The sequence below is a fragment of the Thamnophis sirtalis genome, unplaced genomic scaffold, assembly GCF_051295495.1.
Source record: "Thamnophis sirtalis isolate CommonGarterSnake01/CBP01778 unplaced genomic scaffold, rThaSir2_p1.2 scaffold_1, whole genome shotgun sequence".
NCBI classification, from domain to species: Eukaryota; Metazoa; Chordata; class Lepidosauria; order Squamata; family Natricidae; genus Thamnophis; species Thamnophis sirtalis.
The window spans coordinates 127091649-127162852 of NW_028261381.1; the positions used below are offsets into that span (position 1 = coordinate 127091649).

The 71204-nt window shown below is 42.5% G+C and overlaps 3 protein-coding genes across 5 annotated transcripts in view; 1 reads left to right on the forward strand and 2 right to left on the reverse strand.

The window, feature by feature from the left end:
• The first annotated feature begins 1071 nt into the window (after positions 1 to 1071).
• Positions 1072 to 29022, forward strand: DLST (dihydrolipoamide S-succinyltransferase). Its single transcript, XM_087724277.1, has 15 exons — positions 1072 to 1223; positions 5269 to 5302; positions 8191 to 8239; positions 9139 to 9194; positions 9847 to 9921; positions 10229 to 10284; positions 11475 to 11586; positions 16770 to 16934; positions 17147 to 17232; positions 18177 to 18274; positions 21277 to 21407; positions 23452 to 23525; positions 25488 to 25571; positions 26864 to 27031; positions 27810 to 29022. Exons 1-15 carry the CDS (start codon positions 1149 to 1151, stop codon positions 27942 to 27944), a joined length of 1398 nt encoding a protein of 465 aa, XP_087580403.1. The 5' UTR covers positions 1072 to 1148; the 3' UTR covers positions 27945 to 29022.
• A 785-nt stretch (positions 29023 to 29807) lies between these two features.
• On the reverse strand, positions 29808 to 52405 carry RPS6KL1 (ribosomal protein S6 kinase like 1). Of its 2 annotated transcripts, none has more exons than XM_087724288.1 (11): positions 52271 to 52405; positions 50210 to 50517; positions 49326 to 49450; positions 46004 to 46096; positions 44937 to 44984; positions 41870 to 42002; positions 40567 to 41463; positions 39888 to 39977; positions 39307 to 39389; positions 30887 to 30982; positions 29808 to 30784 (listed from the first exon to the last, which is right to left on the reverse strand). In XM_087724288.1, exons 2-11 carry the CDS (start codon positions 50442 to 50444, stop codon positions 30671 to 30673), a joined length of 1914 nt encoding a protein of 637 aa, XP_087580414.1. In that variant the 5' UTR covers positions 50445 to 50517; positions 52271 to 52405; the 3' UTR covers positions 29808 to 30670. The 2 variants fall into 2 exon arrangements, with proteins under 2 accessions (XP_087580414.1, XP_087580423.1); XM_087724297.1 differs by lacking the exon at positions 52271 to 52405 and adding an exon at positions 51860 to 52202.
• Positions 52406 to 58845: 6440 nt separating this feature from the next.
• Positions 58846 to 71204, reverse strand: part of PGF (placental growth factor) — a 13718-nt gene continuing 1359 nt past the window's right edge. The window contains exons 2-7 of one of the 2 annotated variants that reach the window (XM_087724310.1): positions 67596 to 67638; positions 65574 to 65770; positions 63987 to 64063; positions 61689 to 61718; positions 61531 to 61598; positions 58846 to 60115 (exon numbers count right to left, since the gene is read on the reverse strand). In XM_087724310.1, coding sequence (XP_087580436.1) covers positions 61538 to 61598; positions 61689 to 61718; positions 63987 to 64063; positions 65574 to 65770; positions 67596 to 67638 — 408 coding nt within the window. In that variant the 3' untranslated portion in view covers positions 58846 to 60115; positions 61531 to 61537. The remainder of the gene's footprint in view (positions 60116 to 61530; positions 61599 to 61688; positions 61719 to 63986; positions 64064 to 65573; positions 65771 to 67595; positions 67639 to 71204) is intronic. The other variant, XM_087724317.1, reaches the window with a different exon arrangement.

Below are 71204 nucleotides of genomic sequence, written 5' to 3' on the forward strand. Positions count from 1 at the left end.
TTCTCCGTTGGTGATCATGATGCTCAGTGGGAGAGGGGAAATGGCAACCAGAATATAGAATAACAGAGTTGGAAGGGACCTTGGAGATCTTCTAGTCCAACCCCCTGCCTAGGCAGGAAAGCCTACACTACTTCAGACAAATGGTTATTCAATCTCTTCTTAAAGACTTCCAGTGTTGGAGCATTCACAACTTCTGGAGGCCAGCTGTTCCACTGATTAATTGTTCTAACTGTCAGGAAATTTCTCCTCAGTTCTGAGTTGCTTCTCTCCTTGATTAGTTTCCACCCATTGCTTCTTGTCGTATCTTCAGGTGCTTTGGAGAATAGTTTGACTCCCTCTTCTTTGTGGTAGCCCCTGAGATATCGAAACGCTGCTATCATGTCTCCCCTAGTCCTTCTTTTCATTAAACTAGTTCCTGCAATCGTTCTTCATGTTTTAGCCTCCAGTCCCCTAATCATCTTTGTTGCTCTTCTCTGCACTCTTATATATATGATATAGTTAATTTCAAAATATATTTTTATTATTTTGTGGGGGCTGCATTACTGTTTAATGCTTCATGCAGCCCACAGGTTTGATATATCTGAATCGAAATGCTAATGACAGCCCTTCTCATCAGCCTCAGCGCTCGGACGCGACAGCTCTGCTGCTGGAGGTTTGCGTGGTAAAACCACAGCACCCATCTCATCATATTCCCTCCCCATAGACGCCTAGGTATATCCCCCCTTCACAAGATGTGAGGTTGTTCCTTTTCGGTTATCGTCCGTGTAAGAAGCGGCTTGTTTCCAGACGTCATCCGGTTTTAAAGCAGAGGCTTCCTTCGTTGCTTCTCGCAGGCGACTTTCCCACCCCTTTCAGAGAATTAAAAATAAACGACTTTTCATACAGAAGTTACACGCCGCTCAAGGACCAGCTCCGCACATAAAACGCTTCGATCTCCAACTCCTCGCCCCTTTTCTCTTAGCTAGCCCTAAGGACGATTCAACCTATCCGCGCTTCCTCGTTTGCACCGATTGGTACGTCCCGTTCAATTCGCCCCCCCCCACTGCTGGCCTACTGTTGGTCGGTCCCAACTCGCATCCGGCCTCCGCCGGGGCCTGGTTCCGGCGCGCGCCCTGGAATTCATCCTTTTGCCGTTGTTGGCCGCCGCGATGCTGTTAGTTTCTCTAGTTCGGGCTCGTTGCTTCACCCGGGTGTTCGGCCGTTCGCTCTGCGCTGTTCAGCAGGTAGCTCGCGGGCAAGAACGGAAGGCTGGCAGGAGGTCACTCCGCTACGGAGCCATGGGCTGAGATGGGTTGGGGGGGGGAGCCGGCTCCAAGGGCACTGGGGAGGGGGCATTCGGGGGGGCAGCGGAGACGGAGACCTCCGCAGCCTTTATTACACCCCGCCCTTTTTTTTAGCTGGCGCTTGGTTATAATAAGTGCGAGGAACCAGCAGCTTGTTTTCTAAGGTGCCTCTCAGAAGGTCCACGCCCAGCTGGTAGCAAGGACACAGCGTCATCCCAGTTTGAGGCAAACCACGTTGAAGGGGCGAAGTCCTGTTCGGAAAGGGGTGAAGTGGAGGGGTTGGAAATCTTGGGGCTTCGCAAGAGCGAGGCTTGCAAGGAAACTTGCCCGGCGCGAAGGTGGCTCTGAAGGTTGAATGAAATACGGTGAGGTTCCTCTTGGCCCACCCAGAACGTGCAAAAGAAACGGGGGTTTCAAATAAAGAAATTATAGTCACTTGACCCCCAGTCGCCCTTGTACCACGGATCTCTGCAGTGAAGCCTTAGTTGGCGAACGTATCCAAAAACACCTTCCTCCTCCTATTTCCTTCCACACAACAACCTTGTGAGGTGGACTGAATTGGGTTGTGTGTGTGAGAGAGAGAAAGACAGACACTAGCCCAAAGTCACCCAGCGGTCTGCCTTTCATCCCTTTTTTAACCTAATCTCCCTATTTAAAGCAAATTTAAATATTTTCAAATATGCATAATGAGGTTCTTTTTAATGTGGGTTGCCGATATTGCGCTCCTGCACATTATTATGCTGTGGCAGCAAGTTTGTACTGTGTACATACTCTGTACTCTTTGAGGGAGATGGGAGATTTAGAAATAGGAAATATAAGTAAATAAATGTAAAAAAGATGCCTTTCAGATATATTTCCAAATGGATTCAAAAAGCTCTGTAAGGCTGACACACTGCCCTTTAGCACCATCCCTGTAAAGTGCAATTGTTGTCTGGTCTCCAGTATGTTTTCTTCATTCTTGTACAACAGTGTATTTTGAAAAGTGCTAAGAAAAACATTTATTGGAATGTAGACTGTTTCTTAACCAGAAACTTGGTATATTTTTGTATAGCACCATTCAGCCCCATATTGAGAGATAATATAAAGCCTTTTCTTAATATCATTACAATATGTGATAGCAATGATGATTAAATTATAGCAGACACTCTAAGTCACTATTATACATGAAAAATGATTTGTGTGTCCAGAATGACCTAAAAGGTAGTTTTAAAAAGTAAATGGGAGTACTTGGACCACAGGTAAGTGAGGATTGGTCCAAATTGGTTATGTTCTCCCAGGCTTTGTGGCAGAATGGAAAGGGAGCCTATTAGATAACTTTCTTTTTTATTATATGCTGTTTAGGGGGGCATTTATGATTAATTTTTACAATTTTTTCTTAGTTGTACACTTTCCAGAGACATTGGCAATTGGGCAGCCTATGTATTGAATAAATACCGTATTTTTCAGACTATAAGATGCACCAGAGTATAGGACACACCAAGATTTTGAAGAGGTAATTTTTTTAAAAAAAAGTTTTTGCCGTCCCCGGCTCCCAGGAGTACTTTGTAGCTCTCCCAAACCCTTTGCACATCCATTTTTGCGAAAAACGGGATGCGCAGGATGAGGTTTCAAGAGGCCAAAAATGCTATATTCAGTGTATAAGACACACCCAGATTTTCACCCTCTTTTTTGGGGAGGAAAGGTGTGTCTTATACTCCGAAAAATACGGTATATGATTAGATAATTTATATATATATATATATATATATATATATATATATATATATATATATATATATATATATATATATATATATATATATATATATATAATATACCATATTTAAAAAGGAAGGCATCTACAAGGCTAAATGTAATGTTCTAGCGCAGGTGTGTCAAACTCGATTTCCTTGAGGGCCGCCTCGGGGTGCCGGGTTGGGCATGGCCAGGGTGGACGTGGCCAGCTTGACATCACTCATGTTGGGGGTGCCTGTGGCGGCCCAAGCGCTCTGCCAGCAGAAACGGGCTCCCAAGCTCCATTTTCACTGGCAGAAGGTTGCAGGAAGCTGTGACAGCTGAAAACGGAGCACAGGAGCATTGCAGGCCAGTCCTTCTATATTCCCGAGGCAGCCGTGTGGGCCAGATCTAATCACCCTGTAAGCTGATCTGGCCCCTGATCCTTGAGTTTGACACCTCTGTCCTAGAGGGAAAACTAAGGCATGAACAATTATGAATTATTATTACGAAATGAAAAACAGACAGAACACATTCAAATTGTGGACTTGAATATTAAGTAAAATGAGAAACAAATATTTTGGCATCAGTTAATGAAGGAAATCATTGGATGCAGTGATAAAATATGCATAATTCCTCCAAAACAGCTTTGTGCATTATTTATCTTTTTTGAAATTTGACTAGTGAGTTGGCTGTAGCATCATTGAGTTCTACAACTAGAAGAAAAAATGGAAAGTACAGAATATGGTAGATTAGAATGCGACTATAATATATTGAGATCTTAAATGGATGTTGTGGTTGTCATCTACATTTAGGATGATATACCACCTATCATCTTGCACAAAGTCTGTGTAGCCACTAAACATATCTTGATGGCACATAATCCATGGATTTGTTTTTTCAAACTTCATGAATGTGTGGAGTCCATAAGTGAGGAAGACATGGTATGATAAAATGGCTTAGCAGACAGGGGGAATGTTGTGGATATACTCTGTCTATTTCAGCAAAGCTTTTGACAATGTTCATATGACATTCTCATCAATAAGCTCTTGAAGGATAGTTTGCATAGCACTACAGTAAGGATAGTTATGAATGGCTGACCCCACTCATAAAAGTCAGCACTAATGATTCTGTGCTGAGTTGAAAAATGAATGGATTCTGTATAGATTTTCCTAGGGGCAGTATCATCCCATTTTTAATGAATCAGCTGGATAACAGTTTTGATAAGTGGATGACACAAAAAAGGGGATCTGGCCAACACTCAGGAAGATAGAACAAAATTGCCAAATAATCTGGTTGGGTTAGAAGGAACAGTGTCCTCCTAGTAAGAGAAATACAGGGTATTATATTTAGGGAGAAAATATATAGAGGAGATGTACAAGATGAAGACTCTGCTGGGACAGAGAGTCTTCCCGCAGCCAGCCCACAACCATAGAGAGTAGTCCCAGAGCGGGTGCTGCTGGAAGACTTGGCAGCGGATCTCTAGAGTTTGGAAGCCAGTTATGCTTGGAGCACGGTGGTGGTAGCGGCAGTGTGGCGGCACCCTAGCCTTGCAGGGAGAGCTGGGCCAGGGCATGGTGAGGCTGGGAGGTACATGAGCTGGGGGCAGAACAGGCGCTCGCGCAGCCTCTCTTTCCAGCTGGGCAGAGTGCCACGCGGCTTAGCGCCTTTGGGATATTACTGGGTCGGTGAGTAGCTCTCTGCCCGGCTGGAAAGGGGGTTGCTGGGTGGCTGCTCAAGAGCGTGGTCACTTCATGGCGGCTTTGTTGCACTGCTGTGACAGTGCAATACAGCCGTTTGCCCCTCAGGCTGTGCCCAGCTCTTCGGGCGCCCGCTCACAAGAGAGCAGCCACCCGGCAACCCCAAACCAATTCCCCCCCCCCCCCCGATAAGAAGGCCCAAGCAACATTTCGGGGGTCAAAAGAAAATAAGACCCTGTCTTATTTTGGGGAAAACACGGTAGTATCTTATCTGCCATGATAAGCCATAAATTGTTTTGACCATGGTTTGTTGACTAACAACAGGAGTGACACAGAACTAAGTCATAAATTGTAGTTTGCAAATTGCAATGGCCGGTTCACAAAATATTTTAAATTATAGATAAAAAGATAGGTTTTCTTTTGCATGTTGTATGAACTAGGTCAATATTGCAGTTATTCATTCTATATTGCATGGAATAAATCTAAACTGAATTCTGTGATATTTGGAGCATGTCAAATTATTCCTAACTTCTCTTTGCATTGGTGATTTGTATTATTTTTTTCTTTGGCAGGGAAACTGTCCACAGGCAAAGCGTTGGCTCTCTGGTGAGTTTTATGTAGGTTTGGGCATTTCATAAAGTTTTTTCATAACAAGAAAAATATCATCAGCACTTGGCTAGAGAATACAATAAGAAATAAAATCTGTTTTAATAAGCTGGCTATTAAATGATTAAAAATAATATGGAAAAATTCCTCATGTGTTGGTAGAGAGGCCATTATGTAAAATAATATATATTATGTGAATATATATATATGGTTATGGTTGCGTTTATTTATAGGCCGCCCTTTTCCCTGAGGGGACTCAGGGCGGCTAACAACTTATGGGAGGGGAAGACATACAATAACATAAAAATACAATATATAACTAAGATCAAACAACATTCATTCAATATTCGGGCGGGGGCAAACTATGGTCTTTACCCCCAGGCCTGGCGGGATAGCCAGATCTTGAGGGCTGTGCGGAAGGTCTGAAGGGTGGTGAGGGTACGAATCTCCATGGGGAGATCGTTCCAGAGGGTCGGAGCTGCTACAGAAAAGGCTCTCCTCCGCGTAGTTGCCAGCCGACACTGGCTGGCAGATGGCACTCGGAGGAGGCCTAATCTGTGGGATCTTATGGGTCGAGAGGAGGTAATTGGCAGAAGGCGGTCTCCCAAGTACGCAGATCCACTACCATGAAGGGCTTTATAGGTAGTAAGAAGCACCTTGAAGTGCACACGGAGGCCAACAGGTAGCCAGTGCAGCTCGCGGAGGATAGGTGTTATGTGGGCGAACCGAGGTGCACCCACGATCACTCGCGCGGCCGCATTCTGGACTAGCTGAAGCCGCCGAATGCTCTTCAAGGGCAGCCCCATGTAGAGCACATTGCAGTATTCCAGCCTAGAGGTCACGAGGGCGCGAGTGACTGTTGTGAGAGCCTCCCGATTCAGGTAGGGTCGCAACTGGCGCACCAGGCGAACCTGGGCAAATGCCCCCCTGGTCACAGCCGACAGGTGGTGATCAAAAGTCAGCTGTGGATCCAGGAGGACTCCCAAGTTGCGAACCCTGTCTGAGGGGTGTAAATTTTGACCCCCCAGCCTGATCGTTGGAACACTAGCCAAATTTTTGGGAGGGAAACACAACAGCCACTCGGTCTTTTCTGGGTTGAGTACAAGCTTGTTAGCCCGCATCCAGTCCCTAACGGCTTCAAGACCCCGGTTCATCACGTCCACCGCTTCATTGAGTTGGCACGGGGCGGACAGATACAGCTGCGTATCGTCCGCGTATTGGTGGTATCTTATCCCGTGCCTCCGAATGATCTCGCCCAGCGGTTTCATGTAGATGTTAAATAGTACGGGGGACAGGACCGACCCCTGCGGCACCCCATATGATAGGGGCCTCGTGGTCGATCTCTGACCCCCGACCAACACCGACTGCGACCTGTCCGAGAGGTAGGAGGAGAACCACCGTAAAACGGTGCCTCCCACCCCCACCTCCCGCAGTCGTCGCAGAAGGATACCATGGTCGATGGTATCGAAAGCCGCTGAGAGGTCGAGGAGAACCAAGATGGAGGCATAGCCTCCATCCCTGGCTCTCCAGAGATCATCGGTCAATGCGACCAAAGCGGTTTCTGTGCTGTAACCAGGTCTGAAGCCGGACTGGAAGGGGTCCAGGTAATCGGCTTCCTCCAAGGACCGCTGGAGCTGGTAGGCCACCACCTTCTCAACAACCTTCCCAATGAAGGGGAGGTTGGAGACTGGACGATATATATATGAAGAGGAAAACAGCTGTCATGTATTTCTGACTCATTTGGTTAAGATTGTGTTCAAGATGCTCCATCTTTTTAAGCATTTTTTTCCAATCATATGTATTAATCACATTTACTCTATTTAATTTTTAATAAAGTCAAATCAAGTTTAGTATTTATCTTTATTCTACTCACAATTTTTGGAAAGCTTTGTTAAATCCTGCAAAATGTGGGGTAATAAATTTTGGCATAAATTGCTGTGTGTAAGTATTCATAGGTTCACTACTACTTGAGCAACAAATTAGTTTGAATCAGTGTTTGGTTTGTAGATATGTTATTTTCCAGATGATTTAATCATAACCAATATCTTCCAAATTACATTTCCAATATATGTTTTTCTGGACCACTTTGTTATAAATAGTTATTTTTGGAGGAGAGAAAACTCATTATGTCCAGTAGTAGCAAAATCTTTTTTGGGCACAAGAATTTAGTGAATTTACATTGATAGAAACCACTAAGGACAAGAGTCCATTTTATCAGAGACATGATATGGTATCCTGGAATAGATAGATGATGGATGGATGGATGGATGGATGGATGGATGGATGGATGGATGGATAGATAGATAGATAGATAGATAGATAGATAGATAGATAGATAGATAGATAGATAAAATTGCGTGGATTGGTTGAATGAATCATTGTTTGCTTGAGAGATTATATACAGTATGTTAGTAGTGAAGTACAAACACTGATGATACTAATAGTGATCATTTACAAGCCAATTGTTAAATAGCAAAATTATTGCATTAATGAGATGACCCATGTAGTGTGATTGATTTTTTAAAAAGCCTGGAAACATCACACTGCCTTTAAAGCTACCTGTATACCAGATAATCAAGACTATTAATTGAATAGAGTGATTCTATAGCATTTGTTTATTTTCATTACATAGTCTGGGTAGCATCAGCATATTATTTATTTCTTAATAGACATTAACTTTATCTATCTCTTTGGTCAACTTTATAATATGGGGCTGGATTTATAAAGATACATTAATTGTTCAATATGAACTGCTATAGTTTTTTCCTAGTGACAATCAACTCCTTTCTGACTTTTATGCCATTTAAGTCTCCTTGTCTTTTCTATACCTGACTGTACTAAGTGACTTGATAACCTGATACTTAGCTAAAGTGCTTTTTGCTTTACAGGCATTTCTCGATGCCAGGCTCTGGTGCATGCCAACAGCAGGAAGCATTTGTAAGTATCTAACTTATGAAGCAAGTGAATTGGCACAACCTGATTGCTACTGAACCAATTAATTAGATTATACTTGGAGAGAGGCTTTGGTATACTTTGGTTGAAAATACCTTACGCCAGAGCAAATCAAACATTGAACTAAGAATAAGAATTGTAAAGCTATTTGCGTATTTGAATTAGGTTATTATCTATATAGTCTATGTTTTACAATTTATTTGAGTAGTTCACATAGTATAACACGATAAGCTAGAATATTGAGTCCCTATCTACCTTCCTGTTTCCAAATCTTAAAAAAAAAATACTTTTGAGATTTCTGAATGTGGAATTCTACATTCAGTCTGCAATCTAAATACAGAATCCCTAAATGCTATTATTTATGGTCTAATGTGTAATCTGATAAATCATAGCATACCTGCATTTCATCTGCCCATTTGGGAAAAGGCTGGATCTCTGGAGTTACAGTGAGCAGCTCCATCTTGCCAGGATTTGATTTCATACTGTTTTCCCTCATCCAGCCAATTATCAAATGTGAGCTGATATTCAAGGGAGCCACATCATTATTGGAAAATGCTGTAGAGAAAAAGATTTGGATGTCATTGATATGTTGATAGAATCCAGTTTCAGCTACAGTGATTAAGGCTTCCTATGACCTTATGCTAAACAGTTCATATATATGTATGTGTGTTTGTGTGCACTTGCATACATGTGTACACAGACGCAGAGATGAATTTAATCACAAGCTATCCCTTCCTGAAATGCTTTAGGATCTATGCCTCCAGGTATATGAATCAGTGAGCAAGTTAAACATGTTGGTGAGGCTACTGATTGACAGTCATGCCAAAACAGCAGATACAAATCTGTACTACTTATACACTGATATTGCTTTTCTTTCTCTGCAGGCTAAATGGTTCTCGTATCTTCACTATCCGTTATTTCAGAACTTCAAAAGTATGCAGTAAGTAATCCAGATGCCTGCAGGCAGTGAGTGGAACATTTGATCTACATGCCAATTTTCTTCCTACTAAAATCATGTGACCTTGTTCCCTAATTTAGTTTACATCTTTCCTAATCTTAAGTAAGGCTTAATGTATTTTTTATGCCACAGTTGGCGTACTTGGACTTTGGCATAATAATGCATCATTTCTGCAATTTTCTTCTTCAAGCAATATTTTTAATGAAATCATGAATGTTATCCAGAACAATATAGGATTACTGACCTGAGAAATGTATGGTTTGTCCTTTTAGTATTTTGTTATTCAGTTTGAATAAATGATGACTAATTTTATTGGCTGGCCAACCAATTGCAGTTTTATGGGAGAGAAAAAATAATTATCCAAAAACAAATGGATTGAACTGAGGCCTCAAACAGAATATGGTAGCTTCCCTGTAGATATGAAAAACTTAATGCCTAGTAATAGCCATGCTGGTTGTAGAATGCTAGGAAGTGGTGGTCTACACATCTAATAAGAACTGATAATATGGAATTATTTAAATTACGATACTCTTTCCCTTTATGTTTAGCATTTTCTCTAAATTGTATTTATCCATTGCTCCCAAGGGCTGAAATGCCAACATGTGAAGCATTTTATTACATGTATCTTTCACAGGGGAGGAAGTTGTCACAGTGAACACACCAGCATTTGCAGAATCTGTCACAGAGGGAGATGTCAGGTGGGAGAAAGGTAAGAGGATCTTTTTTCTCTTTAGTCTCTCTCATCTTCTCCTCATCCCATGATAAGTTTGTCATAGCCTGTTAGGAAAATATGTTAAACATTCAAGTAATAAAAAATGTTCTGAATACTCTTATTATGTAGGTGAAGATTGCTCAGACCTGTTATTTGTTACAGTTCAGTTGCTTACAAAATGAAACATGCCTTCTTAGCCCATGTTGATGTTTTAAGTCTAGCTTAAGGAGTTGTTTATAAAAATTAGGGAAGGAAATGCCACAACACAACTCCTTGTTTAAGTCCTGTTCTCTTCATTTTTTAGCTGTTGGGGATACTGTAAGAGAAGATGAAGTGGTATGTGAGATTGAAACTGACAAGGTAATTTTTTTAAATTTAGTAATCAAATTTATATAGCAACCATTTCACTAAAAGGAACTCTAAATATTTTGTCATCTTATTCATGATAATGATTATCACCAAAGACAAAGTGAACATTGTTGCCCAGAGAAGAAATGTTTTGAATTTATGAAATCTACCCACCTTATCAGAGTCGTGTGAACACCTAACTGCAGATCTGTACTATTTACTCAGATTAATTGATTAAATTTTTATGCCAGCTGACTCCAGCTGTTTCTAGAGAGCTCATGGCAATGAGAATAACAGAAAAATAACAGAATGCAAAGAATTAACAGAAATAAGTAGAAATGTAGCTACAAAATAATTACAAGATGGCAAACCAGTCAACAAAGAGTATGACATACAGAAGAATCTCATCCACCCTTTCCCAAGTCCTGAGTAGATAGCCAGTTTTTCAAGTCTTGCAAAACATCATCAAGATGGGAGAAATGTGTCTCTCAAGGGAGAAACCTCATTTCAGATAGATGGCACTGCTACAGAGAAGTCATGTTTTCTGAGTCCCTATTTAATTCAGGACCCATAGGGTGCACCCTTTTTGTCAAATCATACTAGACAAGCAGAAACAGGTGGTCCTTCAAATAACAGGAGCTTTTGTTGTGTAGGGCTTTTGGGTAGAAAGCAGCATCAGATGCGTCATGCTTTCCGTACTGTCCTTTCCATCAAAGAATTAAAAACACCATAGTATATATAGCTCTTCTCCCATTTTTAAAAGTTAGAGTTGAACCAAGATTTGTTTAATGGACTCTGCTGTTCTAGTTTAGTGCTTTATCCATTGGAGCATTACAATGTTGTAAAATAGTCCTTCCACACACTTTTATTTTTCAAGCTTTCTTTATTTCAACAATTAACTTTTTTTGAGTATCTGGTGTATTGGTGCTGCTATTTCTAAACAACTAGAATTCAAATCATTTTGTTGATAAATTGCAAATCACTTTTATTAGTACTTCATGAACTATTAGTATTTTGATCAGACTGTGATGTTTGAATGTTTATTTTCATTATTTTTATATTCTGAGTAGATAGCCAGTTTTTCAAGTCTTGCAAAACATTATCAAGTATATGAATGTAGCATTCATCTCTCTTCAAGATCAGACCTTTTTGTTTGTTTATCTTCCTCTTACGTTCAATTGCTATTTATTTTTTCTATATAGACATCTGTGCAGGTTCCAGCTCCAGCAGCTGGTGTAATTGAAGCTCTTCTTATCCCGGATGGAGGGAAAGTAGAAGGAGGAACACCTTTATTTAAACTCAGGAAAACTGGAGGTAAATTTGGATCATATGATCAAAAATTGTTTACCTGGGTGATTTAGGCTAGTTACTATTCATCTTACATCATTATGCAATTGCAGTATACATTAAAATATATACATGAAATTCTAATTGGATTAAGTCACATAAATTAGGTTATTTTTTATCATTCTGGCATCAATTTTTCATATTAATGCATTGTAAATGGCAAATGTAGGGAATTGATTGCAAAGTTTCTTCAAAGGGCTAAAATGGGGTAAAACTTGGGAATGCTCAACGCAGAGGCAAGGGAACTTTTTCCCCCTAAAGAAAACTGCCATAGACAAGAAGTCTTGAGTTTCAGGTGAAAGGCTTATATTGGTGAATCTGATCTTAAGTACTTTCTGAAATGACCAAAAATGAAGGTTGCATGTTCTCTGCCATAAACTGAACGTGGAAATAAAGCAAAGAAAAAGGACATAAAATTATTACTATCTTACTTGCATTGATGAACAATTTGGAACATAGTCTGTAGGCACAGATCTAATTATGGGCTTTGTTATGTCTAGAGTATATACTCAGTACAGTAAGCAACCTAATAAAATTGCTATTTAAAATAGATAGATTTATAGATTTATTTATTTATAGGCCGCCCTTTTCCCTGAGGGGACTCAGGGCGGCTTACAATCAAAAAAGGAAGGGGAGTGTAGGACAATACCAAAAAGAAATGTGCACAAAGTAAATTAGACAATAAAACTCAACATTCACTCAGCATTCGGGAGGGGCGAAAATAAGATTATCCCCAGGCCTGACGGGCTAGCCAGTTCTTGAGGGCTGTGCGGAAGGCCTGGACGGTGGTGAGGGTACGAATCTCCACAGGGAGATTGTTCCATAGTGTCGGAGCCGCAACAGAGAAGGCTCTCCTCCGAGTAGTCGCCAGTCGGCACTGACTGGCAGATGGAATACGGAGGAGGCCAACTCTATGCGATCTGATGGGACGCAGGGAGGTAATTGGCAGAAGGCGGTCTCTCAAATAGCCAGATCCACTACCATGGAGCGCTTTATAGGTGGTGAGTAGGACCTTGAAGTGCACCCGGAGATCAACAGGTAGCCAGTGCAGCTCACGGAGGATCGGTGTTATGTGGGCGAACCGTGGTGCGCCCACGATCACTCGCGCGGCCGCATTCTGGACTAGCTGAAGTCTTCGGATGCTCTTCAAGGGCAGCCCCATGTAGAGCACATTACAGTATTCCAGCCTAGAGATCACAAGGGCTCGAGTGACTGTTGTGAGGGCCTCCCGATTCAGGTAGGGCCGCAACTGGCGCACCAGGCGAACCTGGGCAAATGCCCCCCTGGTCACAGCTGAGAGATGGTGGTCAAAAGTTAGCTGTGAATCCAGGAGGACTCCCAAGTTGCGGGCCCTTTCTGAGGGGTATAAATTTTGTCCCCCCAGCCTGAGCGATGGTATGTTGGTCAAATTTTTGGGAGGGAAACACAACAGCCACTCGGTCTTGTCTGGGTTGAGTATCAGCTTGTTTGCTCTCATCCAGTCTTTAACGGCTTCCAGTCCCCGGTTCATCACGTCCACCGCTTCATTGAGTTGGCACGGGGCGGACAGATACAACTGTGTATCATCTGCATATTGGTGGTATTTTATCCCGTGCCTTCGGATGATCTCGCCCAGCGGTTTCATGTAAATGTTAAATAGTAGGGAGGATAGGACCGACCCCTGCGGCACCCCATAGGTTAGGGGCCTCAGGGACGATCTCTGCCCCCCCCACTAACACCGACTGCGACCTGTCCGAGAGATAGGAGGAGAACCACTGCAAGACAGTGCCGCCCACCCCTATCTCCCGCAGTCGTCGCAGAAGGATACCATGGTCGATGGTATCGAAAGCCGCTGAGAGGTCCAGGAGAACTAGGATGGAAGCATGGCCTCCATCCCTAGCTCTCCAGAGATCATCAGTCAATGCGACCAAAGCGGTTTCTGTGCTGTAACCGGGTCTGAAGCCAGACTGGAAGGGGTCAAGATAGTTAGCTTTCTCCAAGGTACGCTGAAGCTGGAGAGCCACCACCTTCTCAACAACCTTCCCTACAAAGGGGAGGTTGGAGACTGGACGATAGTTATTAAGAACAGCTGGATCCAGAGACGGCTTCTTCAGGAGGGGTCTTACCACCGCTGTCTTGAGCGCGGTGGGAAAGTACCCCTCCCGAAGAGAAGCGGTAACAACCGCCTGGATCCAGCCTCGTGTCACCTCACTGCTGTTGGCAACCAGCCAGGAGGGACACGGGTCCAGTATGCAGGTGGAGGCACTCACAGCTCGCATAGCCTTGTCCACATCCCCAGAGGCAACTTCCTGAAACTCAACCCAGAGATGGTTTGCCAAGTTTTCTCCTTGTGTCTCGGCTGGATCTACTGGGGTGGAGTCCAGGTCCGCTCGAAACCGGGCAACTTTGTCCGCCAAGAACTGGACATACTCCTCAGCCTTACCCTGTAAGGAGTCCCCCGTCTCCCTCCTATTTAGGAGGGAGCGGGTTATCCTAAACAGGGCGGCTGGGCGGGACTCGGCGGACGCTACCAAGGAGGCAATGTATGTTCTTTTTGTTGTTCTTAAGGTCCGAATATACTCCTTGGTGCATGCTGTTAAAAGTGCCCGTTCGACTCGGACCTATCGGACCTCCACGAGTGCTCTAGGCGTCTCCTCCGGCGGTTTACCTCCCGGAGCTCCTCAGTGAACGAAGGAGGCCTCCGGGGGCCGCTGACCCGGAGGGGCCGTAGCGGCGCAATCCGGTCTAGAGACTCCGAAGCTGCCAAGTGCCAGGCAGCGACGAGGGTCTCCGCCGAACTGTGGGCGAGGGTATCAGGAATAACCCCAAGCTCCGTCTGGAACCTAACAGGATCCATCAGTCGCATGGGGCAGAACCAGCTGGTCGGTTCCTCCTCCCTACGGTGGGGGTTTGGCCTCCGGAAGTCTAGCCTCAGTAGGTAATGGTCTGACCACGACAGGGGTATGATCTCATTACCCCTCAGACCAAGATCGTAACTCCACTGCTCCGAGAGGAATACGAGGTCAAGCGTGTGACCCGCTGAGTGAGTTGGGCCTTGAATTACTTGAGTCAAGCCCATGGCTGTCATGGAAGCCATGAACTCCTGCGCTCCATCAGAGTGTTCACCGAGCGAAGGCAAGTTAAAGTCCCCCAGAACTATAAGTCTAGGGAACTCAACCGCTAGCTCGGCTACTGACTCGAGGAGCGAGGGGAGGGCTGCTGCAACGTAGTTGGGAGGCAGGTACGTAAGCAGCAAACCCACTTGACCCTTGAGGTCCAGCTTCACTAGCAGGGACTCACACCCGACAAGCTCCGGAGCAGGGATCCTACGAGGTACTAAAGACTACAATAGCCACACCGCCACCCCTTCCCTGGGCTCTCGGCTGGTGTAGCACCTGAAATCCGGCTGGGCACATCTCAACGAGGGGGACTCCTCCCTCAGGGCCCAGCCATGTTTCAGTAATACATGCCAGGTCTGCGCCCTCATCAGTTATCAAGTCCCGGATGAGGGGGGCCTTATGAACAACAGACCTGGCATTTAGCGACAGCAGCCTGAGACCAGGGTCCTGAGCACCCGCGCCATCTGACCTTGGAGTGGGACTCCTAGGGCCGGAAGGAGGGATCTCTGTGATATAGCGAGCCCTCCTTCCCCGGTAATGGCCTGCCCTAAAGTCCCCGCCGTATCTGCCTCTCCCTGTTATGACCGCAATGCCCCGACCCTCTCCCGTGGAAGTAGTTCCCCCGCCCACCCCGGTGACCCCCGCGTGCCCCGCCAGGTCCTCCGAATCAGTCATACCCAAACTCTCACACAGACAGTCCTCACTAAAAAGTTAAAACACAAATACAGCAATATTAATAGTAAAAAGTGAGTTCATTCATACCATCCCATGCAATCCCATGCACTCAACATACCTATTCAAAATAAAATTAGAAAGGTTGCGCAGGTTCGCAAAGTCCGTACTAGATGGTATACAGAGGGGGAGGATAACGTTTCCCCTCTCTAGTAAAGCTGAAAAAAAGTCCCAAATGTCTAAGAAAGTAATGTGAAACCGGGAGTCCTCCTACGCCCAGATGTTTGGAGGCCCAGCTGGAAAAGGGCCAAATGGCCAATGGGGGAGATAAACTGAGGCTCCCCACTGTCGATAACAGGCAGTAGAAAAAACTCTTCAAGTCCACCAAGGGAGAAATCCACCCAAACAGGGTTCTGAAGAAGATGATGATAAAGTTAATACAAGGGCTGAGTTGCAGAGAGGGGAGGAGGGAGGGAGGAGGGCGTCTGGAAGGGCTATGGGGGCACCTGAATTCAGGATGAAAAAGTCTAACAGCCATCTTAGTCTCGCAGATGAGCATTAAGTTTAAGCCTTCCAACTCTGACTTAAGTGATGTTATAGTGCTTAATGCTTAGTAAATGATGGTAAAGTGCTTGTTAACGTGCCAATAAAGCCAGCATCTTCCTCTCTGTGCTCTCAATGTTCCCCCCTCAGCCCTTCAGCAAAGCAGTCTCTCAGTGAGGCAACCCCTCCTCAGTCAGCTCAGGAACTCCAGGTGCCTTCCGTATTTTTCAAACCTGGTTAATCTGCAAGTCGCCTGTATTGCCTCCGTGGGGGGGGGGGGAGTCCATTCGCAGTCTCTGTGGAGGGGAAGAGAGGGGGGAGCCATTCGTATGCTTCTTCCCCAACCGTTCGTATGCTTCTTCCCCAGCACCTCCCCGGGCTCAGAACGAAGCACAAAAAGCGCAGCAGTTCTTTTGGTTGCAAGCTGCCTGTATTGTCTCCGTGCCTCCGTGGGGGGAGAGCCGATCGTAATCTCTCTTTGGATCTCTTTCTTCATTCTGGCATATAATTGATGCTAGAGACATGGCCTCAGATGGTAATTCCATGGATCAAGATTTGGGTCCTGCAGGAATAGATGATTTTAGGGCTTTAGAGTTCTGAAAACTACTGTATTTAATAGAAATAGATCTGTCACACATTTTGCTACTTAAGCATACATCTTCTGCATTGCTGTACCATGTCAATAGTTTATGTGTGCCATTAATGGAAAGATAGAGCACCTTCTAAGTTTATTGATGTGGATTCTGGCCCAAGTCCTTTTTTGCTAGAACCATTTGCTTGGGAAAAATACGCTTCTATTATCCATATATGTAATACTTTTTCATTTTTTTTACAAAGCTGCACCTGCCAAAGCCAAGCCAGAAACAGCCCCTACAGCAGAGCCTGTGGCCCCTGCAGCAGCACCACCTGCAGCTCCTGTAACACCTCCCTCTGCAGCACCAATTCCCACTACAATGCCTCCAGTGCCCCCAGTGTCAGCCCTCCCTGTTGATGCTAAACCAGGTGAGATCACAATATTCTTGTTCTTGCTTTCCCATCTATATAACAAAGGGTCCTCAGAACTTAAAATTGTGAAATGATACATAGTTAGAGGCATTATCCCCAAACTGAGCCTTTCATTTACATTCAGAGCATTGGTGTCAACTCATTTTAGTCAAGGACATGATCCCTGCTTGCTTAATCCCCTGACATTTGATTTTTCCATTGTCTTGCAGTGTCTGCAATAAAGCCAACTGCCGTGCCAACAGCTTCTCCTGCTGTGGAACCTGGGACTGGCAAAGGTGCCAGATTGGAACAAAGGGTACTTCTGATGGGATATGATATGAATATTCATGTCTGTAAGGAATTGAAATATGATAACTTTGAGGCAGAACAGAAAATATTTTCATAAGAGCCTCATGAAAGGCTGCAACAAAGTAACACTAAAGAGTTAAGGGCAATGGCTGAACCTAATAAAGTTCTTCATTCATGAATGTTCTTACTCAGTGGTCTCTCAAACATGTGGTCAGTACAGGTAATTGTTGTTTTACAACAGGCCACTTATGACTGAACTCCCAAAAACTACTTTTGACCTGGTTTTGAATGTTGTGATGTCTGGGGGAGCAGCTATGTGGCCGCATTTTGGGCACTTGGCAACTGGTCCACATATACAGTTGTTTGCAGCTTCCTCCTCCCTCCCCATCATGTGAATGCAATTTATTAAGTTTTTTTCTGGAAATTGGTGTTTACTTCCAATGACTGTGGCATATGCTTTATGATCACAATGTTCACTTAATGGACTACCTCAAAAAAGGACATGTGCTGACCCGCTTCATCCTGATTTACGACCATAATTGCCAGACTCAATAAGTCATAAGTTGCGATTACCTGTAGCGGAAATAACAAACCACTTTAGCAAGTGCCACTTCTGTGAATGTTTGAAATTTAGCTTCTTAAAATCTATCCCGCTAACTTTCTTGAGGTTCCACAGTTAAACTCCCTATGTCGTACAACTTCTTTTGATAGTAATTGGACTTCTGATGCCTTGTGATATCATTTGTTGTTGTTTGTGTGTGTGTGAGAGAGAGAGCTCTAGGTAATTATTTTAGGCTAAAAATGAGTTAAATTTTGGATTCACTGCACAAAGATAACCCATTAAGTGTAGATAAATTATTCTGATGTGTTCATCAGGAAAAGAGAGAAAAAAGGGTGTGCTTTTAATTTGTTCATGTTCTTCACTATTTTATGATTTATTTCTGTCTTCAGGTAAAGATGAACAGAATGCGTCAACGTATTGCTCAGCGCCTGAAAGAGGCTCAGAATACATGTGCCATGCTGACCACTTTTAATGAAATTGACATGAGGTAGGGCAGTTACCCTTCAGCATAAGAATGCCTGTATTGTGACTTCAGTGTTTGAGATTCTTTAATCTGATTCACCCTGTATTTGGGTGCTTTTTAAAAAAAAACCTGTATTAATGTTACAAGCTGATTATTTTGGCTAGTTTTGGGAAAAAGTGTTACTACATGATGATAGAAACTACATGGAACCTGTTGTTAAATACACATCTCTTGTTGACAAAAATATCTACTCCTGTTATTTTTTCTGTTAAAAAATTAGAGTTCTTGTACTGATAATAGCTTTATACCAGATTTTTGGTAGCTGTCTCAATTGAGAGTGTTTTTCTTCCAAGCAGGAACCCAAGCAAAACAACATTCTTTTTTGCAGGCTTTATTAAAATGGAATTATCCAAGAATTCCAATAAAAGAATTATTTTCTGTTTGGAACCAGAATATCTATTTGAACATTAGGATAGAGATTTTCTAAGTTTTTCAATGGCAGCTTTATGGTAGAGCAGGAGAGAAGGCAGGTTTCTTCTCTTGGTAGGAGTCTGCAGCTGTGAATAATGTAGACAATCTTTCCTTGAGTTCTTACCATTCTTGTACATTGTCTTCTCATCTCTAGTTAGTTAACTAGAGTTAACTGTTGTTGAGCTGAGATGCTTATAGGAAGAATTCAATTAGTTTAGCGGTTCTGGAGCACTCATTGAAGTTTAATGTCAGTATTTGAGGTGGGGGAGCCACCAGTGTTCAAGGCGAGTGCTTGGATGGCCTGAGCACTAATGGATTTGAGGAGGGGGAAGCTTATGTTTCAGTGCATTAGGGAAATGATGCCCAAATCAAATTGCCCCATGAAATCTTATCCTCCTCCTTAAAGCAAAACATGTAAATATTTTGTGCTTAGAATATTAAGGTTGGCAAAATAGTCATGATTGGAAAGGAAGCAATGCAGCTTATCTCATATTAGAGACTAATGGAAGTGTCACTTTACTCTAGCCTTGTGCTCTTGTTGCAATCAGTAATATGTTTTGCATTGATTACCGACTGGCGGTATGCCATAGAGATGACTTGCAAGGATTGAGACTGAGGCCTTTTGCTTCCCCACTCAGGGTCAGTGTCTGCCGTGAAGCCTGCTCTTGATGGCTTCCTCTTTTCAGCCACCACTTCATACCTACAGATCTTGTATCTTGGGAGGCAGTAATGTCTTTGAACAGTAACCCTAGCTCTAAATGAGATTTAGCGAAGAAAAAACAAACAGACTAAACCCAGAGGGACATTTCTGTTTGCTAAAAACTGCCTCTCTAAAGCCATATTGTCTAGGAGATTGATGATGAAGGTTGAAACTTCAATATCTATCTAGAATTATATGACACAATTATTCAGTTTAATTTGTGTGACTGGCTTCTTTTCCAGTAAGTGAACAAAGGAAATTGCTGTTTTCTGTTCTAATTAAAGATATTTTCAAAATGCCATTATATTGCAGACTTTGAAAGGCCATATTCCCATACTCAGGTAGTTTGCTTTAAGTCTGGCCAAAGAAATAGGCATGCTATTTCTCTTTTTTTTAGATCCTTTTTAAAAAATAAAAATATGAATTTGTCTATAGCAAACAGACCAAGCTTTCATAAAAATATAAAATTCTTTATTTTATTCTAATATATCTTATACTGAAGTTTCTGGGAAATTACTGGAAATCCATCTTTCCAGGAGAGTTTTAACTTGGTATTGGCTTGTATCTTCAGTCTTGGACATTCCCTTACCTCTTGCTTGCTACCAAAGAAACTTTACTGAAAAAGACAATCAAATCTTGTTTATATGAACATAATTCATTATATCTCATCATCCCTTTATATCTTTGCAAACTCACCTTGTTACCACCCTGACCCAAAAGCACTTCCTGTGCTGCTATCTTTTGTTTTTAAAACTTGTAACCTCTCTTTTGAGGATTTCTTCAATCACAACTTTTTCAATCTTCCCTTTCCTCTAGGCCCATTCCCTTTTTTATATACATATTTTGTGATTTATGATCCTAAATTGAATAACCATGAGAAATTTAGAGAGCTCTTTCCTTGTGTGGGAACAGATTCTGACTGATGTTTATGTATGGATTGTAGTAAGTTATTATTGTTGAAAGAATCAGTATGAAATAGGGTGAAATATAAACATTTCTGAATATATTATATTAAGAAATAAAATAAAACATTAAACTGTAAATATTTAACATTATCAATAATTTTCAATCTTTTCTAAGTAACTTATTAGCTGCATCCTTATTTTGGTAACCAACATCAGATATTTGGTTATTGCAAAACAGCAAAAACTTATCATGATTGGTATTATTTTTAATAAAGGAAGTAGGATATCTTGGGAAACCTCCATATTAAAATTTAAAACCAGGAGAATATTTTCCACTGAATCCATTACATTATTGCAAGAACTAAATCTTTATTCAGTATGAATACCTCAACAGATGTGATTCCAGGACATTTAATCAAGCCTTAGTAAAAATGATCCAATATTTACTGTGGTTAAGATTATTAAATAAAAACCCATTTGAGTTATTTCTGATGCTAATGTTTTTGTAACAAATTTTTACTTATTACTTCCTCAACAGTGATTTATTTATTAAAGCAGATTACATTGATTTGTTGTTTATTATCTTTAAAAAGTCCTTTAATTATGATCATTCTTGAAAAGAAAGCTGAATTATTGTGTCCTTGGACATTAACATTAGTCTTGATATGTTGGTAGCAGTTTTAAGAATACAGAAGCTATTAAAAATCCTGGTATCCATTAAAGCATTTTTTTAAAATTTTGAAAATATGCCATTCTATCTGAGTTTTGGATATGCATTGTTGATAATAGTGTCACTTCTTGTGTGAGGCTTTTGTATTTGCATTAAAAAAAAATACACGGCATGTTTGAGATGCAAATCAATACATAAGTAAATGCCAGGTGAAATGTACTGCAAATTTGAAAATCTTTTGTAAAACTTGTGGTAAATATTCTTATGATGATATTTGCAGTAACATCCAGGAGATGAGAGCCCGACACAGGGACAGCTTCCTGAAGAAGCACAATATGAAATTAGGTTTTATGTCTGCCTTTGTGAAAGCTGCAGCCTTTGCTTTGCAAGAGCAGCCTGTTGTGAATGCAGGTAAGAAGCCGGAGCTTATATTTCTGAGTAGAAGACAGAGCAAGTATACAGTATGTGTAGCTGGGATTAGCCCTTTTTGTAATTAAATCTTTTTCCGCTAAGAAGGTCTACTATGTTACTGATTGTGTCACCTGGATTTGTTAGGTAAAAATTCCTGTGCTGAAACAAATGTTTTCTCAGCAAAAGAGTAATCAAAGTGGGGTTGAAAAAGACCCTCTGATTTTCATCTGGGGACATTTTGTCAATAATAATGAAGATGGTTTTATTAGGAAATGATTGTTTCCTGAGGCTGCCAGTGTATCCTCTGAGAGGATACTCTCCCACTTTGAGAAAATCCTAACTTACTTTTGTACTATGATGTGCAGAATCTTATTTTTTCACCATGATTTGTGGAAGCATATTTTTTTCACCATGATTTGCAGCAATCCTAAATTGCCTTGCCTCTATTTTCCTTTTCTGTAAGGCTTTACCCCTTGGGTTCTAATCTGAAAGTTCAACTTTGGAAAAAAGGCAGGAATTTCTCCCACTTGTAATATAGAATGCGGAAATAATGAATCAGTGAGACTTCCTTTTGCAGCCCTTTTTCAATACCTGGAATGGGAGACTACTGAGGGCCCCAACAAAAGGGCAAGATGTATGATAATAAGCATGCATTTTTAAATTTTCTTCTGCTCTTTCTTCCAATCTCCAAACTGCTGCACAAGTGAAAAGAAACTCTACTTGTCTTCTAAGCTCTCTAGCAAGTACCGAAGGCTTAGAAGAGGGACAGAGGTTTGTCTCACTTGGCTGATGATTTGAATAAGGTAAGAAATAATGGATGCCAACAGGCTCCACCCTGCTATTCCTTACTTTATTCAAACATTGTTTAAATAAGACAAAATTTTATGCTCTATCTTATCAGAGAGCTTGGAAAAAATGTGAAGCAGTTTGAAAGAATGAAGCAGCAGGGTACATTTCAACTACAATCTATTATTCAGATTGAAATAAAATTCTTTTTACCTGTTGCCTCAAATTCCTTTTTTGAGGCTTGGGATAGCTACTGTTCCCAAATTAATGACTGGTAAAAATGAACTGAGAGAAGCTCAACACATTGCGACTACATGGACTCACCCTTGTAGATGGTTTTGGTAACCACAGAATAGTTTAACCTGCCTTTTCCAGGATATGTTTTCAACTTCCCAGTCCAGTTTCAACTTATCTACTACACTTCTAGGGTTTCTTGGTGGAGCTTTATTCTGAACTTTGGTGTGTGTGCGTGTGCGCGCACACACAAAAGATCTGCAACAGTAGGGATACTAGTATGTCCACAGTGCTATCTATTAGGCTGCTTGTTTTTTAAAAAATATTTTGAAAACAACACAGAAAGATGATCTGTAGCACAATCTTTACAAAATGCCACAGAGTGCAGCCCATAAATACATGCATACATACTGCTGTTAAAAAAAGACAAAAGTAGTCCTGAATGATAGAGATCATCTTAGAGTCATCTAAGATCATCTTAGAAATGCATTGAGATATAGTTTTATATTTATATTAAAATTATTAAAATCAGTAGCTTACTAGTTATAGTACAGCTATTGCGGAAAATATTGCATGAACCAATAAGCCACACTCCAAAAGTAACTATATTTAAGATCACTATAACATAGTATAAAAATTCCAATTGTATTCATTGACCTCAAAAGATTATTTAGCATACACAGACAAGTTTGCATTAGGGAATATTGCAAAAACATATTGTAGAAAGTATATACAGTCTGTTAAGAAAAATATACCCAGAAATACGTAACACATTTTTCCAAGTCTTTGATAAGCAATGCAGAATTGGGATGAGGTGAAATTCAGCTGAAAAAAATTAAAAACTGAGTGAAATTAAAATTTACAGATGTCTTTCAAGTATTTCAAGTAAACTGAAAGAACTAATTTGCAGCAAATAGGAAGATACTGGATAGGCCTTGATTCTGATCATTATGTAGTTCTTCTAAGTCGAGACTTCATTGTTGGTGTTGCTCTTTGTAACACCTATTTTCCGTTTTCAATTTAGTGATTGATGATACAACCAAAGAAATGGTATACAGAGAATATGTGGATATCAGTGTTGCAGTGGCAACTCCTAGGGTAGGTATTATGGAGACAATTTTCACCTGGCCAGTTGATTGCTCAAATTTATGAAAAAGGGATTGCAGGGGATAGAAATAAACCAAGGCTGCCTGTATGAAATGGAAGCTGAACCTATTGACGTTGTCTTACTCTGCAGTGACAGATGAAGGAGGGTAACTCCTGTCCAAAAACCACATACAGGTAATCCCCAAGTTATGATAGCCCCTCCCCCAAGTACTTACAACTCAGTTTCTAATGTTCCAGCATCATGACACTTATGAACGAGAGCAGAGGCACTGCAACATTCACCCTGTTTATTCCTCCCCTTGGCACTCCACAGCTATTGGGCCTGTGGAGACTAACTTACCTTGCAACGATCTAGCAAGCAGTTGGTTCCTTTGCCTGCTTTGGTGCATTTGCAGAAAACAGAGGCCAGAAGTAGTGTGAGATCACGAAAGATCAGTAGCGCGAAATGTCACGCTATTGATCTCATACTACAGTACTTTAGGCCTATGTTATCTACAAACCGAGGCCTGCACAAGATCCTCTGCAAAAAGTTTTGCAGAGGGAAGGCCTCTTCACTTGCAAAGCCTTTTGTCCCATGGAGAACAGAGGCCTAAAGTACTGTAGTGTGAGATCAGTAGCACAAGATCTTGCACTACAGTAGCGTAGGCCTCTGTTCTCTGTGAATCGAGGCATGTGCCACATCCAGCTGAAGAGTGCTTGCAAGCCAATGAGGGTTTGGAGCAGCAAAATCACCTTGCTTCAAGCCTCCAATTGTCTTTCAAATGCTTTTCGTGCCATTCCAGTCTCAGTGTGAAGAGTGCTTGCAAGCTGATGGGAGGTTTGAAGCAAGGCGATTTTGCTGCCCCAAAATCTCGTCAACTTGCAAATGCTTTTTGCACAGAGACTGCAAGTAGGCAAAGAAACCGTGGCAGAGAGGCTGGAGAGGAGACAGATCTTCAAAAGGTAAGTAAAGGAAGATGGGTGGGGGGAGCAATTGTAGAGACCCCAGGGGAGGGATCATGAGGTATCTCAGTGGGTTGGGGGAGGCCTTGGGCAGACTGAAGCAGGTGACCTGTTCCATTGCTAGGCCCCCATGGCCTTCCTCACCCAGATAGACCTCATGTGCACTTAATGACCTGTGCATTCGATTAGCAAATGCATGGGCGAAAGGAGGGAATGAGCACGGTCAAATTACATGATTCATTCCTATGAATCCTCAGGTTATGAATGTTCCATTACATTTGTAACTTGAGGACTACCTGTAGTAGTTTTTGGATAAAACTCCATAGTGGTAGAAACTATTTCTACTTAATATTAAATGTAATGCTAGGTAGCGGAATACAAGTTCATGTCTCCTGCATTTGTTTCCTATTTTTCTTTTGAAGCAAATAAGTTGAGTCCACTTTGATTTTTTTGCTTCTGAAGGTGAACCAGGAGCTCTGAAGGCTTGTCTTTTTGAAGTCCCACAGTCCTAGTGCTCCTAAATCCCTGAGCATCTAAATCCCCTTTTTACACAGTGTGGGTCTATGTACAAAAGTTAACCAGAATTTTTATTCCTTATAGTTTTGCATTCTGTTTGACTATGCCCCACTTAGCTCCTTCTCTCTTGCTTAACGAGCCTCAATATTCAGTTTGCATTTCACAGTAAATCCCCAAGACAGTTGTTCAAATCCATGACTCACTTGTTGTTGGAAGCAGTATAGCAGTATGTACCAGCATGTTGCTCATTAATGGTATAAGCTAGTTCTGCCTTGCCTTTACAAATAAATGTAGCCATGGTCTAACATGACAAATATTCAGTGTTAAATTCAAAACATTAAACATACTGCATCCTACTGAGAAAATGAATGAGCACTTAATAGTTTGAGATCATTTTTAGAAAAGCTGTTTGAATTGCTGCTCCTTAGCTTTTTCTATATTTCTTGGAAGTGATATTAATATTGTTGGTTATTTGGTGGTTTTTATTTCCCATAGGGTCTAGTGGTTCCTGTCATCAGAAATGTAGAAACGATGAATTTTGCTGACATTGAGCGTGCAATCAATGAGCTGGGAGAGAAGGTAAATCACTCTGAAGGGATCTTCAGAAGAGACAGAATCCTCATGTTTTAGAAATAAAAAATAGAATGTAGCTTTCAGAAATTGAAAGTAACAGAATCAAAATTCACATTCAGCACATTGAGAACAAGCCAAACGATATCTGGGTATTCTCCACCTTCACTAACTTTAACAGTTTAACATGAGACATCCCTCCATTGTTAATTGATCCAGTAAGTATCTGGGTAGTTCAGCATTTTGTTTGTTGGTTTGTTTTGAAGACTAGCCAGAAAGATGCCTCCAGAAAGTCTGCAAGTGTAGAGAATAACTTTTTTTCTCTTCCTATCCAGCATAAAACTGATTATAATATAATAAGTTTTATACTGGGTAGGAAGAGAAAAAAAATTATCTCCCACCTTTATTAATTTTTATAAACAATTCAAGGTATCTAATACTCTTCCTTCCTCCTATTTTCACCATAACAACAACCCTATGAAATGAATTGAGCTGAGGGAGAGCAACTGGCCAAAGATGATTCAGCTGGGTTTCATAGTTAAAGCTGGAGTAAAAGTCCTGGTTTTCTGGTTTCTAGCCTGTTGCCAAACTGATCCTTCCAGACTATTCTAAAATTATACCCATCTCAGGAACAGAGAAATATTTTTTCCAAATAGTAGAACCATATGTCAGTATTGTGGCAGAACAGGTTAATCCTTATCATTCTTAATATTGTGTGTTTATGCTCTGTACTAGGAAAAATCATTTCCTGTGAATCAGCCTTCTGCTCAGGGCAGGATCCACTGATAGCATCTCTTTAACATGATAATCAAGCATTGATAACTTGGTGAAAGAAAACTGCTTTCATGCGGCACCTCATTCCCTTGGCTGACAGTTTATACAGTTAGGAAGTTCTTCTTGAGATCTAGTTCTAGCCCACTGGATCTGGCCATGAAACTAAAGACTGCTAAATTTCCTCTCAATCATTTCATCTATGTGCTGAATGTCCTCTGATCTTTTAACTATTCCTCATATAGCTTAGCTTGCAGACCCTTTCCTAGGGGTCTTCTGAACTTTTGGTTATTGTTTCTGAATACATTGTTTTCACAATTCTCTACCTCTGAACTTTGAAGGGACTGCTATATTTTACTAGTGATTGAGGCGGGACAGTTACACATTGTCTTTGCTCTGATAAGGGCTGATATTTGAAATGCCCATGTCTGTTCTGTTGAGAGCTGACACCCAGACACTTACTCTTTTATGATTTGCTTTTTAATATTCCAGCATAACCCATTTGTGGTCATTTTTTAATCTCATTTCAGGCTCGCAAGAATGAGCTTGCCATTGAGGATATGGATGGTGGTACATTCACCATCAGCAACGGTGGAGTATTTGGATCTCTTTTTGGAACACCCATCATCAACCCGCCTCAGTCTGCCATCTTGGGCATGCATGGCATCTTTGACAGGCCTGTTGCTATTGGAGGCAAGGTACGATCCTGAAAGTTTAAGAGATCTCTTAACATTAGCCTAGTCACTGAAAACCACTTTTCCATGATCAGCTCTTATGCAGCTTTTTTTTTAAGCAGCAGAGAAGATTTTTAAATGGCCATCCAAATGAACATCAAGCTCATCAATGCTGCTCATGGAAAAGCATATCCTATTTGGTTATATTAATGTTGATAAGATTCTTTAGTTGAGAGGAAGGGAAAAATTGGTTAGCTTTAATCAAATAGTATAAAAGACATTGTAACTGTAAACCTTGACTTTTGTGACATTGTAGAAAACAAAACCATGTTCAGAGAATTCTTTTGGGCTATAAGTGATTTTAAAAGGATTTGGGTCTACTAAAAGCTCAAATTCTTTGCCAAGAAGTTAGAGATACATTTATTCAGTTTATATAGCCCTCTACTTACCAGGCAATTCTGGTAAAGATTAAGAACCTGGGATTATTTACTAAGGGTTAAAAACAAAAAGCAAAGGAAGAATGATAAAGTAATGTGGGGGAGGGGGGCAAGAGACAAGATTCATCTAATTACAAAGAATTAACAGTTACAAAGACCGGATTCTTCTCCCAAGCACGGTGTGTGCCTGGTGCAGAAGAATCAGGTCTTTGAGGCTTTTTAAAGGGCTAAGCTTTTGGGAAGGGGGCTGATTCATAGGGCACTTGAGGTTCTTGGGTAGCATAGAGAAAGTACAGTAAGTGAAACACGTTGAGGCACAGACTAAGATGATGTTCAATTTAACAGTGAGACTTCTCTTAATTTAGGTTGAGGTGCGACCAATGATGTTTGTGGCGCTGACTTATGATCACCGGTTGATTGATGGGAGGGAGGCAGTGACTTTCCTGCGCAAGATCAAGGCTGTGGTAGAAGATCCTCGAGTTCTGCTGCTTGACCTATAAAGGGTCACAGCACGTCCTATCTCACCCCATCCAGTAGACCAAGGATACAGCACCAGCAGATAAAACAGAGGACATTGAGGAATCAGCAGGGCTTCATTCCAGTCTTTTCTTCCCTAGTTGCAAGGGGTGTTTTAAAAGGAAATTTAAGAGAGACGCTCTCTTCTGAAGAGTTCACTTTATTCCCAGAATAAATCAAAGGCTATCCTGGTCTATTCATGTATAACGTTTCCATCCTGCCCACCTCGTCCAATCCAATTAGGTTTAACTTTGCCTCTTTCCTGAGGTTATTGCAGGAGGAGAAACTACTTGCTTCTTAGCTAGAGTTTCCTTCCTAGTCTGATCTTGCACGAAAATTTCAGCTTTTAATTCATTCTCTGGGGCAAGATGCCAGAAAAGAGATAAATTGCTGCTGGGTCTCTATTATGACATATATTTTGCAAAGTTAACAGGAGAGACAAGTTGTCTACCAGGATTCTTTATGCAGTGCCTGACCTTACCACCTCCATAATAAAAAGTTATTTATTGTACCCCCTCCTACCCAATTTTTATGGGGTTTTTTGGCTTTTACAGGCACTTCTGATATTAAGACTGTAACCCAACAACCTACTTTATAGCCTTTATTGGCATCAGGCAATTTATGGATGACTGTCAAGAGTTTTTCTCTGCCCCAGGTTTTTAAGAACAGGAGGATCATAGTATAACTCAGATTGGGAAAAGATGAATAAGGCAGAATTGGTGTCCCTTCTTACAATTGGGACCAGCTCAAACTGGGTAATCTCCACAACTGTCCTAAATTCCATCCAATTCTCCTTGACTGACTTCTTCAGCTATTTGTCTACAGTGGTTTGGCCTGATTGTGTGGTATTGTGAGTTGGGACTCAATTGTCTCTGGCATATATCCTGGCATAAGACTGCTGGTTCATGGGGACATATCCTTAGTACAATAGTGTGCACATGTATTGTTGAGTAAGAGGGTTGCTAGTGCCTGCAGGGTTCAATACTCTTGCCCACTGCACAGAACTTGTAACTAAAATATTTAACAACAGATTTTAAAACAAAATAAAACAAAGAAATTATGCATGAGTGTCGTTTCTGATTTTCACTTTGCTGATTAGAAAAGTCTTTCCAGCCTTTCATAGAAGGAAAATTCAATGTTCCACAGGCAGCTCTTGAGAATTGTTGCTGCACTTGGCTCTAAAGTCGAACCAGATGAGCCAATTAAAGGAGAAATCTTGAGCTGCTGAAATTTCACAAAAGTAAAATAACTGAATACAGTTGTGTTGACTTATTGGGCTTGAGACTTGGCTTTTCCCCAGGGAATTTAAATATGGCTTAATTAGTGTGTTCTGTTTTAACATGAACAAGTAAACTGTAATGTGCTTGACTTATGTGTGCTAACCCTCAGCTACTGGTCCAACAAATGCCTATTGGTCTTATTTAGAGATTCATATTAAAGAACTCAATATGTGCGTGAAGAAAAATGTCATTAGAAAAATAATGTGCCACACTCTCTAGTCTAGGCACAATTTAGCATGTGCTGTACTCTAAATTATTTTAGTATTAAGTGAATCAATCATATTGCAAGTATTTTCTAAGATTAACCAGAACCTCTTTCTGTTTTCTGTTTGAGGGAGGAGATTTTTCCCTTGATTCAAATCTTGTCCATTCAGCATTCAGCATTTGTGTATGCTCTGTAACATGTCCGGTCAGCATGACCACTTTCATGCATGTGCCAAAGCTGGCCATTCCTTGGACAAAGAGTCCTGCTGGAACTGTAGTATCAGTGTGGCTTTTCTGGTTTCGGCCCAACCTAGGCCTTGCTTGAAAACCTTATTTGTGGCAGGTGGCAACATTTCTAAAAATTCACATAAGTCCTTGTGCTCCAGTTGTTTTATTGATGTTACAATAGTCAGAGACAAGACATTGGATAATCCACAGAAGTCCAAAGAAGAGTCTTTTCCTCAATTCCTTGCTAGGTAAAAGGTTGTGTCAGATCTACAAATAAGTCATGTTTTTTTTGAAGGGGAAATACAAGCACATAAAACTTACTGAAAATGTCCCCCTTGTGGTACATTTACAAAAATGCACCACTAACCTGCAAAAGTTGTAACACCAAATAAAAAATGGGGTGGAAAAATATGAACATTTTATAGGGCAAATCTATGCACGAAAAAATTAGATAACCCTCGGAAAGTTGAACTAAACACGAGATACAGAAATGATAAAATACAACATAAGGTTATCTCCTCATATTTGGTTTGGGGAAAAAATCTATCAAGTAGGATAAAACAAGGAGATCCCTACTTATACTATTGTGAAGTACATCAGATTTGGTCTTTGAAGTGCCAGAACTTACTTCAAGGGTAGGATGCTTGACTTCAATTTCTATTTGGGTTACATTGGACATCTTTAGGGCTCCAAATTGGTCATCACTGCCTTATAGGAAACTTGAGGTGCCTAGGATTTTTATGAAGCTGCTGTGGCACACAATTAGGAAGAAGAAAAAGAACAGAAGTGTCCTTTTGACTTCTTTTGAGCATGCAGATCCCGGCCCAATTCTGTGGATTCTTCCCTAGGCGACAGCAGTGCTGGTGTCTCAGATTCATTCATCTTGTAGGAACAAGTGCTTTTCAATGGATGTGGATCATTTGGAGCACAATTCGACAAACTACTCAATTTGGTGTTCCATCAAGCATACTTCTTCCACCATCCCTTGCATTTAGAACTTAGTTTGCAACCATCTTATTCCATTGAATCGAATTGAAAAAAATGTGTGACTTAATCTTGCTCGCACCATTTGCACCAGAGCCCAAACGTTGCTTCGGATCATACTGCAGCAGCTAAAAAAAATAAAATTGTAATTCAGAATTGCACTACATGCAAAACATTTATTTCTTGCTACTCTTGCACTTCCCATGCTTGAATAGCAACCTCAACCTCACCTCTGAGAGTAGTGATGAAGCAGACTGGCTGAGCTTTTCTGGAAGATAGATCTGGGTGTATGGATGAATCCCTGAGGGATGATTCAGCGATAAAGTCTGAAAAAGAAGTGGGGCTATTTAGAAATTATTAGCTGCTTTGCTTATAAGACAATATATTTACTATAGCACTCACTAAAGGTGACAATGTATTAACAAAATTAACAACTACCAGTAAGAAGATCTCAAGTGCAGACACTTGGTACACTTATAGTACTTGTGCAGCTAAATCATGATTAACATGAGTTTAAATAATGCAACATTCTGTTTACTGCAAATCATTTGACATTTAATGCAAACAAAAATTCAGTTTATGCAAGGTTAGTGCATGTGCTGTCCAGAGTCACTTTACAGACGAGATGAGCGGCATAAAAAATTAATAAATAAAAATAAAAATGAGCAGGTGAGAGTATGAGATTAGCACTAATCTAGCAGAGTTTTAGACACTGCTACAGTACTTCAGTCTGTGCTTGTTTATTTTCATGTATTCACGTAGTATATGTGATGTTGCCTGTTATTTTTGTGATTTGTTTTCATCGTTCTCCCGCAGCACACAGAGAACAACTATTCAGGTAAGTCCAACGGTCTTTCTAAGAAATGCTTCTCCTGCTCAAAACAATGACTGATGGTATCAAGAGCTGCTGAAAGGACAAGCAGGGTCAGGAGGGAGCTTTACCTGTCCCAGTCTACCAGAGATCATCCATGGGCAAGATCAATGTACCGTATTTTCACCCATATAACCCGCCCACGCAAATAACCCGCCCACGCGAATAACCCGCAGGTTTTCAGGATCGTGTAAAATATTTTCCGTATACCCCGCCCACGCATATAACCCGCGACGAGTACGGGAGAAGGAAACAGCTGAGATGGGGGGGGGGGGGGGGAAGAAACGGCAGGAAGGGAAGGGGAGGAGGCGGGGGCGCGGCTGTGGCTCCGTTTTCACACACACACACACCCCTCCCTTCTTCTGCTTTGCTCTGTGAAAGGGCTTCACTGCCGAAGCATTTTGGTTTAAAAAAAAAACACAGCTGAGATCGGGGGGGGGGGCGCGCTAAAGAAACGGAGGAGGAAGCCTGCTCACGCGGGGGGGGGGGAGTTGGAGGAACGCAGAAGGGAAACAGCTGAGATCGGTGGGGGCTAAAGAAACGGAGGAGGAAGCCTGCTTTTCTCCCTTTTCCTGCTTGGGTTTCGGGACGCCTTCGTGAAAACCCCACCCCTGGCTCTGGGCGAAGCGACCAGGAAGAAGCAGGAGGTGGGAGGAAGCCCGGATTCTGCAGCCCCTCGCCTTCTCTGGGCTTGGAAGTCCGGCAGGAAGGGAAGGGGAGCAGGCGGCGGTGCGGCTTCTTCTTCTGCTTTGCTCTGTGAAAGGGCTTCACTGCCGAAGCATTTTGGTTTAAAAAAAAAACACAGCTGAGATGGGGGGGGCGCGCTAAAGAAACGGAGGAGGAAGCCTGCTCACGCGGGGGGGGGAGTTGGAGGAACGCAGAAGGGAAACAGCTGAGATCGGTGGGGGCTAAAGAAACGGAGGAGGAAGCCTGCTTTTCTCCCTTTTCCTGCTTGGGTTTCGGGACGCCTTCGTGAAAACCTTCCCGATTCCCCCATCTCCTCGCCCGTAGAACTGAAACGAGAGCTGCCCAAATATCTCCCGGCCCTTCAGGGCTGCCGTAGCGTGGAAGAATATACCGCACTCCTTCACTTCAGAGCGGGGCTAGGAGAGCTTTTCCTCCCACGGAATTCAATAAAATAAAATAAGGTAGATGGAAGGGAGGGAGGAAGGGTCCCTCCCTCTTACTTTCTGCCCATTGAGATGAACCAGAGTCCTTCTCCCCGTAAAATCCCCCATTTCTCCCACGATCCTTGCAGGCAAAGCGTTGAATTCCCTGGCAAAGAACAAATGGCAGGAAGGGAGAATCCGGCTCCTTTATCGTAGGGAGAAGAAAAACCAACCAACCCCCCAACTTCTCCCTTCGTTTTCATTCCTTGCCCTTTCCAATTGTCAAGCTTTTTGCCTCATTCTTCCTACTTCCCACGGAGAAGTAGGAAGAATGACTTGACTTCCACAGGACTTCTTCTCGTTCAAACACACACAAACACACAAGCACGCGCGCACACACACACACAAAACACAGAGGCGGGGACGCGGGTCGAGTGCCTCAAGATATCCCCACCTAGCAGCCTTTTCAGGGGAGGGAGTGGGGGGGATCGGGACTTCTACGTATCTCTAATTAGGCTGGTTTTGAAGACCTATTCAGCCCGTCTGAAAGGCTCTGAAGATAACCGGGGTAGGCTTTTAAGGCACCTCCACCCTCTTCAACTCCTCCCCCCTCCCTCATACACACATAAAGTGTCCCGCTTTGCCTTCCTTCCCCCCCCCCCCAAACGTGTCTGCTGCTTCAGCTTCACATGCCTCAACTCTGTTCCAGCTGCATAATTTTGGTTTAGGACCCAGGGCTTTTTCTTCTTCTTCTTCTTTTTTTTAAGGAGAGGTGATATGTGTGTGTGTGTGTGTCTCCTTTATCGTAGGAAACGTTTCTGAGGTTTATGGAGCTTAAAGGTTCAAGTGCTTTTTGCCTCATTCTTCCTACTTCCCACGGAGAAGTAAAACTCCTTAACCGGGGTAGGCTTTTAAGGCACCTCCACCCTCTTCAACTCCTCCCCCCCTCCCTCATACACACATAAAGTGTCCCGCTTTGCCTTCCTTCCCACCCCCCGCCCCCAAACGTGTCTGCTGCTTCAGCTTCACATGCCTCAACTCTGTTCCAGCTGCATAATTTTGGTTTAGGACCCAGGGCTTTTTCTTCTTCTTCTTCTTTTTTTTTTTAAGGAGAGGTGATATGTGTGTGTGTGTGTGTCTCCTTTATCGTAGGAAACGAAAAACGTTTCCTACGATAAAGGAGACACACACACACACACATATCACCTCTCCTTAAAAAAAAAAAGAAGAAGCAGCCCTGGGTCCTAAACCAAAATTATGCAGCTGGAACAGAGTTGAGGCATGTGAAGCTGAAGCAGCAGACACGTTTGGGGGGGGGGGAGAAGGAAGGCAAAGCGGGACACTTTATGTGTGTATGAGGGAGGGGGGGAGGAGTTGAAGAGGGTGGAGGTGCCTTAAAAGCCTACCCCGGTTATCTTCAGAGCCTTTCAGACGGGCTGAATAGGTCTTCAAAGCCAGCCTAATTAGAGATACGTAGAAGTCCCGATCCCCCCACTCCCTCCCCTGAAAAGGCTGCTAGGTGGGGATATCTTGAGGCACTCGACCCGCGTCCCCGCCTCTGTGTTTTGTGTGTGTGTGTGCGCGCGTGCTTGTGTGTTTGTGTGTGTTTGAACGAGAAGAAGTCCTGTGGAAGTCAAGTCATTCTTCCTACTTCTCCGTGGGAAGTAGGAAGAATGAGGCAAAAAGCTTGACAATTGGAAAGGGCAAGGAATGAAAACGAAGCCGCTGGCTGCCTGAAGCCGAAGAGCCTTTGCGAAGGGGAGGCTTCTTCTTCAGACGCTGAGAGAGCATCTACCGTTCCTCACGGGAGGCACCGCCGTATCTGAGAGGCTCTTCGCCAGAAGGGAGCAAAAAAATAACAACGGATTTCTCCCTCTCGTGAAGGGGGGAGGAATCTGGTGCTTTCTCCGCTCGGCGACTAAGAGCCTCTCGCCTGCCAGAAGGGAGCAAAAAAATAACAAAGGAGCAGAGAAAGCACCAGATTCCTCCCCCCTTCACGAGAGGGAGAAATCCGTTGTTATTTTTTTGCTCCCTTCTGGCAGGCGAGAGAGCATCTACCGTTCCTCACGGGAGGCACCGCCGTATCTGAGAGGCTCTTCGCCAGAAGGGAGCAAAAAAATAACAACGGATTTCTCCCTCTCGTGAAGGGGGGAGGAATCTGGTGCTTTCTCCGCTCGGCGACTAAGAGCCTCTCGCCTGCCAGAAGGGAGCAAAAAAATAACAAAGGAGCAGAGAAAGCACCAGATTCCTCCCCCCTTCACGAGAGGGAGAAATCCGTTGTTATTTTTTTGCTCCCTTCTGGCAGGCGAGAGAGCATCTACCGTTCCTCACGGGAGGCACCGCCGTATCTGAGAGGCTCTTCGCCAGAAGGGAGCAAAAAAATAACAACGGATTTCTCCCTCTCGTGAAGCCGCTGGCTGCCTGAAGCCGAAGAGCCTTTGCGAAGGGGAGGCTTCTTCTTCAGACACTACTGCTACCCTCGCCGGGGTCGTTCGCCTCGCTCAGCTTTCGAACTGCACGGATTTCTGGGGTTGGCGGATGACGACGAAATAAACCGGCAAAAAAAAGGGGGGGCACCGGCTGGTCTTATCTAACCGAGAAGCCAAGCCAGCCCAAGCGGCGCACCTGCTTATTTAGTATTATTATTTGGGTGGGGGGGGCAAAAGGCGACTTGCGGTGGCGAGGGAGGCGCACCGGGGTACGAAAGGAAGACGCCACCAAGCCGCTTCTCCCGGACGAGGCTGGGGAGACTGAAAGGTGGCAGCGGGGAGACGGAGGGGGGCAGGAAGAAGAAGGAAACTCCCGCATCCTTTCCCAGCTTCGCAGAACGGCGAGAAACTGCCCTGCTTTGCCCCCCCCAAAAGGAGATTCCCTGGTTGCGTGGCGTTTGTGGCAGCCGAGAGCGCGGAGGACGCCGCTCCTCCTGCCGCACGTGTCGTGTGTGTGTGTGTGTGTGTGTCGTCTCCCAGATAAAATGCACCACTTGGGTTGGCCCTGTTAACTGGAGAGAGAAAGGGACGATGTTTTTTTTTTGTAAACCAAAATGCTTCAGCAGTGAAGCCCTTTCACAGAGCAAAGCAGAAGAAGGGAGGTGTGTGTGTGTGTGAAAATGGAGCCACGGCCGCGCCGCCGCCTGCTCCCCTTCCCTTCCTGCCAGACTTCCAAGCCCAGAGAAGGCGAGGGGCTGCAGAATCCGGGCTTCCTCCCACCTCCTGCTTCTTCCTGGTCGCTTCGCCCATAGCCAGGGGTGGGGTTTTCACGAAGGCGTCCCGAAACCCAAGCAGGAAAAGGGAGAAAAGGAGCCCGAGCCGGAAAGCACCAGATCCTCCCCCCTTCACGAGAGGGAGAAAATATCCGTTTCTCGCTTCTTTTTTCGCTCCCTCCCTCCCTCCCTTCCGTGCCTGCCACAGTTGTTCGCAAGTTCACGCATCGTTTTAATGTCGGCGGAAGGCTGTCCCAAGAGAGGACGAGCTGTGGCTTAGGTGAAACGGTTAAACTTCTGGTACCTCTACGCGAGCCCATCTCCTGCCCGGAGTTTGTTCACGCTTCCCTTCTCTTTATAGGAAGAGTACGGTACATTGAAGGGAGGGAAGGAAGGAAGGACGCGGGAGAATCGGGATCGTTTGTAGGTGAAGCGTCGGATGCGGCTTTAACGAGGCGGGGGTCCCTTTTGCTCCGAGCGTTCCCCTCCGAGGAAGGGAAGGGGAGGCGGCAAAATAAATAAAGGCAAAACATGCCCTCAATTTACAGCAAGCCCGTGCAGCCCAGCAGCTTTAAGTTTGCCCACAAAGGATTCTTTTTATGTTTCAAAAACATTTTAACCTTTCTCTCCTCTCCCACACGACGACTAAGAGCCTCTCAGATACGGTGGGGCTCGAAGTGCCTCCCGTGAGGAACGGTAGACGCTCTCTCCTCCCCAGCCCCCCAGCTGCACACTTTCCCAGAGTCCCGGGCCCTTGAGGGCGGGGGTGGGGTGAACCAAAGAGGAAAAAGTGTGGGGGGGTTGAGGAAGCACCGGGGGCTCCGAGGGCGGAAAAAGGGGTTTCCCCGGAGCTTTCAACGGCCTTTAGAGAACTAACCTCGCCAGCCAGTACGGTAGGTCGTTTGGAGCTCTCAAGGCCGCCTCACACGGCCACTGCTTGCCCTTTTTCTGTCAGCGTCTCACACCCCCCCCCCCCAAAAGGAGATTCCCTCGTTGCGTGGCGTCTCCCAGATAAAATGCACCACTTGGGTTGGCCCTGTTAACTGGAGAGAGAAAGGGACGGTGTTTTTTTTTTAAAACCAAAATGCTTCGGCAGTGAAGCCCTTTCACAGAGCAAAGCAGAAGAAGGGAGGGGTGTGTGTGTGTGTGTGAAAACGGAGCCACAGCCGCGCCGCCGCCTCCTCCCCTTCCCTTCCTGCTTCCAAGCCCAGAGAAGGCGAGGGGCTGCAGAATCTGGGCTTCCTCTCACCTCCTGCTTCTTCCTGGTCACTTCGCCCATAGCCAGGGGTGGGGTTTTCACGAAGGCGTCCCGAAACCCAAGCAGGAAAAGGGAGAAAAGGAGCCCGAGCCGCCGAGCCAGCCCACTGCCGCGAGGAAAGTGGTGGTCCCAAGCTCTCCCTTTACCGGTAGTTAATCTGTGTAAAATATTTTGCGTATACCCCGCCCACTTTTATACCCCGCAGGGGGGCGCTGTGCATGTAAAAAACGCATATAACCCGCGGGTTATATGGGTGAAAATACGGTAAACTTTGTGCTAAACCCAAGTGAGAAACCTGATTGAAACAAGTCAATATAATCCACTATTTCTTCCAAGGCTGGTGCTGCTGCAGTCCAGCTACTTTCTCCACTATGTTCCCTCTAAAGAAGTGATTGACAGTTCAGCACATCTGGCTCAATTGATGGCTTCTTGAGGAGGGGATGTACCATTGCTTCTTCAGAGAGTGCAGTAGTACCTCTCAAGGACACATTCAGTAATACCCCAACCCAGCTCTCTGTCACCTTCCTGAAGGCTTTCACCAACCAGGAAGGGCAAGAGTTCAGAGTGCAAGTGGCTAAGTTGAGGTTGTAAATAACCCTGTCCTTCACAGGGTCAAACTCATCCCAGTGTTTTGCTATAGAAAGCCTCAACTATCTCTGGCCTGCCCAGCTAACATAAATCTGAGTAAATCAGTGTGCTTTTATCTTCAGATACCTAGAGAATTCATCGCAGCTCACAGCTTGTTTCTATCCCTACCCAGTAGGGGCGCAAACAATTTAAAGTGGGCTACTGGGCAGCAATCTGCAGACACAGTAACAAAGGAGAAATATCAACCTTTTACTGCTCTTATTGCCCTAGGGTAGACCCAAATGTTGGCTCTCATTCATGTTATGTCAGAACCACCACTCACAGTACACCGATGGTACTCTAGCTAACTCTTGGTCTGCTTAATTCCCTGGAGAGGCTTGAAAAGCCGTTGCCTCCACCCTGACCCCTCCTTGCCAGAGTTAGAAGTTTGGAGTGGCATGCAGGTTCAAGTCTGCCTAAGGCCATTATTTCTACTGTAGCGCAACAAATCGCTAAAGCCTCAATGGAACAACCCGCCATCAGCTGGGAAAATTCCCCAAGTGCCATCTGAAAACTTGATACCTCAAGAGGGCCAATTGAATGGGATCATCCTATATACAAAGGCTTGTGGCACCAAACAGACAGCTTCACCGCAATCTGCCATCCAACCGTGATGGGACAGCTTTCAATGTCCCGGAGCTTAGATTGCATTTCAACTGCCCCAAGATAAAAACCAGATGTAACGAGTGACCTCAGTATGTCCTAGACCCATGATGGCGAACCTATGGCACGCGTACCACAGGTGGCACACATAGCCATTTGTTAGGGCACGCAAAGCGTTGCCCTGTCAGCTCCAGCACGCGCATGCACGCGCTGGCCAGCTGATTTCGGCCTTCTTTTGAGGCCGTTTTTCAACCTCAAAGGAAGCCTCCGGAGCACAAAAAACTGGCCCTCCAGGCAAACTGGAAGTTCGGGAATGGACGAGCCTACCCTGAAGGCTCCAGAGGGCAAAAACCGGCCCTATGAACCAACCAGAAGTCACCATTCTCGAACTTCCAGGTTCCCCGTAGGTTCGTTTTTCGCCCTCCGGAGGCTTCAGGGAAGCTCCTGAAGCCTCCGGAGGGCCTCTGGAGGGGGCTGTTCTCGCCTTCCCCCAGCTCCTAGAAGCCTCTGGAGTCTGGGGAGAGTGAAAAAACCATGCCAAAAGCGGGGGGCGCACACAGGCATGCGTGTGGGGGGAAGGTTGTGCGCATAGCATGTGTGTGGCACACCCGCGTACGACCCCCCTGCGCTCCCCCTGCTTTTTGCACAGGAGCCAACAAAGGTTAGCCATCACTGCCCTAGGCACTGAATGACCGTGGTTAAGATCATGGACCATCGTCACCATGAACGCCTGAGCCACTTATGACCCATCTTCCAGGGAAGGCAAGTTGAAATCCTCTAGAACAGTCATTTTCAGGAACTCCACCACCAATGCAGCAATGTGCTCCAGCATATCAGGCAGGGAGGGAGAACAGTCCAATAAAAGGCTCCCCACCTTGACCTAGAGCTCCTGTTGATGCTACATTCTAGCTAGTGCGATTGGTAGCCATTTTTCTGGGATCTTAATATATAATTAGATTCAATGTCTCCAGGCTACTTACCACTCCATTCAATAATTCATAAAGCAGCGCTCCAAAACTCCACCAATCACAGGCTTCTGTCAGTTCAGAAATTCCACCCACTTCTGCAAAAACAACCAAGCACATGAACTTAAACTGAAACCTTGAGACGTAAAAAAAACAAAAACCCCAACATTGACAAAACATTTAAATATTTTTGAAACAGTCCTATAATAGGCTAAATATTTTTGGAGCAGCCTTATAAATAAACTTCTAAATATTTTTGGAGCAGTTCTATAAAGCCAGGGACTCCAACTCCTGGTCCGTGAATCAGCACCAGGCCGCGGCATGCCAGAAGCCGAGCTGTGTAAACAAGTGAAGCTCCGTCCGCGGGATGCAGGCAGCACACAAAACTATGCCCCCACCCCCACCCCACAGAAAACCTCTCTCCATGGAACCCATCCCTGGTGCCCAAAAGGTTTGGGGGGGGGGTGCTGCTGCTATAAAGCAGTCCACATACATTGTTGTTAATTCCCTCCCCGCCTTCTCCCTCCCGTGTAACAACTTTGTATAGGAGCCTTCCCAGATATCAAAGGGAGGGTTAAAACAGTTCTTAGCCATACCTGGGGCACAATACAAATCATCTACCGCTTGACTGCTGCACTGCGGCTCAACCTCACTCCACTGGCCAAAAAACGTGAGACGGAGGTGACCTATGAAGAATGTCAACCACAAAAGTTAGCACTGCAAAGCCAAGCAAACACTTTTTCCATTTCTTAAATTGAATGACTCAATTTATCCTAGGTGTACATCTGAAGCCCCCATTTTAATATACAATAATGCATGCAGTTCATCATTGTTTCTCTTTATGTCAGAGGAAAAAAGACAAAGATGAGCCAAATGACTCTAAATAGTCACATATCACTGCCCCAGTGGTGGGTTCTGGAACCCGTCGCAACCGGTATGCTGCGATGGGGCCAGATGTCCACCTTGGGCACGCGTGCTGTGCACACGTGCGCATGCCACCACGCACACGTCACCGCCCTGCGATGCCCCAGCTTCTCGGCGAGGTCGCACAGGCGCCGTATGCTGTTCGTGAGTGTGCAATTGGCCCGTTTCCTTCAAAAAGAGGTAAGGAACGTGGGCAGGCGGGCCCACTGAAACACCTTTCTAGTACGGTGGCCACTGCTCCCAGCTGCCACCGGTATGCCCGTACTGGGCTGCACCACTCGGAACCCATCACTGCACTGCCCCACACGATGGACTAAAGTTTCTTTCAGTACTGTCTTAAGAAAAACATACCAGTTTCATCTAAAAGCAAATTTCGTGGGTTGAGATCCTGGCACAAGATTCCCTGTTGGTGGAGACCTTCCAGAGCTAAAATCAATTCAGCTGCCCAAACTTGGATCTGCTCCTCATTTATGACCCAACTGACAGGGGTATGGCTTTGGGCAACTGGTTCCACTGAAGATCCATGCCATCCTATTGTTGATTGGGTTTTGAAATGTTTATGATCAAGAATTGGTGCCCTCTGCATAAAAGGGTCTTCTTCTCTTGCTTCTATCTTCTCTCTGTGGTCCTCTTCAAGAGTTCCAGGATACAACTGGTTTTGCCACGGCGTTTCTCCCTTTGATTTGTTGTATCCTCTTGTTCCCTCTGGGGCAGTATAGCTAAACCTTTCACCTGTTTGTATCTTTGGTTCTGGCTGAGGAATCTCTTTCCCAGATACATTCCCAATGCCATCAATGGTCATAAATGAATCACAGGATCTGAAAGTCTGTCTCTGACTGGGTGGCTGACTATGTTCTTGAGGTACTGTTTTGCTTGTAGGTTCTGTAGCACCAGGAAAGGGGTGGGTTGTGCTTAGATTCTCCCTCCATGGTCCACCTGCCTTTTCAATATGCCACCTGTGGTCACTTGAGGTTCTAGAAGAAAGAGGGCTGGATGAATGTTTCATAGACATCAAGCAGTCCATTTTTTTCAACAGGGGACAATTTACAGGTACAGGAATTGGGCCGTTATTGTTTTCAGGATAGATCTTGCAGCTCTGCTGAGAGTCAGAACCAGTTTCATGAAGGTTTTCTATGTGCTTCTCTTCCCTGATATACCCAAAATCCAAAGTGAGCTTTGGACTCAGCGAGGGAGAACGGACAGAGGCAGAACCATGATGGGAGCCAAGATATGACCAGAGGTTTCCTCCTGTAAAAAGGGAGAAAAGTACCAGCTAGTAATAGTTGGAAACACTGCAAACCCAGATCTCTATTAGCTTCGTCTATTATTCCTGCCAATACCAGCCACTATTATTAATCAGAATTCAGAAGGCTCACGAGTTATCTTCCTATATGTGGGCTGCAACCTTGCTTTCTGCTATCGGCAGAGTGACAATGGGACCTGGTCTCTCCATATTCAATTTCTTATATTTATTATAGGAGGAGAAACATTAATTTATGGTAGCAAAAAAACTCAAGGAGCCTGACAGCACTTTTTAGTAATCAGAAAAGATGATATGACATATTTCTCACACGTTAATTACCCAACAGTTTTAGAAAAGAGAGATCTGGGAGATGGAATCAAGAATGCAACATATCTAGCAATAAATACTCACCTTTCACATGTTCCAAGTGGAGGAAGATGGAATCCTTACTTACAGAATAGCGCAGCAATTCTGTCATAAACGGGATTCCATGTGGGATGATAGTCTGTCTTTCCCGGGTCTCCACATAGGATTTGGGAATACTCTGATAAAAAGAAAATAGTATCAGAAAAAATAAGCTAAGGATCTTCTTGGGCCAGAAGTTTACCAGTGGGATTAAAAGTCCATCCTTGTTCTGACTATTCCTTCTTCAAAAAGCATAGATGAAAGTTGACCTTTAAAGGCACCATTCCACATGGACTACACCATTGTTTCTCAACCTTGGCTACTTGAAGATGTCTGGACTTCAACTCCCAGAATTCGCTGGCTGGGGAATTCTGGGAGTTGACATCCAGACATCTTCAAGTGGCCAAGGTTGAGAAACACTGGACTACAGAATTCCTTCATAATTTTTCTAATATATTATCTCTTTTTAAAAAATAATTTTCATTAAAAGAAGATTTTACAAATATTTTTAAAACTTCAAAAACATAAAAGAAATAAAAAAAGAAAGTATAGAAGGATAAAAGAGAAAATAAAAGATAAGACAGATAACCTTGATAGTCATTTTTTACTGTGAGCATGCTGGCACACATTAAAAAAGAAATTCTGTTGCCCACTCTCACACATGCATACACACACCGCACACATATATACATGCTACACACACACCCACACACCCACACACAAAATTAATCCATGTCCATTTTGAATATGTAGCAGAAAAAGCAAACAGGTCACAAGGTTGATACTGTATGGAACAAAATTGTGATTGAATTTGGATGTGCTGCTTCAGATGCCGTGAATCCTCCTCCCAGAAGGTAACAAGGAAAACTGGTCATGGAGAGGATGTGTAGCATCCTTGACAATCCGCCAGACTCTGCTCAAGCAGCGCTTTTATATGCCATGTCCTGGATAGACGGTGCTGGGAAGCTGAGCTTCCCTTTCCGGTGTGCGTATGCATGCCAGTCACCTGGTCTTCTGGTTTCTGGCACACATGAAGACCAGCTGGCTGGTGTGCATGCAGCACTGGAAACAGGAAGCTCAGTTTCCTGGTGCGCACATCCATGCCAGGGAGCTGCTCTTCCGGTTTCCATGCATGCCAGGGAGCTGTTCTTCCCGCGTGCAAGAAGACCAGCTGTGCATGTCAGAACCTGGAAGAGCAATGGGCGATGGCTGGTGTGCCCAGAGAGATGGCTTTGTGGGCCACTTCTGGCACGCGTCTTCCATCCTTCCGAGGTGGGTAAAATGAGGACCCAGATTGTTGGGGGCAATATGCTGACTCTCTGTAAACGAGAGAGGCCTGAAAGGCCTATGAAGCGGTATATAAGTCTACTGCTATTGGTGAGCGACCAAACTAACCTACTCATTAGCTGCACACCCAGAAACTTGATGGTGCTAACTACCTCCACAGTTGAATCATTAATATACAGAGGCATATGGCTGTATGAAAGAGATGAAAGATCACAAAGAAAGGAAAAGAAAAAGGAAGATACAGATAGTCCTCATCTTAACTATTTGTTTACCGTTCGAAGTTACAAGGGCATTGAACAAAATTATGACTTATGACCATTACAGCATCCCCAGAGTCAAAATTCAGGCATTTGGCAATTGGCATGTATTAACAACGGCTTCATGTCTCATGATCATTGCATGCAATTTTCTCAGCCTGCTTTCAACAAAGTTAATGGGAAAAACTGGGTTTCCTTAACGATCACATGATTTACTTAACAACTGCAGTGGTTTGCTTAAAAACCATATCAAAAAAGATTGTAAAATCAGGTCCGACCCACTTAACAATCACTTTGCTTAGCAAAAAAAAACCTCTGATCCCAATTATGGTTGTAAATAGAGGACTACCTATATCTAAAAAAGTGACTTCTAATCTTTGCAGCAATTACAAACAATTACCATCTTCACTTGCCCATATTACAAATCATGGACCTTTCTTCTCATAAACAAACCTTTTTATCTAGTCTATCATATCAATCAACATGTAAATAAGATGCAAATGTATACTTACATACATGCATTCCCTCTTCCATATTCTCACAAGGATGAATCTAGCCAGTGGTGGGATTCAATTTTTTTTACTACCAGTTCTGTGGGCGTGGCTTGGTGGGCATGGCAGGGAAAGAATACTGTAAAATCCCCATTCCCTCCTGATCAACTGGGACTCGGGAGGCAGAGAATAGATAGGGGTGGGGCCAGCCAGAGGTGGTATGTATTAGTTCTCTGAAATACTCAAAATTTCCACTACCGGTTCTCCAGAACTGGTCAGAACCTGCTGAATACCACCTCTGAATCTAGCACTTGGAGGAATTTGGCTTATTCTAGAGGAAGTGCTCTTCACAGTTCCTGTTTCCCTCTTGAAAGCTACCCTAGAGATCTAAAAGAACTCTCAGGACAATATCAGAAGAACAGAAAGTCATAAAGGGGGGTGGGAGGGAGAAGAAAAACAGGAAATGTCCCTTCCTGCCACTTTCTTCCAATTAATCAATCCCTGATAGAGAGAGGTGCCATATATGACATCAGCACTAATGAATTTTAATGAACAAAATTAAAGGTAGAAGATTTTACATATTAAGCTAACATAATTCATACTATTACTAAAGTTGAATATATCAGTTGATGTGACAGAAAACCAATCTGTTTATAACTTCCTTCAGAACAAGAGACGTCAACGACTTTTTTTTGCAATAGGCAAAATTGCTACGGGCCAATAAAATAGGCCCAAATTAAATTAAATGGGTCCAAATTCTCACCCTTATCTCAATTAGTTCCTGCTACCGTACTGACACAGCTGGATTAAAAACAAAAACAAAAACCCTCCAAATCCAAACAGCAAAGAAAAGTTTCAGTCACAGTGCTCAGAACAATCCAGAGTGCCCAAACGGTCACATTTAAAAAACATTTAGTATGCTCCTATTCTGCAATGGTCCCAGAAACACAGAGTCAAGAGAAAATAATTCATGTTACTTACACAGAGGTGCCATATCTAGAACCATAAAAGAGAATGGAAAAAGGGAAATCCACATACCTTCAATATAAAGGTGTCCCCAGTAGCTGGATCCTGCACTATTTGCACCTATAAGCAATACACAACATATATCAACATCATCTCAGGATGGGATGATTAGTCTCCTATATTAATCTGTTAGTACAGGTAGTCCTCAATTTACCACCATTCTTTTAATGACCGAAGTTACAATGGCACTGAAAAAGGTGACTTGTGACCAATTCTCACATTTATGACTGTCACAGTATCCCGCCCCCCCCCCCCCAGTCATGTGATCAAACTTTCGAGTGCTTGGCAAACAGCATATATTCAAATAGTTGCAGCATCGTGGGATTGTGGGATTATCATTTGCAATCTTCCTACAGAGCTTCTGACAAACGAAGGCAATGGGGGAAGCTAAATTCATTCAACAAACGCATGATTCACAACTGTAGTGATTTGCTTAATCATGGCAAAAAAGGTTGTACAATGGGGCTTAACCACCACCTTGCTTAGCAATGGAAATTTTGAGCTCAATTGGGGTCATAAATTGAGGACTACCTGATATCAACTGGAGATTCTGTTCTACAGCTAGAAATATCTGCCACCAACTACTTTCTCTTTAGATTTCATCCTCATGCTTCTCTTAATTTTTTGATTCTTCAATCCAATTTCAGAATTGCTCAGCCTTATTGAGCTTTTTATGTTGGACAAACGGATAATCTCTAAGGAAAATTCCTTCACTTTCCAGATGTTGAGTTTGCCATCTGTGATCAGTTGTTGATTATTTCTTAGACTGTCTTCCTCAAAGTCAGGGATGTCAATCTAGCTTTATTATGTCACGTGACATATCATGACTCCCCCCCCTTTACTAAACTGGGTGTGGGTGTGGCCAATGCATGAGGCATCGGGGCTGTGGGCTGCGAGTTTGATAGTCCTGCTCTAATGAGGCTCCAGTGTGAAAACACATTTGGTATAATTCTCTAGGACTGCTTGTTGGTTCTTTAGGACCATTCATACCTGCTTCTGTCACAACTATATTACAGCTGCTCTTCTGGGACATTTGTATTGCCTGAAGCTAGACATCTCCAGCATAAACAATGAGTTACCTTATCAATTATTCCCACTACTTTACAGTGCTTGAGATTCTCCACTGGTGTGCTGAGTGTCCTTATCGGACGGAAGCGAAGACTGCTGTAACCCTACAACCAATAAGAAAGGGAGCACATCTTCATTTGAAGTGGTACAAAATTGAGTCAGACAATTAATAGCAATTAAACTTTACTGACCTTTCCAATCCCAAATTTGCTCCAAATGTTACTGATCAATCATAATGTTAAAAGCATTCTAGGACTCACATGGAAAAGACTGTGGCCATGTGGTTAGGTTTCATTAACATCAGCAGAAATTTTCCATCATCTCCTCTACCTCTAGTATTCCATTCCTCCCCAATTTAAGAGTTTACAAAGCATATAATGAAACTTTATGCTATGAGTAGGGAGGATGCCATACTCCAAAGCAATATTATTTAAAAGTGGTCCAAGAGAATGGCTTAGAAAAGGATCCACAAAAGAAATTGACTGAGGTTTCAAAATTTAAAGGGAAAATTACAAAAAAAGTGACCTAGATAATTATTTCTTATTGGATTTACAAAAGACGCTTGTTAAAGCCTTGAAGAAGTCTTGTGAGATGGGACAAAGAAGGAATGAAGAGAAATCAATTATATTTGAATGAATTAAAAAAAATAGAAGTAAAAAGGAATATAAACTTGGGTTAAGGTTAAAACAAGATATGTTCTGGAAATCCTTTATGGATTTTCTGCTGGCACAAAAACTGAAAAGTTTATGGAGATTCTCAGTCATCCAGGTCGTGGTTGTCCCAAAGGTGCTTTTTCAAGAGGCAACTGGACTTTTTGGTTTTTCTTTGAAGACATTTAGCTTCTCATCCAAGAAGCTTCTTCAGCTGTGAAGAAGTTGAAGAAGCTTCTTGGATGAGAAGCAAAACATCTTCAAAGAAAAACCAGGATGTCCAGTTGCCTCTTCAAAAAGCAACTTTGGGAGAACTGAAAAGGTGATATTTTATGGATTTGTTGAGAGGTTAAGAGATGGGATATGGGATGAAGAAATAAATGTTTGTAACCTGAGAGGGGGTGAAGTAACTGAATCTGTTTATATTTGTTGTGATGAAAGTTGGAAGTAACTTCTTTATATATTTTCCTTTTTTTATTACATTCTTATTTTTTGTTTTCTTCTTTTTTCCTTGCATTTTTTATTCCTTTCTATTTTTTTTCTTCAAGTTTTGTTCGTATTAGATTTTACTTATAATCAAAATTCTTAACAACAATTTTATCTTTAAAAAAAATTAACAATGGTACTTAAAAGATTGGGGAACACATTTTTTATTGTTTCTGCATAAGTACGATCTAAAATGTTTTTTCTTCACAAACGTCATAGAACTAGATAAAGAGAATCCAATTAAACAAGTGAGTCAAAAACATTACACTTGTTTAATCCCAGAAATGTTGACTTTTCAGGAGTCTGTAAAAGGCATGTTAGAAGATGGCAGTGGCAGGAAGCCACTTAATACTGTTGCCAAGGGAACTGCATGGATGACATGAGCAGGAGTTAAAGCTCAACTCAAGGATCTCTTTATAATAGTTATAATGTGACACACACACAAATCAAATATAGGTTGAGCACACCTATGCAGGCTTTTGACTTGCTGTTATGGATTAAAAATTGAGAAAGTAATTGAATATAAAAATTCCAGCCCCAATATTAACAACCTCAAGTAAGATGTTCCTGTACATCTGAGAATTCTGATAAAATAGAAATGAATAGAAACATTCCAAACTGAATTTAGGAATCCAGAATAATTTAGGAGAAATGTTATGTTGTGTTATAATGTCCAGGATTTAACATTTAATGTAATTGGGATTATCTATAAAGAAGAGATGGGAGATGTACAAGCAAAAAAAAAAAGGACAGTAACAGTAATTATTATGGAGAGCTAGTGTGATCTAATGATTTTGGCACCAAGCTAGAAAACAAGAACTCATGAGTTTTCAAAGCCCATGTTGGCCATGAAAGCCAGCTGGGCAACCTTTGGTCTGTCACTTTCTCTCAACCCAACCCACCTCTCAGGGTTGACATTGTGGGGAAAATAAAATGAGGAAGGTGTGAGGGATATGTTTGCCACCTTGAGTTATTTATAAAAATAAGGTTAGGATATAAATAAGTAAATAAAATTAAAATAAACCTCAAACAGCATATCACTCAATAAGTATGGAATTTCTGTCTCCATGCAACCTCCTCGTTTAAAATACTATATCTACCTGAACAATAATTTTCTTTTTTTAAAAAAAAAACTTAAAACTATTTATTTATTTTTTTGCATTTCTGGGTGTACCCAAAATGTAGCAGAAAAGTTTTTAAGCAAAGGTGAGATAATTATTTGTCTGGTAGAGTATGCAAATTCTGCTTTGGGCAGGATGTAAGAATAGAGGATCTACAATCTAACCAGATTATCCTGTGAGGCACTAGTGATCTAGTGATTTAAACTAGATCCCTTCAGTTTTCAAATCACGGCTAGCATCTTCTCATACTAGAAAGCCTTCATTCTGAAGGCATGTCCCCCTCTCTTCCACAACTGCTCTACTTTAATTCTCTCTGCATCCAGAAATGTTTCGAACATTGGACTCATTAAAACAGAGATTCCCAACCTCTAGGTCGCAGCCCACTACTGGGCCATCAGCAGTTTGGAACATGGCCATGAAAGCGGTGGGTGAGCGCACTCATCCGCATCCCCCACTTGTGCGAGCAGCAGCCAAGTGTGTGTGCCCGCCGCTCATGCAAATGGAGTTGGACACACCCATGCACACTTGCTGACCCCTTGTGCGGAACCATCCCCATTCCCCCCATCCACTAGTCCGCAAAGCTGTAAATGTCGGGGAACTCTACACTAAAGGTTCTACTAGAGTCCTAAAAAGTTGGACCGTAAGAAAGGCTGAGCACCAAAGAATTGAGGCCTTTGAACTCTGGTGCTGGAGAAGACTCCTGAGAGTCCCTTGGACTGCAAGGTGATCAAACTGGTCAGTCCTAGAGGAGATCAACCCTGACTGCTCTTTAGAAGGCCAGATCCTGAAGATGAAACTCAGATACTTTGGCCACCTAATGAGAAGGAAGAACTCACTGGAGAAGAGCCTAATGCTGGGAACGATTGAGGGCAAAAGAAGAAGGGGACGTCAGAGAATAAGGTGGCTGGATGGAGTCACTGAAGCCATCGGCGTGAGCTTAAATGGACTCCAAAGGATGGTAGAGGACAGGAAGGCCTGGAGGCACGTTGCCATGGGGTTGCAATGGGTCAGACACAACTTCACGACTAACAACAACAAAAGAGTCCTAATAACACTCCACAACTCCAGTTTCTCACCGTTTCAGTGGAATTGCCATTCCCCAAATTACGTTGTAGATGGCAATTGAAGATCTCCTCTGCCCGTTTTAGATATTGGGTGATCTTCCTCTTCACGGCTTCACGGCGCTCCTTGTTGGGATCCACTGTCAAGAGTTATGTGCATTAATTTACATTGAGGCCTTGTTTTTTTATGTGTATTTATTTGGCTTTTGTGCCATGTTGAACTCTGAGCCACTTATATATCCTATTCTATAACCAAGAGTCACTTGGTTGAGTTGGGCGGATATAGAAATTGAATAAAATAAATAAAGTATTTAAAAAACAGCAACAAATTACACTTCCACACTGAGAAAGCATCAAAATCCTTTAAATGGTGCAATGGTTAAGGCTCTGGCCTAGAAATCAGGAGCCTATGAGTTCTAGGCCTTCTTTAAGCAGCAAAGTTGGCTGAGTGACTTTGGGCCAAACGCTTCAGCCCAACCCACTTCAGAGGGTTTTTGTGGAGAAAAAAGGACAGAGCATTGTATACGTTCCCTTGAGTTTACAAAATAAAGGTGGGATATACATCTAACAAATAGGAAAAATAAACATATGCTTGTTTTCAATATGTCCACTCATTTTCCTCTGATTGTATTACTTAATTTTCCTCGTTTCTAAAATTTTATGAACTAGCATAGACCAAACTGCCACACAGAGTGATCTGAATCACTATGTGCTTTAAAGTGGTGTAACACTCATCTGCCTGGATGAGTCATTTGGAACCTATCCTAAAAAAACAGATTAATCGACAGAAGAAATTCACCCTTGATAATCATGTAAGTCACCACCAAGTACAATCCACCAAACAATCTGCTTGCTTCCAAGCTCCACCTTCTGCAGGATGCTTCACAACCCCATCTTACCTTGCACCCCATTGAGCAGCACATCCACACCGTTCTTGTAGTGGTTGAATGCTTCTTCATAGTCTTCACTTACATCCCGTTCAAGAGCCAGGCGGATCTGTTTAGCTGCATCCACCAGGTAGTCGCGCTTCCCAGGACCATGTATGTCAATACTCCCTGGTGCAACCCGGCTTCGAATTTGTTCAAGATATACACGGGCCTGGGAGAAAGCTCGGTTACAGGACTCTGAATCCATTTCCCAAAAAAATATCTTAAGGATACTCTCCTTAAGAATTAGCCATTCTCAACAGATTGTTACCATCCACATCCTGCAATGCATGAGACAAAGGCACAATTACTCCGGGCATGAAATTACCTTCGCAACCGGTTCAGAACCGGGAGTGTGCTCGTGTGTGGTGCTTCTGCACGTGCGCAGAGCTTTTGTGATGACATCTGGGCAGGTGGGTGGAGCCTCCCGCCGCCGCCACTACCGGTTCGCCTGAACCAGGGTGAACCAGCAGAATACTACCGCTGAATTGCTCTGAGCATCAGCCATACAGGGTAGAAATGAGGAAAGATGTACCGTATAAGACAAGTATAAGACGCACCTTTTTTCCTCAAAAAAGAGGCTGAAAATCTGGGTGAGTCTTATACACTGAATACAACATTTTTTGCCTTCCGAAATCCTGCCCCCTTCACTAAAATGGCCGTGCATAGCCTTTAGGAGGCTTCCAGAGTGCTCCTGGGGGCTGGGGAGGGCAAAAATGAGCTGAAAACAGGCCGTTCCCCCCCCCAGCCCTCAGGAGCACTCTATAAGCGAAAAATGTCCTGTTTTTTGCTCATTTTTGCTTCCCCCCCCAGCCCCCAGGAGCACTATGCATGCCCTTTTTTTTTTGACAAAACGGGCTGTTTTTGGGAGGTCTGCAGAGTGCAAAACCTTTTTTTAAAAAAATTGCCTCTTCAAAATCTTGGTGCATCTTATACTCCGAAAAATATGGTACCTTGGTTATATATGAAAGGCCACAAATATACCTATGACTGTCGACATAGGTTTTTTGCATGTCACAAGAAGTGCCGCCATAGAAGAAAGATTCCCTTTTGAAGACTGAAAAAATAGGGAACTTTTCTGTAAACTAAACCCAGTGGTGCTGTCAGGGCAATATGAACAAGGCCCCCAAAGGTCTAAAAAAAAAGAGGGAAGAGTAATTAAATCCAGATTTAAAGCTATTCCAACTCTTTTATTCTATCAAACTGCACTGGCAACTAAAATCTGCAGCATCTGCAAATATCTATATTACAAATAATTATTGTAATAAAAAGGGCCATTGTTAACCAACTTTTCAATCAATGATACTAAACTAAAAGCTTACAGCTCCTCTTTAGAGAAAGAAGCAGCAAGTGGCTAAGATCTGATATCTGGGATGCAACATTAAGACCACTGGATGGGGTTGGCTAAGAATCACACTACTTAAAATTTGCTTGACTGAATGGACCAAAGTAGCAACAAAAATTAAAATAAACAAGCAACTCCTTATTATGGGCTATATGATTTGCCCATAGGAAAACCCCAAACAACCAGTAAGTGGCCCTAAGAAATGAAGAGGATGTTTAACTCTTTGCTGCCAGCCAGGGGTTATCTGAATGGGCTCAGTCCAGGTGTGATCCCCCTACCCGTTGCAAGGAAGCTGAAGCAAATCCACCGGCTACTTTGGATTCCTGTACCCAGGTCAGGCAGACACGCAATGGTAGCTGCTAACGGCTTGAGACCAGTCTAATAGGATAAAGGCCGATTGCTTTTCCCGCTGGACGCCCCAGCCAAGATGGAGTTATACAAGACCTCGGGTTCCCGCAGTGCAGGCACCGATGCTCTCGTGGAGAAGCTCCTTCTGGCTTGACCTGCTGCAGGCATCCCAAAGGGCTTTAAGTAAGACGCCGCTAGAAGGGAGCATCCATTACTAGCATTGCAGAATCACGGGCATAAGCTTAGCAACCGGGCGGCCTTGTACGAGCTTTCGCCATCGGGAGGGGAACGAGGAGCTGACCTCGCCTAGCCCTGCCTACTCCACCCCGAGACCGAATTACCAATGAAATCGCGCTGCAGTTACTGGATTCATCCCGGAGATGATGCAAACCCGTGACGGAGCGACTGGACCGGCAAGGAGACAGGTGGTCCCAGAAGGCGCAGGGTGGGACGTGGGCCTCACGGAGATCCACGAGTCTCGCCAATACCTTGCAGAGCTGACGGCCCCGAGAGGCTAGTAAGAACGGAGGTGAGACAGACGGGACCTTCCACGCCCCTATCCATCTCGGACCGAGTAAAAGCTGCAGCGACCCGAGGAATCAGGTGTAGGCTGCAACTTGTACCGCCGTGGCTGTCCACGGTGGTCTCCCATTGGTTGAGGATGAGCTCATCCTCTCGTCTTTTAGAATAGAGCTCCAATCGGCGGGATTCTCCGGCGTTCGCGGAGCCGGCCTGCGGGGTCCAACGAGCTAGCATAGGGCTATGAACAGAGGGGGGGGGGGGGGCTGGTCGGGAAGTCGGAGGGGAGGACAGGATTTCCCGCTTCAGGAAGGAAAGGCGCTGGTCTTGGAGAGGAATAAACTGTAGGAGATAGTAAAGTCAGGAGGAGGAGGAGGGCAGACGATCGGTTGGAAATGTGGTGTATCTTCTCAGAAAACAGGTTTTGTTTCTTGCTGACTATCCCCCCCAACACACACACACACACACACACACACACACACGCACACCTTTTCCGTGCAATCATTACTACTCCATGCCTGCGGGGAAACTAGAGCGCAAGCATTTCTTTGCACGGCGAGCTCTGGTTCTCCAAAGGGTCACGTGGGATTCTGTGAACGGGGGGGGGGGACACCAACTATTTTCTGATAACCTACCCTTAACCTCTGCCATGTAACGTCAAAGTAAACATCACGATTTGAAAAGAAAGTATGTTTGACCAATTCACTATCTCTAATTTTGGAGCACTTCCTTCTCGTTTCATGCCTGGAGCACAGAACTAAATGTCTGTGAGTGATAACAAAAGCAGTTAGCTTTGATCTCGGTATTCTAATTTGATTGGGGTGCCTCTGTTTCAGGCAAAAAGGTGCCTTTATTCTGCCTTGAAGAGCGTCCTTGCAAACGTTGGGAAATGCATTCTGTGGGTCTCTCTTTTAAAAAAAATAGTGTTAAAATTACAATTGCAGAGATACAAATTAATAAAAGGAGAAGAAAAAGTAGAAGATACAAAGAAGTAAAAAAATAAAGAACAGAAACGAAAAAAATAAAATAGAGTAAAGAAAAAAATTATTTCCCCCTTCATCACAAGTATAAACTATTTTAGTAATATCACTTTCTCTTAAATTACAATAAAGGATCTCTTCTTCCCCTATCCCATGTCTTGACAAATACAAATACTTGAAGTCTCATTGTTTCAATCCTAATCAGCAAAAGCCCATCAAGAGTATTTTAATATTGATCAAATAAACCAACTTGATATGCCTTCTTTTCTTTTAACAAGCTTGATCTTTAGTTCCTTCAAATAATGTCTTGGTTTCATTTTTTATCTCTTCTGACATTTTTCATAGTTTTCAACAAGTCTCTTTTGTAAAACTGATATAAGAAAATTATCCAATTATCTTAGCTTCTTGTTTTATGTTTCTTTTAATTATCCAAGTTTAATTATCTAAGTGTCCAAGTTATAATCTATTTTCTTTTATATGTTCAGTGTATATCTTTTTCCATATCATTCTTTACCCTATCATTTAAAAATCCACTTTCAGATCAATCTTAAACTTGATAGTTAAAGTTATTCCTCTTCCATAATATTTGAAATACTCTACCCATAGAAGCAACACTCTTAAAATTAACTTCTGAATCTATTGTTCAAAAATATCATTTAATATGTCCATTGCTAAAACAATTCTTCATTCTGTATTACTAAATCAAATGTAACTGCATTCTCCTTTAATTGTAATCTCTAGTTCCTTGCTGTTCCTTCTAGTGTCCAACTTTCAACGGTGGCGTCCTATCAATTTGTTTAAAGAATTCAAAACAAAAACATTTTCCCATTAATTTAAAATTAATTCCAAAATCTTATTTCAAATTTATCTGGTCCCTTAATCCATTTGTAATTTTCCAAAATCAAAGTTCTCACCACTTTTTGCTGTTTGTTCAAAAAAAAAGTTAAGCCTTTCCTTTAAATTATTATTTAAAATTTCTTTCGCTAAGGATTGACAGAAACTCACCCAGTGCTGTAAAACATGTTAATCAAAGGTTTCTAATAGCTGAAAACAGTTAATGAGCAGTGAACCCAATGATCTTAAAGGTGCCGACCATGTTTTCAGCAAAATGGATATACCATACATCTCCCAGAGCTCTTAGACCCATTGGAGATTTCTTTTTTGCAGTCTTCTTGCAAGGAGCAATTGCCTGGAGCGCTTTGGGGGGAATCTTCAGTCCTCTTCTTACCCAGAGAGGAAATACCAAACGCCAGTCTGCTCACTAAATGTTTGTTCTGCTGCAGTTCTGCTACTAAAAGTGGGGCCATTTTCAGTTCACTATTTCTCAGAAGACAGAAAGAAATGTGTTTTTTTTTAAGAAGGACCTCACAGCTTAGCAGGAACTATTTCTGTTTGAAATTTTGGTAGTTCAATTGTAGTTAATAATAATAATACTTAAAATATTATAATCTAGGGATCTTCAAACTTTTTGTGCAGAGAATACAGATTTGGGGGATGTATTATTATATTCCCCATCTGTTTTTCACAAGGGGATCAGAACAAGATGACATCCTTCTTATCATGTAGTCCCTGAATCACTTCAGCCTTTTTCTTAGAAACTGAGAAAGACCAGCCTCAGCCCTCAACTTTTACTTTCTACAAATGCCTTCAGAAGTTCTATGCAGCCTCCAGCATTCTTGGGGAAAAATGATTCATTAGCTTTATGACATTGTTTCCCACTTGTTTATTTATAATTAAAATAATATAAAATAAAATAAGTCATGGAACTAGTCAGGTACTAAATGAAGTATTATTGGGAGCTTGGTTGTTTTCTAATTGGTATTTCATTACCCAAAGTGATGGGAAAATACTACATAACATCATCCATGCTAGTGATCTGTGCTAGTCACAGATGATGTTACTTAACTTCTGTGATGAAATGTCTGCAAGAAAATAACCAAGCTCATAGATCTTTTTCAGGAGGCAACTGGACTTTTTTGTTTTTTTTCTTTGAAGACATTTTGCTCCTCATCCAAGAAGCTTCCTCAGCTCTGACTGGATGATGCGGAATGGAAGGATCTAAGCACAGCTGAAGAAGCTTCTTGGATAAGAAGCAAAATGTCTTCAAAGAAAGAATAAGAAAGCCTCCTGAAAAAGCATATTTGGGACAACCATGACCTGGATGACGGAAAATCTCTACAGACTTCAAGCTCAGAGAGCACCAAAAACAACCTCTCTTTATTGGTAATGTTGGCACTCACGGTTCCACCACAAAACCGCGATGCCCTTATCCGCGCCGACATAAGTGCGGAGGCAAATCCGCGGCATCCGAAGCGCTAAGAAAAAAACGACCCTACCGCTGCGACAACAGCGCGGTGACAGAAGGGCGTTCTACATGCTTCGTTCTTTGCCTCCAAAGGTAGCCCTCCTCCTCCAGCTGACAGCGGCAGCGGGCACGGGGCAAAGCGGGCTGCCCAGCAGCAGCAGCCCGCGGGAAGGGTCCAGCTCAGCCGCGGGGGGCAGCAGGAAGCGGAGGAGGACGCGGCAGCGGCGGAGGCTCTCCCGGGCCGGCGAAGCGGGCTTGCCCGGCGGAGGCAGGCTGCCCTCTTCTTCCTCAACAACATCTTCTTGGACGGGCGGCCTCCGCCACCGGCGCCTCCCCCGGAGGAAGAGGCAGGGCAGGCGGCGGCGGCGGCCGCCCATCCAAGGAGATGTTATTGAGGAAGAAGAGGGCGGCCTGCCTCTGCCGGGCAAGGCCGCTTCGCCAGCCCCGGGAGAGCCTCAGCCGCCGCCGCTGCTGCGTCCTCCGCCGCCGCCAGCATCGGCAGCCCTGTTCGGGCCCCCCGCGGGCTTCCTGCTGCCCCCCGTGGCTGTGCTGGACCCTTTCCGCAGGCTGCTGCTGCTGCTGGGCAGCCCGCTTTGCCCCGTGCCCGCTGCCGCTGTCAGCTGGAGGAGGAGGGCTACCTTTGGAGGCAAAGAACGGCCTTCTGTCGCCGCGCTGTTGTCCCCGCGGTGATGACGCACGGTGATGACGTCGCGACTTTAGCGACGCGATTTAATCTCCGCTATTTTGCGTAGCGCGGTTTTGTCGTGCCACGGGCACTCACATCACTTCATATTTTCTGTGTCTTTCTCAGTCATATGGGGAAAAAGTGCAATTGGCTAAATGAAAATTTGATTATAATATATGACAAACAAAAGCATTTTCCCCATCACTTCCTTGTCCTTCTCAGAGTGAAGGTTGCATTCTGAACTATAAGATGTCTCATACTGCAAATACTGCAAATTTTGTGTGGGGCAAAGTCAGCTAGACAGTATCACCCAATAACTAAGTATGAGAATTGTAAAACCAAGGTAGGATTCCTGCTCTGCCCAATGTGTGAATAACAATGATTAGTAGTATAGAATCACTGGAAAGCAGGTAAAATCTGGAAGTTCGTGGGAGAATAAAAAATGAATAAAACATTTCCAAATGCAGATACAGAACCAAACAATTTAGATTTGTTCAAGCTCAAGAGGAAACACATATCATTGATTATTTTGGGTGCCCATTGCTATAACTTTAAACCCAAGAAATATCTAGTAAATACTGAGAGATTTGGCTTGAAAATTTGAAAAAAATCATAGGGAAAATTTCTTAGCCAGAAGGAAAAAGGATGCCAATCACAGAAAGTAACAAAAAAAACCCCAAGCCTTATAGGTCCTTTCGGGTAGGTTTCGGCAGGCACTACTGCTGGTTTACACCCTGCGTGCATGCGTGTGCTTGATGCATGCTGCATGTGCATGCGCAGTGCAATTAAAATTGTTCTGCACATGCATAGAAGTAAAAAAAAGAAGATGGCAGCACAAACAGCACTGACCAGGGAACTAGTTCGGGGACATGGCAGGCCTGGGTCGTCACCAGTTCCAGCGACCCAAGCCACCAAACCACTACCGGTTCGGCTGAACTGGGCCGAACCAGTAGGAACCCCCACTGGTTCCTATCCTAACAACAATATCCTGTATGAAATTTCTGCATTCTTTTGCAGATGGGTAAGAAGTTTCCTTCAGGTTTGGAACTCCCTATCAAGCACAAAGCTATATTCCAGATCAAGAATTCAGACAATCTAAACAGATAGCCAATCTAAACAACTGAATCGTTGACATCTCTTAAGGCTCTCCAGTCAGTGAAACTACAAGGCAGAAAATAATTGCCTAAAAAGAAATGTTTGGCAACCTCTCACAATATATTTATCTGGTTATCATTACTACAATAAAAAAACATTCCAAGAGTCATGCAGCATTTATTTTTACAAGTTTCCTCCTCTATCACACTCACATTACAAAGGAACAGCTTTGAATTATTTGCTCCAAGTCACATAGGAAGCATGCTGTTTTTCTTCTTTAACAGCCAACATATTGGATTGTGCTTTCTTTATCTCTGGTAAATCATTCAGCAATTCAGAAGGATCACAACTGGAATTTATCTCTCATACATCCAGAGATGACAAGTTCGTTTTCAAAAGAGGAAGTAGGTGAGCCAATAAAAATATTTTCAGAATCTGCATTTGGGTCTTGATTATAAAGCAATTTTATTTAGAATCATTTATTTGGAATGTTGTTGCACTGCATTGACTGAAAAAGCAGTTTTACTACACAAAAGAAAATATTTCAATCCAGGAGGACCAAGAATATATTGCCATTAAGTTACTATGATATAAGAAGCAATATACTTCATTGAGTTAAATTAATGGTCTATTTAGTTCTCTTTCCTTTCATGGATGTTGTCGAATATAACAGTTCACAAATGTAGAGCCTCGGGAAAATTCCACCTTGAATCAGTAACAGCTGTAGATACAGGAATAATGAAGACATAATGATGCTTGCTTGTCCTTTCCTGACCAACAGTTACTATTTCCCATTCACCTATTTCAGTTTGAGTTCACTCACACTATACACACACACACACACACACACCAAAGTATCTCACAGCAAATTATTGCAAGAGTTGCATGTTTATACTTTATATAAACTTCTTATATTTCTATTTCCCATCATTAACTTACATGTCACAATTCTCTTCTACATTTATTCAAACCTCAGGAAATGTATATAAGATGGACATAATACCTGTCTTTATTTGTTCTTTTTGTTACCTGTGCTTTTTGGATAGCCAGAATCTCTAAAAATAAGTTTTCCATAAATTGGTCACAGAAGCTAATTTAAAATCTAGCAGTGATCTTGAACACTTTCTTGCAATTATTAAGATTAGTGTTTTTAATTGGATGTGCACTTGTATCTCAGGGTAAAACAAGACCTATTTCTGTGTTCAGTTCCACTAGCATTTTAAAGCTCACTGGAACATACTTTTCTTTTAGGACTGAGTGTGGACCTGAACTATTTTACAATCAGGCGGACAGGCAGAAATATATTAGTTGCCTGAGCATGCTTAAACCTATTTTGTGAACTTTTTTTCTTCCAACAACCATCCTCCCACCACCAAACAAGCTATACAAGTAGTCCTTGACTTACAACCGTTTATTTAATGATTGTTCACTGTTACAATGGCACTGAAGAAAGTGACATGACCATTTTTCACACTTGGGACTGTTGCAGCATCCCCCTGGTCACATGATCAGAATTTGGATGCTTGGCAATTGGCATGCATTTATGATGGTTGTAGCATCCTGGGGTCATGTGATCACCTTTTTTTTGCAACTTTCTGACAAGCAAAGTCAACAGGGAAACCAAATTCACTTAACAACTGGTAAGAAAGGTTGCAAAATGGGGCAAATTCACAAATGTCTTGCTTAGCAATGGAAAAGTTGGTTTCAACTGTGGTTGCAAACCGAGGACTACATGTATGAACAAAATCCAATACACTGATAAGCAGTTACAATTTCCACTGCAAGTTATGCAGGAGAGCTAACAAAACGTGTCAAGCACAACATTACATTTTCTTGAGAAAAATGATTTTGTGGGGATATTCCAGAACTGATTTTCCTAGGGGAACAAAGGCCTACATGTACACTAAACTGATAGTAACTTGAGCAGGAACCACATTCTCTGCTCTCCCTTTTTCCTTGCCTGGGGCTCTGATTTCTGAAGTGCTGACTTCTACAATATTACTTGCAAGGAGTTTTAGCTCTTATTTATCAAGGTTAATTTGTTGCTTTAGACATCTTTTATAGGAAGGAGTGTTCTCCAGGTATTAACCCTGGTGAAAAACAAGACGTAAACAAGGATTGGCAAAGCGTAGCTCAAACTTTTCTTCCCTTTCATTTCTCAATTCTCAACTGAGAGATAATATCCAGAAAATATCCAGGAGGAAGTATTCGCATTTGTCTTAATAGCTTAAGTTCTCCAAACTCCAAATACTTAAAACATAAACCAGCTGCTGTTTTCTTGTATTTCCATTTTACTCTCAATTCTGCAAAAATCAGAGTGAAATATTAGCTCTGTGTGGACAGGGAATGGACTGAGATAAACAGGTATATATATATATAAACATCTCCTTCAGAATGTCCTGACATATTTTCACTGGGATGTTGTCTTTACTCCTCCCTTTTTGCTCTGGCACTTCAAGTGAGCAAGCTGTTACCAGACCCCTGAATTCATCAGTCAAAATTGTAATTGCAGAGGAATGTTGAAGATGATTTAGCATTTAAAAAGAGGCATTGTGGCACTGCCCTTGGCTGAGAAAGCAACAGCTATCATCAAATGGCACACCTGGAAAGAAAGCACAGAAGAGGCTCAGCATCAAATAAATTAAGCCCCAAAATATTAACAAGGAAAATGGACAACTAGAACTACATTTCCTACTCTATGTGCAAACTCTAGTATCTGCTCTGCTGTAATAAATGCATTAGAACAAAAGGTGGATTTATGCTAATGTCTACATAAATAATTTAAAATGAAAACCCAGACAGAGAAAATAAAATTACATTCCACTGTATGTAAAACCTCTGTTAATTTCTCCTATTGGTTGAACTCTTTTTTTAAGCTGCAAATATTAGTTTATTATTCCAAAGTAAACTTGCAAGGAATACATTTAGGTTCAATCTTAAAATATTGTAGCACAATGTTTTTATGTTAACAATCTCAAAACAGAATTATTTTTCCCCTTCAAAAGAATAAGGCAAAACTATTAGCCATAGAATATGGCAATTACTGGTAGTCCTTGACATACAACCACTATCTTGGTCATTGAACAGTGATTGTTAAGTAAATAGCCCACATGACTGCTTCGCTCAATGATCACAATCCTGGCTCTTCCAGTTGTGATCATTAACAATCATGTGAATTGTTACACAGCCGGAGTGAAACATCTGCCTGCTGAAGGAAGGGAACTCCTGGGATGTAGACATGGAGTCCTGATTTCCCCTCCCACCTGTGCGTGGAAAGGAACTCCTGTACTGGGCAGGAGAAGCAAAACTCAGATCCCAAATATTCAAGCTTCATTTCTCCTGCTGGCCACATGAGTTCTCCTCTCCATGGAAGAACATTTCTATGCTGAGCTGGAGAAACAAAAATTGGATCTTTGGAATCTGAGCTATGTTTCTCCAGCCAAGCATAGATCTGAGCTCCGTTCCTGCACTCTGCCACAGGCAGATCCTGAAGAATCAAGTTTCATTTCTCCAGCCCAGTATTAGAATCCCCACCTCCCCTCTGTGTGTGGACATTCATTGGTTCTGCACCTTCCTTAAAAGTAATTGTCTTTAAATTAAGCTATTCCCTTTTTTTAATTTGGCTGCTGGTGTTATACAGCATTTGTTTAGCATCGTTTTTATGCTCACTCATTCATTGGCTGCTATGGCGCTAAACTAATAGCCACTCAATCAGATTGTTTGATAGAAGCATTATCTAAGTAGCCATGAAAAAAAAGAGCACAGAGAAGAGCAAGAAAAGGCTGTCTAGTCACACTCTTAAGGTCAGCCCCCCCCCCAAAAAAACCAGAATTTGAGAATGGGGAAATGGGTGCAGCTGAATCCACACTGATGCAATGCTTATTTATAAAGTAAGATGAGATTTCCAGACCAACAAGATTTTCTCCCCCCACTGGCTTTGCATGGTCCAGAAGCCAAATCAGATACTGACTCACACACCATAGTATTCTTTTTCCTCCCCCTGCTGTTGATACTCACATAGAGATCAATTTTTGGGTCTCTGCTTTCCCCGCTTCTTCTTGCTGCGTCCCTTGAGTCTCCTCCTCCTTTTGGAGGAAAGGTGGGGAAAAGAGCGGATGGGAGGTAAGACATTGCAGAGAGTCCCAGCCTCCAGAATCTTTAGTAATGCCACTTACCTCCCTGACTTCAGAGCATCTTGTCGGGGCCTGGGGAAACAGAATGAGTCACTTTTAGCATATGGTGATGTCTGCCACATATATACAGAGCACCTTGAAGACGTGATGCCACAGAGGGAAAGGGCAGATTTCCTAAAAGAGTGTCCCACATCCCATACTCCTTAAATATAGTCCATGCTACACTGCCTTTACCATCATGCTGTGTGCCAGATGATTCAGAAATCTCCAGCAACTTTGATAATGGCAAGAGTGGACAGAAAGACTGAAATCTAGAGCAAAAATGGGGAAGCTTTTGTCATTTTCTAAGAAGACCAGAACTACAATAAGACCGTATCACTTAAGAAGGCAAGGTCTGGATTTTCTGATTTCTGATTTTTTTACTGAGGTTCTTCTTTATCAACTTCTGCTCAATCTCCTTAAGCCTCCTCTTGCAACGAGAAAGAGAAAATCCTGTTTATTTTCAACAAGAGTAATTAGAGAAGACTCTAAGGGTTCCCCCACCCTCCCAAAGCCTCAAGTATAACAAGGCTTTGTTTGTTCAGCCCGCTTCAGAGTAATAAATGAAGTGTGAGATGACATGTCTGGAGCCGGATATGTCAGATTTACAATGGGTCTTCCAGGAATCCCAACAAATGCCTAATAATGCCAGTCTGAAAAGAATTGGCTTATATAGGAAGATTATATCTTCATAAGAAATTCAAAGGTGTAGGGGAGGGAAGGATTTGGGGGGGGGGGGAACAACCTCCAAAGTTTCAAAAAGAGATCTTTTGTTAAAGAGTCACAGAAGGCACATAACATGATCATCAGAGGATAAGAAGAATTAATAGTGCATATCAGCACCCATATATTACTAGGAATTCTTCCATTCTGGGTAGTTCTAGAGCCGTGCTTCTCAACTTCAATAACTTTAAGGTGTGTGAACTTCAATTCCCCATGGCTGGCTAAGGAATTCTGGGAGCTGAAGTCCACATATCTTAAAGTTGCAAGTTGAGAAACACTGTTCTAGAGGTTTGATCAACTTGATGCATAATTATCTTTCAATGCCAGAACATAAGCAGGACACAAACTGTTCCTTCCTTCCCTCCTTCAGCAAAGATGAGATATTTGTAAAGGTCCCAAATGTCATGGAGAACAGCTGAATTGGAACAGCTGCTACCTCTGCCATATTTCATCACATGGTGTCAGCTTATTAAGCAACAAGGCATGCATGATAATTGCAGGACTGTCTGCATGTTGATCTTCTACTAGAACACCGAAAATAAACAGAAAATAGCACTTGGTACTGAATTCAGTTGCTGAGAACTATGCCTTAATTCTTTTTTTAGTTTTTTTTTTTTTAAAAAAACCACATTCCTAAACTGTTTAGCAGAATTATGAAAACTTTTTTATCCAATTCCGATTAATTTTATTTGCATGCTAAATTCTAATGACTTTAAGGAATGGCAGAGTAAGAGATTTAATGATCCTGTCAGGCTTAGTTCCAATGAAACCAACAAAATCTTCTTTCTGAAAAAAATCATATAAAGACCCAACTGAGAATTGCATATTTGGGCTCATGAAGCAAAGAAAGAAGTCAACACTTTGATCTCTCAGACGCCTTAATTTAATCTTACAACTGCTTATTTGGATATGGGAAAAGCAAATTTAGGTTTTGAAGAACCCAGTGAAAATATATTCCTTTTAATACAGAGGATGAACTATGGTATGGATTGGTAAATCCTATTAACATGATGTCACCCAAAACATTGCCCCAATTAGAATAACTATGAGCAGAATTTATTTCAGAACACTGATGTATATCTGTGTGATCTGTTATAAACCTGAAGTCATGTTTTCTGACTCTAAATTAGTTAACATCAACAAAACAAACATTTATTTTCTCTCTCTCTCTTACACCATGATTATGGGGAAAGCATCTCTAATGGAAATCCTAATGTTTGTATGAACAGAGAGATAAGCTTGATACTGGTGCTAATCACAAAACCATATATGTGTTTTTAAACTTATAGCAGTTATCTGCACAGCTTCAGTTGCTGGAGCTGTGTTCCAATAAAAACTTGACCCTGTGAATCTAAAGTCTGCCATTCTCTAATGCAATTCATGTGCATTCATGTGCATAATGTCATGTAACATTAACAGGAAGTCTGAAGTACCAGTTTCTGAAATATAATAGCAAAGACCTCAAAGAAGAGGCAGATTCTCAAGAAGGGTTTATTAAAAACCAGTTTTCCCTTGTTCCCTAATTTGGACACTAAAGCACCAGGTGCACGTACCAAAAGCCACAGCAAAGTTGCTCACCTGCATTCACATTTCCTGTGTTCAGTAAATGACAACTCCACGAAGGATAACTGATTATCTGGGTTGATCTTCTTGAGCTGAAAGGGTAAAATCTAAGTAATTTGTTGAGCATCTTTATCTCTTTTCACTTCTCCCACTTGGCCAAAAGAGCAGTTTTTTAAAGTATGACTCTGTTCCCCAGAGCCATAGATTAACAAAGAACAATGCATTTTACTTTCACATGAAAGGGAAGGTTTCTTGGCCACCTGCATCTATTGGCCAGACAAGACAACATGTTAAAAACAATTTATGCATGTAAATAGTGGTATGCTGAGAAATATTTAATAGCCAGCTTCTTTGGCTCCCACTGCTACCATTCCATCACGGAACAGCTGATTGGCATACAGGGCATCAAGGCTCAGCTCTGCTGTTATCCCATAAAATTCCAGAACAATCAGCTCTCACAAGCCAGTGAAATCTGGCTCCAGTACACCACTGCAAGTATTCCATTGTATATGGAGCCATGTGATGTATCTGAGCTTTATTTTTAAAAATAACAACCCATGAGGAACAATAATAAGCAGAATTTGATCAATGTTGGGAGAGTGGTTTTTAACTTTTTTTCATGCTATTTTCCAATGGGGCAAATAGTTATTTAGCTAAACATCTGATAACTCCTTCTCGGCAAGTAGCAGACTCGGGAAAAGCAATTACCATAAAGCAGATAGGATTCACCACATCTCCACACCTTCCACAGACAGTTTTCGCTCACCCACTGCCTTGTTTAGTAACTGTTCAAAGCCATAGCGATTGGGGAAAAAATCACTACCAATCCTTGCATTTATGGCTGTTGCATAATCCTGTGGTCATGTGACTGCTATTCAAGTGCTTTGTGACTTGTGTGCATTTACGACTGTTGCAGCACCCCACAATCACATGATTGTCATTTGCCAGCTTCACAACTGGCTTCTAACAAGCAGAATTAATACAAAACACAGAAGTGAAATTATAAGTCATGGCCATGTGATCTCTCCCTTAAGGACTGCTGCTCTTAATGAAAGAATTGCTGATCCCAATTGTAGTTGGTAAGCAAGGATTACCTATGTTGTCCCAATTTTACATAAACAGACAGACCTATCCTTAAAGTAAAAAGAATACTATACAAATTCATACATAAATGTAAATGTGTCATCCAGTCTGGTTCTAAGGCAATTCCTTCATCTGACTCCATGGCAGAACTGCCTTTCTGTCTCTTAGGAAAATGTTTCTCAACCTCAGCAGTCTTAAGACGTGTGGACTTCATCTCCCAGAATTCCTCAGGCAGCATACTAGCTGAGGAATTCTGGGGACTGAAGTATACCATCTAACTGTCCTATACAATGGAGCTGTAGAGTTTTGAAAAGATGGGGAAATAATATACAGCTTTTAACCAAAATATTAAGAACAGTTCCAGTTCTTTGGGAACTTCAGCAGTGAACATTAGCTTCTTGGGAGCAAACTCTGAATTGCATTTCCATGAAACAAACAAGGGTTGACAGCTAACGGCAGAGAAAGTGAGGAAGTGACCCTGTGCCCCAGGATAAATGGAACTATAGTGTTCTCACCTACCTCCATAGTGATATTGGCCGTTTCCACTGGGACACATTGCAGTGCTTCATCTCTACAACATCCACAGCAGCGACGCAAAGAAACACAGGAAGGTTTGAACATGTGCTCCACTTCATGTGGGTATTCTGATACAACACTGACCAGTTTCTCCAAGGGCTGGCAGGAGCTGCGATTCCAAACATCAAAAAAGGATACCACTAAAAAAGAAAAGAAGTATAAAAGTAAAGCATTTAGTTGCCAGTTTTTTCATATATCCATGGCAGAAAGTGCACACAGGAAGCCATTGCATCTCTCTCTCGCATGTTCGTCAAACTGCATTAGAATGTTGTGTTCTGAGTTCTGAGCACATTTTAGGAAAGATTTTGACAAGCTGGAGTGTCTCCAGAGGACAGCAATCCAAAAGATAGGGAATCTGGAAGGAAAAATCTTTGGAGAACATTGGGAGGTGGTGCGTAGGTGTAGGCTGGAGAAAAGACAGTGGGGAGACGATAACTGCTTCAATGTGTAAAGAACTATTATGTAGAAGTTGGGACACAAGATTTGAGAGTTGTTCCAAAGAAGAGGACAAAAATAATGAGCTTAAATTACATGGGTATAGGTTTTAGTCAAACATCTGGAAAAACATTCAATTGGCAAGAGCTGTGCAACAAGACTTCCTTCGGAGATTGCTGAAAAGCTTTAAACAGAGGCTGGATAGTCACCTGCTGGCAATCTCATAGATTCCTGCACTTTGTAGGGAATTAAACAAGATGTTCTCCAACATCCTTTCTATCAACGAGGTGGTTCAGTGGTTAGAGTGCAGTACTGCAGGCTACTTCAGCTGACTGCTAGCTGCAGTTCGGCAGTTCAAATCTCACCAGCTCAAGGTTGACTCACCCTTCCATCCTTCCGAGATGGTTAAAATGAGGACCCAGATTGTTGGAGGCAATAGACTGACTCTGTAAACCGCTTAGAGAGGGCTGTAAAAGCACTGTGAAATGGTATATAACTCTAAGTGCTATTGTTATTGCTATCACTTAAATCTTATGAATAGGAAGTTGCCTTGCCTCTGTTTTAGCACTATCTCCCTTGAGCAGAGGTGATATTCAGCAGGTTCTGACCAGTTCTGGAGAAGCGGTAGTGGAAATTTTGAGTAGTTCAGAGAACTGGCAAATACCATCTCTGACTGGCTTCCATCTATTCTGTGCCTCCCGAGTCCCAGCTGATCGGGAGGAAATGGGAAGTTTGCAGTAACCTTCCCCTGCCATGCCCACCAAGCCACACCCACCAAATGATGCCTACACCCCACAGGTTAAATTGCAATCATTTTGAGAGTTCAATCAAAATTTCTCCAAAAATGGGGGAAATATTGAAAAATTTCAGAGGTTTTTGAAGAATCATTTATTACTCATTGTTCAAGGATGTCTGCCAAGTTAAAAAAAAAATACTGGATTTGCATCTGCTGAATAGCCATGGTTCTTCAAGATGTTGAATAAAGGTCTTTTCCATTAATACTTTGAATCTTAATTGTTTAACTGGAAATTGTGGACGAATAAAAAATCAGTTAAATTAAAAGTAACAATAAACTGATTCTTTGCAGCTAGCAAGATTAAAAAAATACACAAACCGTATTTTCTGGGAATGTGAAAATTATTGGAAGTGTGGAAAATGGAAGAAAATCTTATACTATGTTCAAATTGCTTTTCCCCAAAGAAAATATTAATTGAACCATAGTGTTTTCCCTTCTTTATTATCAATGTCTACAGATTTCAACTATTTCAGACCTTATAATCTAAGTAAACAAAGTAGTAATTGAAAAAGGGAAAGGGAAAAATTTGGAGGGGATTGTGACATGAGAAGTTGCAATCAAGAGTTAAGAGATTCTCAAAAAGGGTGGAGGGTTTTTACAAGAAATCCAAAGGGTAGCATCAGAGCACATAAACAGCTTCCAAGACTCTTCGCATTATAGATTAGACAGACACACATATATAGTCCAAATCCACACTATAACAGAAGGTCATGCTTCACATGCTTCATACTCACCTGCTCCATCAGTTTTGCTGTTCTGAAGAATCACATCTTTCTTCTGAAATAGAAGGGAAAAGGGGGGGAAAGGTCATTTTCCCAATACATTCCAGACACAGAAAGGTAGAAAGGCTGACATAACATGCCCCTTTCCAAAACCAGGGGTCCCCAAACTTAGCAACTTTAAGACTTGTGGTCTTAAAGCAAGAATTCTCTTGCTGGCTGGAGAATTCTGAGAGTTGAAGACCACAAGTCTTAAAGTTGCCAAGTTTAAGACCTCTGTCCAAGACATTTGGGAACTGTAACAACCAGACTTTTAATTAGAAATGGCTTACAGCTGAGAATCCCGGGAGTAGCAAACTCCAGGTCTACAAAACTGAATTCAGAGATATGTGACAATCTTGTTATTTCATTAAACAAACGATAACACAAGGGAAGTGTCCACTAACTTCATCTCAGGGTTTGCTGGAGTTCAAACATCCATCCATCCATTAACAACAGGAGAGGTCTACCTATGGTTTGGTAAAAGATCTAAAACTAAGACAATGCCTTCCAAAGCTCTGGTAAACTCATTCCATCAGAAAATAAGGTCAGGAAGAATGATCCTTGTCACACCCTCTTTACTTACTTTTAAATTTTCCCTCTTGAGAAGAAACTCATCCTAACAGCAAACATTTCTCTGAATACTGGGAATGGGTCTTGAAAAAAGGATTCATTCGACCCACAGGTTGAGTCCCAACATGCCCATGGAAAATTGCTTTTTAACATATTATCAAGATCTTGGAAAAAGGGTCCTAGACATTTCTAGGATAGATGCAAGAAGGTTTCTGAGACTGTACCTCCCACTCTGAAATCAACTCCTTCCACCTTCAGAATGGAAGATTTAAAATACTCTATGGGTTTATTGGATGTTTTTTGGTGATTAGTTAAAACATGGATGAGGAGATGGTAGAGCAAAAGTTGCCAGGCCAGATCACACTGATTCATTTATTTATTTATTTTTATCTTGGAAAAGTGATATAGCCATCTACTCGCTCACGGCGACTCTAGGCTGCTTACAGAAAATAAAACACAATATAGAAAAAAATAAAATAATAACCACCCACTGCTGCCCCCCACTCCCCGCCCCGGTGGCAGCACATACTCATATCAGGGATTTAATGGACTCCTGCTCTGGGTTCCCCAGGCCCGCTGGAAAAACCATGCCTTTAGGGCTTCCTAAAGAGTGTCAGAGTGGGGACCAGTCTAATTTCTGGAGGGATGATGTTCCAGAGGCAGGGAGCCAACACAATGAAGGCCCTTCTTCTGGGTTCCATCAGGTGTACCTCCTTAGGTTTGGGAACAAAAACATGCCTTGCCTCCCCACTTTAGTGGGTTGGTTGGATGTGAGCAACAAGAGACAGTCCCTCAGATAACCTGATCCCAAGCCATGAAGAGCTTTAAAGGTGATAACCAGCACCTTGAATTGCACCTGGAAGCAAATCAGCAACCAATGCAGCTCCCACAGGAGTGGTGACACATATGCACACTGAGTTCTGCACAAAACCATACGGACCCAGGGGTGGGTTTCTCGCCCCGTTCCAACCGGTTCGGTTGGAACGAGGCTGGCGGTGTCCTTGCGCACACGTGCGGCGTCCTCGCACGCGGTGCGCACATGCGTACTAGCGTCTGCGCGATGCTCCAGCTGCTCCTGGAGGATCGCGCAGGCGCTGTATGCGTTCTGCACATGCGTGGAAGCGCAGAATTTGTAAAAACCGGGTAAGGAGCGGGCGCGGGTGTGCGGGCGCGCGTGGGGGGGGGGGTTCGCCGTTCCAGGAAGTTACTTACTTCCGGGTTCGGCGACCAACCAGATTGCAGGGACCGGTGCGAACCGGTTGAAACCCACCCCTGTACGGACCACTGCATTTTAAACCAACTGGAACTTCCGGATGCTCTTCAAAGGTAGAGCGTGTTCCAATAGTCAAGATGTACTGCAGAATTCTTCCTGTGTTTATAAGCTGATTGAATATTCTAAGACTATTTACTGTCTCAAATGTGATGAAGGATGCAATTCCCTTCCCAGCATAGAAATACTTTTGAACTACTAGTCAGATTGATTTCTGTGTATGCAGTTGTCCTTCAAGAGAAACGACAAAATGTCTTGAGTTAGCCCTGGCATATACATACATAGAAGAAGAGAAAATTACTACCTAATCAAATATAGAAAAAGCTTTTAGATTCAGCATCTGTCATTTCTAATTAAAAGTTATCTTGCAATGATTCATTTGATGGTGCTATTCTGTCTTCTTGCAGTTCCCGCTCTGACACCCACAAGGTGTCAGTCTAACACACAGTTTCCCATATCTGGTCATTCTAACATTTATATAAGGTGGAGGAAGATTTGAAGAGTCCTTAATGATTAAATGGAATGGGGGGGGGGGAAGAAGAGAAAGGGACAAAGAAGAATTCAATGCTAGAGATGCAGCTTGGTAGACCTAAGATTAGGCAGGAAAATAGAAATATGAAAAGAGAATGGTAAAAGAAAAGCATACTTTGGGTAAGCCTCTACATTCAGAAAGATGATTTTTTCCACAAATTTTGTTCAGTCAGTTAATGAATTTGATTGTTATTACTTTGAAGTAACTCATAATAATTCATAACAATGTTCACTGAGAAATGCTTTCATAAGTACAAATACAGCTGTATATGGTTGACATTTAATAATTTGATGCCCTTCCCTGAATAAAAATGAAAAATGACCAGTCATTTACAGTAAATAAAAAAAGTTGACGGCAACAATCCATCACTACCTGTTTTATATATATGTTATATTGTTTTAATCAGAGACTAAATCTGTAGATTGTTTGTATGTGTCACTCTGGATGGACTAGCCATCGAATATTCCTGCATTTCAAAGTTTCTGCAGTCAACTAAAGTTTGACCTAATATCTAATCTTCCTACTGGCTAATACCGGATACTACTTTTAGCACATGGGCTGAATTTATTCCAAACCTGCCTCAGAAACTAATGGATTTTTTCGCAATCTGATGCTGTCCAGATGTGTTAGGTTACAATCTCCATGTTCTCAGTCTCTGGGACCAGGCCGGCTGGAATGTTGGAAACTGTAGTCTAGAGGGTGTTGAGCTGAAGAAAACCAACCTAGTGTCAAGGAACAGATCATGGGCAGAAGGCACCCAACAACATTTTACGCAACATTTAATCATTTTAATAGTGCAAATGAGTCATTCCATCAGTTCTGCAGAAAAAACAGTCACCTCTTCTTTCTCAACTGCATTTAGCTAGTCTTTAAGCAAACCAATTTTCTTAATTTGCTTTTCTCCTTCTTTCCTTCCCTTTTCGTATTGTATTATGCCTGATGTAGAACCCACTAAAAAGGATCAAACCAGGTTACTATCTGGTAGGAGATCAGCTAGAAATGTCAGGGCTGCAACTGTCCTGGGAAGTAACAATGAAATAAAGGCAGCAATGGCAAACCACTTCTGTATGGTTGTTGCTATGAAAACAGCATGGATGTGTCCATGTAGGTATCAGGAGTCTAGTTCAACTTGAAAAAAGTTTTATTTTTTTTAATCATGTCTTCTAGCTGTCTCTCCACTCACGTAACCCTCTTTTATTTTTTAGAGCAC

What these genes read in the sequence shown, in the direction of transcription:
- DLST (XM_087724277.1), top strand. Translation starts at nt 1,149, where the DNA reads ATGCTGTTAGTTTCTCTAGTTCGGGCTCGTTGCTTCACCCGGGTGTTC. An exon ending in AGATGTCAGGTGGGAGAAAG is followed by an intron (nt 9,922 to 10,228) that starts GTAAGAGGATCT and finishes TTCATTTTTTAG; the next exon opens with CTGTTGGGGATACTGTAAGA. An exon ending in TTGCAGTGGCAACTCCTAGG is followed by an intron (nt 23,526 to 25,487) that starts GTAGGTATTATG and finishes TATTTCCCATAG; the next exon opens with GGTCTAGTGGTTCCTGTCAT.
- RPS6KL1 (XM_087724288.1), bottom strand. Translation starts at nt 50,444, where the DNA reads ATGGATTCAGAGTCCTGTAACCGAGCTTTCTCCCAGGCCCGTGTATAT. An exon ending in TAGTGGGAATAATTGATAAG is followed by an intron (nt 44,985 to 46,003) that starts GTAACTCATTGT and finishes TATTGCTTATAG; the next exon opens with GTGCAAATAGTGCAGGATCC. An exon ending in GGGACACCTTTATATTGAAG is followed by an intron (nt 42,003 to 44,936) that starts GTATGTGGATTT and finishes TCTTTTTATCAG; the next exon opens with AGTATTCCCAAATCCTATGT.